At 36.2% G+C, this 72,089-nt stretch overlaps 2 protein-coding genes and 1 non-coding gene across 16 annotated transcripts; 1 reads left to right on the top strand and 2 right to left on the bottom strand.

Annotated features, from left to right (window-relative positions):
• Positions 1 to 28,490: 28,490 nt before the first annotated feature.
• On the bottom strand, positions 28,491 to 57,448 carry PLSCR1 (phospholipid scramblase 1). Of its 14 annotated transcripts, XM_025880960.2 has the most exons (10): positions 56,392 to 56,628; positions 55,446 to 55,758; positions 53,265 to 53,290; positions 50,309 to 50,389; positions 45,364 to 45,650; positions 43,900 to 43,942; positions 40,613 to 40,833; positions 39,011 to 39,172; positions 31,080 to 31,241; positions 28,491 to 28,759 (listed from the first exon to the last, which is right to left on the bottom strand). In XM_025880960.2, exons 3-10 carry the CDS (start codon positions 53,275 to 53,277, stop codon positions 28,727 to 28,729), a joined length of 1,002 nt encoding a protein of 333 aa, XP_025736745.1. In that variant the 5' UTR covers positions 53,278 to 53,290; positions 55,446 to 55,758; positions 56,392 to 56,628; the 3' UTR covers positions 28,491 to 28,726. The 14 variants fall into 14 exon arrangements, with proteins under 14 accessions (XP_025736745.1, XP_025736720.1, XP_025736729.1 ...); XM_025880935.2 differs by lacking the exons at positions 55,446 to 55,758; positions 56,392 to 56,628 and adding an exon at positions 57,328 to 57,448; XM_025880944.2 differs by lacking the exons at positions 55,446 to 55,758; positions 56,392 to 56,628 and adding an exon at positions 56,654 to 56,894.
• Positions 57,449 to 58,259: 811 nt separating this feature from the next.
• LOC112834338 (U6 spliceosomal RNA) lies at positions 58,260 to 58,367 on the bottom strand. The gene has a single exon (XR_003210859.1). It is a non-coding gene; the product is annotated as a U6 spliceosomal RNA (small nuclear RNA).
• Positions 58,368 to 60,560: 2,193 nt separating this feature from the next.
• On the top strand, positions 60,561 to 68,600 carry LOC112822523 (dimethyladenosine transferase-like). Its single transcript, XM_025870241.2, has 3 exons — positions 60,561 to 60,812; positions 61,562 to 61,673; positions 68,071 to 68,600. Exons 1-3 carry the CDS (start codon positions 60,740 to 60,742, stop codon positions 68,564 to 68,566), a joined length of 681 nt encoding a protein of 226 aa, XP_025726026.1. The 5' UTR covers positions 60,561 to 60,739; the 3' UTR covers positions 68,567 to 68,600.
• The last annotated feature ends 3,489 nt before the right edge of the window (positions 68,601 to 72,089 follow it).

The following is a 72,089-nucleotide window of genomic DNA, read 5'->3' as shown; positions in this document are numbered from 1 at the left end:
ACATCCAGACTGAAAGTGAAGGGATGGAAATCCATCTTCCATGCTAGCGGACCTCAAAAGAAAGCTGGGGTAGCAATTCTTATATCAGACAAACTAGATTTTTAAACTAAAGACTGTAGTTAGCAACACAGAAGGACACCATATCATTCTTAAAGGGTCTGTCCAACAGGAAGATCTAACAATTGTAAATATCCACACCCCCAACATGGGAGCAGCCATCTACATAAGCCAGCTGTTAACCAAAATAGTCATATTGATAACAATACGTTAATTGTAGGAGACCTCAATACTCCACTCTCAGCAACAGACAGATCATCTAAGCAGAAAATCAACAAGGAAACAAGAGCTTTGAATGATACACTGGACCAGATGGACCTCATAGATATATACAGAACATTCCACCATAAAAAAACAGAATACTCATTCTTCTTGAGCGCACATGGAACTTTCTCCAGAATAGACCACATACTGAGTCACAGATCAGTTCTCAACTGATACCAAAAGACTGGGATTATTCCCTGCATCTTCTCAGACCATAATGCTTTAAAACTGGAACTCAATCACAAGAAAAATTTGGCAGAAATTCAAACATTTGGAAGCTAAAGACCACTCTGCTCAAGATTGTTTGGGTCAACCAGGAAATCAAAGAAGAACGTAAACAATTCATGGAAACCAATGAAAACGAAAACACATTGGTCCAAAACCTATGGGATACTGCAAAGGCGGTCCTAAGGGGGAAATACATAGCCATCCAAGCCTCACTCAAAAAAATAGAAAAGTCCTGAATTCACCAACTAACTTTACACCTTAAAGAACTGGAGAAAAGGCAACAAACGATGCCTAAGCCACCCATTAGAAGAGAAATAATTAAGATTAGAGCAGACATCAATGAATTAGAAACCAGAAACTCAGTAGATCATATCAATGAAACTAGAAGCTTCTTCTTTAAAAGAATTAATAAGATCGGGGCGCCTGGGTGGCTCAGTCGTTAAGCGTCTGCCTTCGGCTCAGGTCATGATCTCAGGATCCTGGGATCGAGCCCTACATCGGGCTCCCTGCTCAGCGGGGAGCCCGCTTCTCCCTCTCCCACTCCCCCTGCTTGTGTTCCCTCTCTCGCTGTGTCTCTCTCTGTCAAATAAATAAATAAAATCTTTAAAAAAAATAAATAAAAGAATTAATAAGATCGATAAACTACTGGCCAGAGTTATCCAAAAGATAAGAGAAAGGACCCAAATTAATAAAATTATGAATGAAGGGGGAGAGATCAAAACACCAAAGAAATAGAAACAATTATTGGAAATTATTATCAACAACTATATGCCAAGAATTGAGCAAACTGGATGAAATGGATGCCTTCCTGGAAACCTACAAACTCCCAAGACTGAAACAGGAAGAAATTGACAACCTGAATAGGCCAATAAGCAGTAACAAGATTGAAGCAATGATCAAAAACCTCCCAAAAAACAAGAGTCCAGGGCCTGATGGATTCCCTGGGGAATTCTACCAAACATTCAAAGAAGAAATAGTACCTATTCTCCTGAAGCTGTTTCAAAAAACAGAAACAGAAGGAAAACTTCCAGACTCATTCTGTGAGGCCAGCATTACCTTAATCCCCAAACCAGGCAAAGACCCCATCAAAAAGAATTTCATACCAATATCCCTGATGAATATGGATTCCAAAATCCTCAACAAAATCCTATCTAATAGGATCCAACAATACATTAAAAGGATCATTCCACAACCAAATGGGATTTATCCCCGGGATAAAAGGGTGGTTCAATATTTGCATATCAATGTGATAGAACACAATAAGAAGAGAGAGAAGAACCATATGGTCCTCTCAATTGATGCAGAAAAAGCATTTGACAAAATACAGCATCCTTTCCTGATTAAAACTCTTCAGAGTATAGGGATAGAGGGCACATTCCTCAAGTTCATAAAATCCATCTATGAAAAACCCACAGCAAATATCATCCTCAATGGGGAAAAGCTGAGAGCCTTTCCTTTAAGATCAGGAACACGACAAGGATGCCCACTCTCGCCACTATGTTCAACATAGTACTAGAAGTCCTAGCAACAGCAATCAGACAACAAAAAGAAATAAAATGTATTCAAATTGGTGACAATGCAAGTGTAGAAAGAGAAATTAGAGAAATTCCATTTACAATAGCACCAAAAACCATAAGATATCTTGGAATAAACCTAACCAAAGAGGTAAAGGATCTATACTCTAGGAACTATAGAACAGTCATGAAAGAAACTGAAGAACACACGAAAAGTTGGAAACACATTCCATGGTCATGGATCAGAAGAATAAACATTGTTAAAATGTCTATGCTACCCAGAGCAATCTATACCTTCAATGCCATCCTGATCAAAATTCCAATGACATTTTTAAAGTGCTGGAACAAACAATCCTAAAATTTGTATGTAATCCAAAAAGACCCTGAATTGCCAAGGAAATGTTGAAAAAGAAAAACAAAACTGGGGGCATCACATTGCCTGATTTCAAGCTATATTACAAAGCAATGATCACCAAGACAGCATGGTACTGCCACAAAAATAGACATATAGACCAATGGAATGGAATAGAGAACCTAGATATGGACCCTCAGCTCTATGGTCAAATAATCTTTGACACAGCAGGAAAAAATATGCAACGGAAGACAGTCTCTTCAATAAATGTTGCTGGGAAAATAGGACAGCTATATACAGAAGAATGAAACTGGATCATTCTCTAACACCATACACAAAGATAAACTCAAAATGGATGAAAGACCTCAATGTAAGACAGGAATCCATCAACATCCTAGAGGAGAACATAGACAGTAATGTGTTTAACATCGGCCACAGCAACTTCTTTCAAGATACATCTCCAAAGGCTAGTGAAACAGAAGCAAAAAATGAACTTTTGGGACTTCATCAAGATAAAAAGCTTCTGCACAGCAAAGGAAACAGTCAACAAAACAAAGTGGCAACCCACAGAATGGGAGAAGATATTTGCAAATGACACTACAGATAAAGGGCTGGCAGCCAAGATCTATAAAGAACTTCTCAAACTCAACAGCCAAAAAACAAATAATCAAGTCAAAAAATGAGCAGAAGACATGAACAGACACTTCTAAAGAAGACATACAAATGGCTAACAGACACATGAAAAAATGTTCATCATCATTAGCCATCAGGGAAATCCAAATCAAAACCACACTGAGATACGACCTTACACCAGTTAGAATGGCAAAAATTGACAAGGTAAGAAACAACAAATTTTGGAGAGGTTGTGGAGAAAGGGGAACCCTCTCACACTGCTTGTGGGAATGCAAGTTGGTATAGCCACTTTGGAAAACAGTGTGGATCCAGGTGCCTCAAAAAGTTAAAAATAGAGCTACCCTATGACCCAGCAATTTCACTCCTGGGTATTTACCCCAAAGACACAGATGTAGTGAAAAGAAGGGCCATATGCACCCCAGTGTTCATAGCAGCAATGTCCGCAATAGCCAAACTGTGGGAAGAGCTGAGATGCCCTTCAACAGATGAATGGATAAAGAAGATGTGGTCCGTATATACAATGGAATATTACTCAGCCATCAGAAAGGATGACTACCCAACTTTTACATCAACATGGATGGGACTGGAGGAGATTATGTTAAGTGAAATAAATGAAGCAGAGAAAGTCAATTATCATATGGTTTCACTTATTTGTGGAACATAAGGAATAGCATGGAGGACATTAGGAGAAGGAAAGGAAAAATGAGGCGGGGGAAATCAGAGTGAGGAGACGAACCATGAGAAACTATGGACTCCAAGAAACAAACTGAGGGTTCTAGAGGGGAGGGGGTGAGGGGCATGGGTTAGCCCGGTGATGGGTATTAAGGAGGGCATGTACTGCATGGAGCACTGGGTGTTATACAAAAACAATGAATTTTGGAACACTACATCAAAAACTAATGATGTACTATATGGGGACTAACATAACATAATAAAATTAAATTAAATTTTAAGAAATCTAACAAAATGATATCATAACAGCTTCAGAATTTTAAAAAAATTAATATTAACATATTATTTATAATTAATGCCCAGTTATGTCATTGTTCATTATAATAAAGTTTAATTTTCTCTTCTAACATTCCTTGAAATATGAAATAACAAACTTGTTATTTGATAGCTACATACTTAAAATATAGCTTAAGAAATGCCTTATATGCAGCATAAACATGTAAGGCTTAATGATGCAAGGAAACTATGTATTAGAAATTCAATTTAAAGAATACTCAAATGGTTATAACACCATGATAATGTGTTTTTATTTTATCTTAATCAAATTTAATAATGTATTACAAAATAAATAACTAATTTGAACGTGATTATCTTAAAATATAACTACTCACAGTAAAATTTAGATCCTTGAGACAACTGGAAACCACACATGGTCCTCCAATTTTCATTATATCCTCCTTATTCTCATTTTTTATTTTAAACATTGACAAAAATGGGTGAAAGTATTGGTACACATATCGAATTTTTTCACCAGGAGGAGCCTCAAGTTTTAGCTACAAAGGATTGAGAATTGTAGTATTGATCAAATGAGATTTGTTTGATTTGTAAACAACAAATTAGTTATGTGCTACCTATTAGCATTTTGTACATATATGAACAGAATTTTCTGTGTTTAAGGCATGCCCTATATTTGGGAATGGACATGGAAGTGAAAAAACCCAGGGTTTAGATATTGAAACCCTTCAGGTAAGACCTGATGCTGCTAGTCAATAACTACCTGAAATGTGGACATATCACTAAACTCTCTGAAATTCATTGTCTATTTGCAAATGGATAATAATTTTTAAGTGCTTATGAAGATCACTTTTTAAATCACCATGTCCATAAGACATGCCTTAAAATACAGTCACACCAACAACTGTTTTTATTACCAATATGCCAAGAACTTTTGTCCCTGTATGCAAATGTAAGTATGATTTCACTGAAATACTTTATGTTTATTGTGATTTAAAACCCAATTCAGAGATTGATTGTTTAAATTATGGTATGCCATACACATGATGGGTTATTATCCAGCCATTTGTAAGAATTGAAGAAGCCCTATACATACTGATGTAATCTTCAAGTTATATTGTATGTGTTAAAAAATTGTAGAAGTGGGGCACCTGGGTTAGTTGTGTCTGCCTTTGGCTCAGGTCATAATCCCGGGGTCCTGGGATCAAGCCCCGCATTGGACTCCCTGCTCAGTGGGGAGTTTGCTTCTCCCTCCCCTCTCCCCCTTCCCCTGCTCATGCTCTCCCTCTCTCAAATAAATAAATAAAATCTTAAAAAAAAAAAAAAGTGGGGCTAAGTGTCTGACTCCTGGTTTCAGCTCAGGTCATGATCTCAGAATTGTGAGATCAAGCCTAGAGTCAGGCTCCATGCCCAGCTTAAGAGTCTCCCTCTCCCTCTGCCCCTCCCCTCTCTCTAAAAAAACTTGAAGAAAAATATCTGCCAATTATGTTAAAAAGACACATGTATGCCATGCATATGTATGCATTACACAAATACTCATAGAATAATTCTGGAAGAATATTTAAACTCATAAAAGCAGTTCCCTCTGAGGAATATAGGATGCCTAAGAAACAAGAGTTTGAGAGGCCTTGTTTCTCTAGAATATATTTTTCTTTCTTTCTCGCTCTCTTTTTTCTTTCTTTCTCCCTCCCTCCCTTCCTTCCTTCCATAATATATAAGTATTACTCATTTAAATTATAAATGAAGATGCTAAGTCAAGAAGGTGGCAATGGTGATGTAGCTTAAAAAAAAAAGTAGATGGAAAAATTATAGCTCCACATCTCAAAAAAGAAGTAGATGTAGTGAAACAAATGACAACAGCAAGATATTCCTGAGATCCAAGGAATCTAGATATCACTAACAAGAAAGAAAGGGATCCCACTCGGTGAAAGCTCAAAGGACCAGTCTGAAAAACACAGCTGAAAATGGGCTGGGACTTCACAACCCCTAATTTTCTGGCAAACCATTCAATAGCTAAGAAGCGCATGCAGAAAAATGCAAATAAAAAACAATATTCTGGAACAGAAAACTTCTAAAAATCTAAAGATCTTGTGATCTTCATTGCCTGAAAAATATTTACAGTGTTGTATATTTTTCTTACTCTGCAGATACATATAGTACAAATATATAATTTTCTAACATATTTCATTCCAGAAAATTCTTTATAGCCAAAGTATTTTAACATACTGCTCAGTTTTGAGGATTTTTGAAGGAACTCAAATACATTCTAAATCATATAGAAATAATATTTACCGACCTTTTTTAGGTAGCGGTTTCTTAAAGCTTTATGCATAGTAATGACATCACAGCCTTACATTATCCTAAATTTTCATGGTAAAAGATCTTGAAGGTCCACAGAGGTATTGGAGGAAACAATTACTTCTCTCTTCTGCAAAATAAATTCTCTGTCCTTGATTGTTCATGACTTCATAATTGGTACTAGTTTCAAAACAACTGAGAACTAAAGAATGAAACAAAGTGGTGATTTATTAGTGGTGTGAAGCTTATATAAATTGCCTATCAAATTACCTTCAAATATTGAATGTACATTTGATAATAAACTGCTTGGCTTTAAGTCATTTTTCTTCACTGGTATCTTAGTTTCTCCTTACAGAAAAATAAAATAGATGTATTGACTACTCTCTGGTTCCTTTTACTGCTAAAATTCTATGCATAACTTTTTTGGTATCATTTTTGAATTTCTGAGAAATTAACCCAATTTACTGAGTTATGTTAATTTTACTCCTCTTCATCTTTTTCTTCTAGGATGAAAAAGACATTAAGTGTTTAATCTGGTAGAAATGAAGAAAAAGTATTTTACTGATGCTAAATTGAGAGAGACAATAAGCACTCTTATGTATCATCCACATAAGATAATAATCAAATTCATCACTTTTACAAGCAAATGGAAATATTATATTTTATCCTAATAATTTTACTTCTGTGATCATACAAACAAAACAATCTTAAATTTTTTTTAAAAAAATGCTTTTCTCCCATTGTGTGGGTTGTCTTTTCACTTTCTTGATGATGTCCATTAAAGCACAAAAGTTTAAAATTTTTTATGTAGTCCACTTTATCTACTTTTGTTATTTTTGTTTGTGCTGTGTCATATATAAGAAACCATTCCTTAGTCCAAGGTCACAATGATTTTATTCCTCTGATTTTCCTAATAGTGTTAGTGTTTTAGGTCTTACATTTGCACCTTTGATTCTTTTTGAGTTAATTTTTGAGGTAGGGTCCAACTTTACTCTTGTGCATGTGGATATACAGTTGTTTCAGCACCATTTGTTGAAGAGATTGTGTTTTTTTCATTGAATTATTTTGGTACCCTTGTTGAAAATCAATTGGGCTTAAATATAAGGGTGTATTTCTGGACTCTCATCTTATTCCATTGATGTATATGTTTTTCTTTCCTAAGTACCACAGTGTCTTTAGTTCGTAGAAGTTTAGAAAGGGAGAAGAGTGAGTCCTTCAACTTTATTTTTTTTCAAGATTGTTTTGATATTTTGGTCCCTTCAGTTTCCACAGAAATTTTAGGGTCACTTCATCAGTTTCTACAAAAAAGCTACCTGTGACTCTGATAGAGATTAATTGAATCTGTAGTTCACATTTGGGAGTATTGCCATCTTAACAGTATCAAGACTTCTAATTCACAAGGATCTACAAAATTTCATTTATTTAGATTTTCTTTAATTTCTTTCAACAATATTTTCTGATTTTCAGAATTTTATGCATCTTATAAAATTTATTCCTATTTTATTCTTTTTGATGCTATTATAAAAATATTTTCCTTATTTTAGAAAATAAAAAAATAATATTTTATTTTAGTTCATTGCAAGTTCATAGAAATATAAATACTTCATTTCATTTATTGTAAATATTGCAATTTTACTGAACTCATTTTTTTAATTCTAATAATGTTTTAGAGGAGCCCTTAAAGGATTTTCTATATAAGACTATGCCATCTCCAAATAGAAAAAAAAATTATTTTTCTTTTCCAATTTTGATGAGTCTATCTAATTTTCTTGCTTAACTGATCTGGCAAGAGCTTTTACTACACTGTTGAATACATTTCACTTTATTGTGCTTTGCAGATATCATATTTTTTACAAATTGAATGTTTGTGGCAACCCTGCATCCAGCATGTCTAGCAATACCATTTTTCCAAGAGCATTTACTCACTTCATGTCTCTGTCACATTTTGGTAATTCTCACAATATTTCAAACTTTTAAAAATTATTATTACATTTATTATGGTGAAATGTGATTGGTGCTCTTTGATGTGACTATTGTAATTGTTTTCGGGTGCTACAAACATTCATTGAGTAATGCTTTTTTGTGTTCTGATTGCTCCACCAACAGGCCATTCCCCCTTTTCTCTCCCTCTCTGTTGGTCTCCCTATTCTAAGACATAACAATATTGAAATTAGGACAATTAATAACCCTACACTGACCTCTAAGTGATCAAGTGAAAGGAAATGTTGCACGTCTCTCACTTCAAATCAAAAGCCAGAAATGATTAAGTTTTAGTGAAGAAGGCATGTTGAAAACTAAGATAAGCCAGAAGGTAGGCCTCTTGCACCAAATAGCCAAGTTGTGAATGCAAAAGGAAAATTCTTGAAGGAAATTAAAAGTGCTACTCCAGTGAACACATGAATAAAAAAGCAAAACTGCCTTATTGCTGAAATGGAAAAAGTTTTAGTGGTCTGGATTGAAGATCAAACCAGCCACAAACATTCCTGTAAGCCAGAGCCTAATCCAGAGCAAGGTTCTAACTCTTCATTCTAGGAAGGCAGAGAGAGATGAGGAAGCTGCAGAAGAAAAGTTTGAAGCTACAGGTATTGGTTTATGAGGTTTAAGGGAAGAAGCTGTCTCCATAATTTAAGGTGAAATATGTGCTGATGTAGAAGCTGCAGCAAGTTATCCTGAAGATCTCGCCAAGATAATTAATGAAGGTGACTACACCAAACAACAGATTTTCAATGTAGATGAAACAGGCTTCTATTGGAGGAGATGCCATCTAAAACTGATAGCTAGAGAAGAGAAGCCAATGCCTGGCTTCAAAGCTTCGAAAGACAGGATGATTCTCTTGTTAGGGGCTAATGCAGCTGGTGACTTTAAGTTGAAGCCAGTGCTCGTAGACCATTTTGAAAATCCTAGGGCCCTTAAGAATTATGTTAAATCTACTCTGCCTGTGCTCTATAAATAGGAGAATCAAGCCTGGATGACAGCACATCTGTTTATAACATAGTTTATTGAATATTTTAAGCCCACTGTTGAGATCTACAGCTCAGAAATATACATTCCTTTCAAAATATTACTGCTTATTGACAATGCACCTGGTCACCCAAGGGTTCTGATGAAGGTGTACAATAAGATTAATGTCATTTTCATGCTTGCTAACACAACATTCATTCTGCAGCCCATGGATCAAGAGGTAATTTTGACTTTCAAGTCTTATTATTTAAGAATTACATTTTGTAAAGCCATAGCTGTTATAGATACTGATGCCTCTGATGGGTCTGGGAAAAGTAAACTGAAGACCTTCTGGGAAGGATTCACCATTCTAGATGCCATTAAGAACATCTGGGATTCATGGGAAGAAGTCAAAATATCAGCATAAACAAGAGTTTGGGAGAAGTTGATTCCAACCCTGTTGGATGACTTTGAGGGGTTCATGACTTCAGTGGAGGAAGTAACTGCAATGTGAAAATAACAAGAGAACTAGAATTAGAAGTGGACCTTGAAAATGGGACTGAGTTGCTGCAATCTCATGATAAAATTAACGGATTAGGAGGTGCCTCATATGGATGAACAAAGAAAGTGGTTTCTTGAAATAGGATCTACACCTAGTGGAGATGCAAGGATTTAGAATATTACATAAACTTAGTTGATACAGCAGCAATTGGGTTTGAATAGATTGACTCTAATTTTGAAAAAAGTTCTGCTATGGGTAAAAAGCTGTTCAATAGCATCACATACAACAGAGAATTTCTGCTTTTATGAAAGGAGGAGTTGGTTGATGCAGCAAATTATTGTCTTATTTTAAGAAATTACCACATCCAGCCATCCCAACCTTCAGCAAGTACCACCCTGATTAGTCAGCAGTTGTCAACATTGAGGCAAGACCATCCACCAGCAAAAAGATCAGGACTCACCAGAAAGCTCAGAAAATTAGCATTTTTTTAACAATAAAGTATTTTTAAATTAAGATATGTACATTGTATTTTAGACATAATGCTATTGCACACTTAATAGACTATAATATAGTGTAAAGAGAACTTTTATATGCACTGGGAGACCAAAAAACTTATTTGCCTTAATTTACTGTGACATTAGCTTTATTGTGTTCTGGAACTGAACCTGCAATATTTCCAAGGTATGTCTGTACAGGCTACCCTTTCATCATTGAGTATTCTTGGCTCCCTGATAAAAAAAAGTAGTTGATCTTATCTGGATTTATTTCTGGACTCACAATTATGCTCCATTTGTGTGTGTGTCTGTTTTTATGCCAGTACCATACTGTTTTTTTGAGGTATAATTGGCAAATAAAAATGTAAGATATTAAAAGGGTACAATGTGATGGATTTGGTATATGTATACATTATGAAAGGATTTCCTCCCTTTGAGTTAGTTAACACATTCATCACCATATATTTACTTGCTTTTTTAATGAGAATGTTTAAGTTCTATTCTCTTATCAAATTTAAATTATATAATGTTATCAACTATAGTCACATATTGTACATTAGATTCTTGGAAATTATTCATCTTATAACAGAAAGTTGATACCCTTTTACCAAACTCTTTCTTTTCCCTACTCCTCAGGCCCTGCCAACCACCGTTTTGCTACCCTCTGTCTTATTTGAGTTCAACTTTTTTTTTTTTTTTTTTTTTTAAGATTCCATACACAAGTATACCATGCAATATTTGTATTTCTTTGTCTGGCTTATTTCACTTAGCATAACACCCTCTATGTTTATGCATGTTATCACAAATGGCAGGATTTTCTTCATTTTTAAGACTGAAAAAAAAAAAAAAAGGACACCTGGGTGGCTCAGTTGGTTAAGCAACTGTCTTCGGCTCAGGTCATGATCCTGGAGTCCCGGGATCAAGTCCCGCATCGGGCTCCCTGCTCAGCAGGGAGTCTGCTTCTCCCTCTGACCCTCCCCTCTCTCGTGTGCACTCTCTCTCACTCATTCTCTCTCTCTCAAATAAGTAAATAAAATCTAAAAAAAAAAAAAGACTGAATAGTATTCTTTTGTGTTATTTATACCATATTTTCTTGACCCGTTCATTCACTGACAGATACTTAGATTGCTTCTATACCTTGGCTGTTGTGAATAATGCCAGAATTAATGTGGGAGTCTTCAAGATCACAGTTTCATTTCCTTTGGATATATACCCAAAAGGAAGATTGCTGGATCATATGGTAGTCCTATTTTTTAATTTCTTGAGGAACTTCCAAAATGTTTTTCATACTTTTTGCACAAATTTACCTTCCCATCAAGAGTACACAAATGTTCTTTTCTCCGCATCCTCTCCAGCACTTGTTATCTTTTGTTTATTTCATAATAGCTATTCCAACAGGTGTGAGGTGGTATCTCATTTTGGTTTTGATTTGAATTCCCCTGATTAATAATGTTGAGCACCTTTTCATGTACCTGTTGGCCATTTGTATTTCTTCTTTGGAAAAAAAAATCTATTCAATTTTTCTGCCCTTTTTAAAATGGGATTTTTTTTCCTGATAAAGAGTTGTATGAGTTTGTTATATATTTTTGTTATTAAACTTTATCAGATGTGTGATTTTCTCTATTTCTATCATTCAGTAGGTTGCCTTTTAATTTTGTTGATGATTTCCTGTGCTGAGCAGAAGCTTTTTAGTTTCACGTAGTCCCACTTGTTGATTTTTTCTTTTATTGCCTTTGCTTTTGTTGTCAAATCCAAAAAATCATTTCCACGACCAATGTCAAGAAGCTTAACCCTTTGTTTTCTTTTAGGATTTTATGGTTTCTGGTTTTACATTCAAGTCTTTCATCCATTTTGAGTTGATTTTGTCTATGGTGTAAGATAATGGTCCAGTTTCATTCCTTTGCAGGTGGATACCAGTTTTTTCTGGCACCATTTATTGAAAAGACTGTCATTTCCCATTATACATTCTTGACTTCTTCCTTGAAAATTAATTGACCAAATATGCATATGTGGGTTTATTTCTGGGCTCTCTATTGTGTTCCATCTATGTGTCTGTTTTTATTCAATATCATACTGTTTTGGTTATGTAGCTTTGTATATAGATTGAAATCAGGATGCCTCCATTTTTTGTTTTTCTCTCTTAGGATTGCTTTGACTATTGGGAGTCTTTGGTGGTTCACTTTGAATTTTAGGATTTTGAAAAATTTGGGAAAAGTTGTTTTTGAAGTTTGATAGGTGTTGCATTGAATCTATAGATGGCTTTTGGTATTATGGACATTCAACAATGTTAATTCGTCTGACCCAAGAACGTGGGATATATTTCCATTTATTTTGTCTTCAATCTCTTTCATCAATGTCTTACAGTGTTCAGTGTAAAGGTTTTCACCTCCTCAGCTAAATTTATTCCTAAGTATTTTGTTGTTCTTGATGCCATTATAAGTGAGATTGCCCTCTTAATTTCTCTTTCAAATAGTTCCTTATTAGTGTATAGAAACCACTGATTTCTGTATGTTGATTTTATATTCTGCAACTTTACTGAATTTGTCAATTAGTTCTAACAGTTTTTTATAGGAGTCTGTAGAATCTTCTATATATAGGATTATGTTATCTACAAACAGAGACAGTTTTACTTGTTTTTTTTCCCCCAGTATGAATGCCTTTTATATCTTTTTCTTGCCTAACTACTGTAGTTATTAGTTCAAATATTATGTTGAATAGGACTGGTGAAACTGGACTCTCCTGTCTTATTCCTGATCTTAGAGGAAAAGCTTTCAACTGTTCTGTTGAGTGTGATGTTAGCTATGGGCTTGTCATATATGGTTTTTAAAATGTTGAGCTACATTCCTTCTATACCTAATTAGTTGAGAGTTTTTATCATGAAAGTATGTCAAATTTTGTCAAATGCTTTTTCTGCATCTTTTGAATGATCATATGATTTTTTATTTTTATTTTACTAATGTGGTATATCACATATATTGATTTGCACATGTTGAAGCACCCTTCCATCTCTGAGATGAATTCTATTTGATTATTTTAATATATGTTTCATTTGGTTTGTTAATATCTTGTTGAAGATTTTTGCATCTATATTCATCAGAGATGTTGACCCATAATTTTCTTTGTTTGTAGTGTCCTTAGCCTGGTTTTGGTATCAGGATAATGCTGGCCTTATGAAATGAGTTTGGGAGTGTTCCCTGCTCTTCAAATTTTTGGAAGTTTGAGGAGGATTGTCATTAAGTTTTTTAAATGTTTGGCAGAATTTACCAGTGAAACCATCTGATTCTGAGCTTTTCTTTGTTGGAATTTGTTTGATTACTGATTCAATCTCCTTACTAGAAATTGTTTAATTCAAATTTTCTATTTCATCATTATTCAGTCTTGGTAGGGGTTGCACGTTTCTAGGAATTTATCCATTTTAGGTTATCTAACTGATAGCATATCATCATTCCTGGTAGTCTCTTATGATTCTCTGAATTTCTGTGGTATCAATTATAATGTTTCCTTCATTTCTGATTTGATGTATTTGTCTTCACTCTTTTTCCCTTAGTCTAGCTAAAGGTTTGTTGATTTTGTTTATCTATTGAAAAAGCCAGCCCAGTTTTATTGATATTTTCTATTGTTTCTCTGGTTTTATTTCACTTATTTCTTTCTGATCTTTGTTATTTCTTTCCTTCTTCTAATTTGGACTTTGCTTTTTTCTTAATTTCTTTATGTGTATAGTGAGGATGTTTATTTGAGAGTTTTCTTTTTTTCTAATGTAGCTGTTTATTGCTATAAACTAGAACTGCTTTTGCTGCATCTCATAAGTTTTCCTATGCTGTATTTACAATTTCATTTATTTTAAGATATTTTTTGAACTCTTATTTTTTGGCCCTTTGGTTATATAAAGTGTTTTGCTTAATTTTCATATATTTGTAAAATTTCCAGTTTTCCTTCTGTATTGATTTCTATTTTCATACTTTTGTCATCAGAAAAGATATTTGGTATAGTTTCAATCTTCCTAAATTTGCTAAGAATTGTTTGTGACCTGACATATAATCCATTTGGACAATGTTCCATGTGTACTTGCAAAGAATATGTATTCAGCTGCTGTTGGATGGAATGCTCTGTATATGCTTGTTAGATCCATTTGATTATAATTTAAATTCAGTGTTTCTTTTTTGATTTTATATGTGGATGACCTATTCAATGGTGAAAGTGGAGTATTGAAGTCTATTATTATTGTATTCGTCCCTTCAGATTTGTTTGTATTTGTTTGATATATTTAGCTGCTCTGATGTTGGGTTAATATATATTTATAATTATTTTATCTTCTTCATTAACTGAACCCTTTATCACTATATAATTACCATCTGTCTCTTTTTTATGATCTTTGACTTAAAGTTTATTTTGTTAATATAAGTATTGCTATCTCTGCTCTCTTTTGATTTTCATGGAATATCTTTTTCTATCCCTTCACTTTGAGTCTAGGTGTGTCCTTAAACTTGAAGTGAGTTATTTATAGGCAGCATATAGTTGAGTTTTGTTTTGGTTCTCTCAGCCACTTGATGCCTTTTTCTTGGACACTTTAATCATTTACATTTATATTAATTATTGATAGATAAGGAATTTCTAATGCCATCTTATTGTTTTCTGGCTATTTTATACTTCTCTTGCTGTCTTCCTTTGTGAATTGATGTTTCATAGTGCTCTGCTTTGATTTTCTTTTCTTTATCTTTTGTGTATCTACTGTAGGTTTTTGTTTTGTTGTTACTAGGAAGCTTACATAAAATAGCTTATGGCTATACCAGTCCCTTTAGAACTGATAACAACTTAACTTCAATTGCATATAAAAACTCCATACTTTTATTTCCCTCCCTCAAGTTTTATGTTTATGAAGTCACAATTTACCTCTTTTCATATAGTCTAGCAAATTATAGTTATTTTTAATCCTTTTGTCTTAACTTTTATACTAGAGTTAAGTGATTAATACACTATCATATTACAGTATGAGAATATTGTGAATTTGATTACATACTTACCTTTACCAGTGTGTTTTATATTTTCATAAGTTTTCCTGTTACTAATTAGTGTTCTTTCATTTCTTTCATTGAAGAACTCCTTTTAGCATTTCTTGTAAGGCAGGCCTACTGGTGATGAACTCCCTTAGCTTTTATTTTTTTGGGAAAGTCTTTATTTCTCCTTCATTTTTGAAGGACAACTTTTCCAGGTGAGGTATTCTAGGTTGGCAGTTTTTTCTTTCTGCATTTTGAATATATCATCCCACTCTCTCCTGGCTTGCAAAGTTTCTGCTGAAAAAGTTGCTGGTAACTTTATAGGGGGGGTTCCCTTGTATGTGAGTTTTTTCCTCCTGTTATTTTTATAATTATCTTAAAAAATTAGACAGTTTTATTGTAGTGTGTCTAGGAGAAAATATTCAGAATTGAAATTTTGGGGGAATCTATGAGCTTTATGAACCTGAAGTCCAAATCTATCCTCGGATTTGGGAAGTTCTTGGCCATTCTTTAAATAAGCACTATGCCCTCTGCTTCCTTTCTTATAGTTCTGTCAACCCAATTAGGGATTCTTAGGCTTTCTCAGACCTTTTCTATGGATGTGCCTGCTTCACATTTCTTGTTTCTTCTTGGTGGTAATCTTTAAGGTTGTATGCTTTCTCTTGATGCTACAAAGCCAGGCCATGTGCTGATAGCTTCCTGTTTGCTTTCCTTAGGTCAGAGCTGAATGCTCAAGTTTGTGTGATTCTTTTTCCAATTCCACATAGTTGTGCCTGTTTTCTTTGTGCTCACTAGCTATCTGGAAAAGTTCGCTTTTGCCAGTCTTGGGAGTATGCACAGGGAGATGGTCGTGAGGAGGGGATGTGTGTGTGAGACACATGAAGCGTTGGGGGTACCTGTGGGCCAATTGGGAGGATCTGTAGGGGAGCCATCCCTAGTGACTTGTGAATGGGCTATAGATGGAGTTTGTGACAGAGTTGGTGGGATTCATGTCCTTTGATACCCTCCTATAGCCCTAGATGCAGTTCTCCAAGTTGCCTCTTCATTGTTCTACTCAGTATTCAGGATAAGTGAGAAAGAAGTGGGTCTCTTTGGCACATCTGGGGAAGCTGGAAACTCACCTGTTCAACTTTCCCCTGTGCAGAAATCATAAGCCAAAAAGTTCTCTCTTGGCAGTGAGCTCTGCTGCCTTGGGGGAAGGGTGATATGGGTAAAGTGAAGCTCTTTCTCTTACCCTCTTCAGTGTGTCTAATCTCTGATATGTTTTTGCTCCAGAGGTGTGCCAGAGTATCTCTGCTGGACTCCAGGACTGAAAGCTCAGTGGGATCTCAAAGATTTGTCCTAAACCCAGGAAAACCCAGGCATCCTCTCCAAAAAGGCAGCCAGCTTTTCACTTATATCAGAATAGCAGTAATAATGCCTCTGCAAATTTTTAGATCATTTTGCCTAAAGATTATGGTTTTCTAACATAAGGTACAAAATCTCCATTAGATAGGCCACAAAGAGGACCATAGGTATTAAAAAGGGCAAAGCTATTTAAGGTGACTGAAAGTTGGAACACTTCAGTCTCTGGAAGCTCCATGTGAAATGGCTACCTGGGAGATGAATTAGACGAGGCTTGATCCTCTATCTGGCTCACATCCACAGCCTCTCAAAGTTGTTGTGAGGAAGGGATAAGATACCCAAGCAGCCATGGCAAAGAAACGTTCCATCCAGAACTTTGATGTTAGTTAGTTCTATGAATACTTCCATGTGTATTAGGATATAAAGCTAGTGATTCTCTGCCAGTCCTGGTCCCTCCACTCCCAATATTGGTTTACTTTTTTGCAGCTTGTGCAAGGGAATATTCTTGAGAAGCCCCCCTTCATAAGCCTTCAACCAAATTAGCACATTGAAAACCTCCCCATTTTCTGGACCAGGAAGGTGCAAATGAGCAATCCCAGAACTGTACCCTGTTGGCCCTAGCAACCTTGCATCATGGGTTGCAGAAAACAGAAATAAATGATTAAAAGGAATATAGAGACATTATGTTTTACTTAAATTCTAGTAGTTCCAGAATTTTGAAAGAGATGTTACCTCTTCACAAACCTCTTTATCCAAAGTTGCCCTCTTAATTTCCTTTTTTTCAGTCATTGAAAACAATAAGCTATGTTTCCTACTTATCCAAAATTATAAGGTATATAGAAACCTCAAAAACCAGAATTGTTAAAGGGTTATATTCATACCATGAGCTATATCTTAACCATCTTAAAAACATTATAGAGTCTCAATTTTCTTACCTATAAAATATACTTTCATGTTTCATCTAGTTATACAATTTTCTAGTTGTGCATATACTCTCAAATACTCCTTTTTGAACACTAAAGGAAATTCAAGTATTCCTGTTTTGGTATGTAGAAATCAGGCTGAATTAAAATTATGAGTTCACAATTTAAAACTTTAAGAAAACTAAAATTTGGAAAACAAAACTATTGAGTGTGTAAGTTGGTTAGTAAATAAATATACACACATATATAATTATTATTACCTGAATCATATATCAAAACCTAAACTTATGTCACAAATATACATTGTAGTCTAAGAGAGGACTTCTTTCTTCAGTGTGGAAAACACCAGCTATATCCAATGCTAGGAACAGATAAAATTATTCTTAAAAAAAAAATAGTCTCTCAGAGCATTTTCAGCAACATCTGAAAGTCATTAAAAAATGCTTAGAGTGTAACATCATCTGAGTTGAGAATTGGTGCATTAACAATAAACATTATAGTAATGATAGAAAACAATGTTTATTTAATCCTAACAAAAACCTTAAAAAAGGAATTATTGACTTAGAGAAATAAATCAAAGCTTAGAGAGGTTTCATTAAGATTTTTATCCAAAAATCACACAGCTAGAAAATTCAGGAGCTGAAATCAAATCCTGATCATATTTTGATTTGATAAGCAAAATGCTATAGTTTTACCTATTTCTTACCTGCTCATTTGATTGAATTTAATTATCTACCAGTTACTCTTAATTCCTTAAGGCCACATGAAGTCAATTATTTTAAAGACTTCTATCGATAGAGTGGTTCAACTAATTCGCTAAATATCAATTCCATAAAACTGAAGAGGCATGGAGGTGAATCTGGCATGATTTCTTCAATTGAAAATTAGATCACACCCTTCACAGATGGAGATTTGTGACAATCCAATAACACAGAAGAGTACAGAAAACCAAGCATTAAAAAAAAGAGAGAGAAATAGACTCCTTATTAAATTGGGTTTTACAGATCTTTGTTACTTTAAGACTGAGACTTGAGTCTTAAGTGGTATCACCTGAGCTGGGAGATTGTCCGATCTTTTGGCAGAATTCCAGAAGACTTTGTTCCATAATTTGACCCCAAGGGAAGACTTACATCATTTTTTTGGTCTTTAGACCCTATATACATTAACAAAGAGTGATAAGAATCAACTCTTATAAGTATGTGGTTTCTGTCTTTTCAGCAAGAAAAGGTAATAATATCAGTTATCAGTTTAGATCTGTTTCTATTGCTGGAAACATCCAGTTCTTCTTACTTCAAATCCTATTTCCCTCCTACATTCATAGAAAACATTATAAATACTGGCCACAAATATGCCAGTTTTGGTGAAACTAGAGTCAATACCCTGCATATAAGTACCAACTGCCACTTTTACAGCAGCGAGCAGAACAATGTTTTTCAGTTTTATCCTGTGAATACAGGCACAGATTTAAATAAGCAAAACTCATTTACAAAATACAAGCTGACTATTGTTTCGATTGGCCTTCTTCTTCCTTAAATTATTTATCACTATGATGCAACTAATACTTATTAAAAATTCAACATTGCATATCTTAAAACACTTCATAATTTTTTTTTCAAAAAGAATACCACTTTTCGAAAGACAATCCCAGAAAGTCTCATACGTACAAACACAAATCACATTTGGAAGCAAAAAAAAGTGTTTTTTATTTGTTGATTTTTTTTTTTTAATTGGAGATGTACCAAGGAAGGGGAAAATGGGCATAAAGGAGGATATTCAGTGTACTTTCTTGCCCTGAATGAACAGTGAAGACCTATCAGATAAGGACAAGTTGATTGGCTAGTCATTTTGAGAAAATAAAAGTCCCACGTTTATGAAATAATATACTTAAACCATTTTTTAAAGATTTTAATTTATTTATTTGACACAGAGAGAGAGACAGCACAAGCAGGGGACCGGCAGGCAGAGGGAGAGGGAGAAGCAGGCTCCCCGCTGAGCAGGGAGTCCGATGCGGGACTCGAACCCAGGATCCTGAGATCATGACCTGAGCTGAAGGCAGACACTTAACTGACAGAGTTACCCATGCGCCCCGATTTTGATTCATTGTAAATGTTAAGTATGTGTTGTAAAATGGAGGATAACCAATGAAAGAACACCTTTGCTTCAGGTGCCCTGAAATAATATATTTAAAACACATTCTAACAATGGAATTTAACAATGGTAGAAATGTTAAATAAATGTTGAACATCCTAAATATGTGTACTTACATGATTCCCTTAAGTCTTACCTTTGGGGCGCCTGGGTGGCTCAGTTAAGCTGTCTGCCTTTGGCTCAGGTCATGACACCAGGGTCCCGGGATCTAGCCCCGCATCAGGCTCTCTGCTCAGCAGGGAGCCTGCTTCTCTTTCTCCCTCTGCCCCTCCCCCCATTCATTCTCTCTCTCTCAAATAAATAAAATCTTTAAAAAAATAAGTCTTACCTTTTAACAGCATAGTAAATGATGTTAAATTTATATGCCTATTAATTATATGTGTGTGTGTGTGTGTAGTTATGTGTGTTCACAGAGAGAAATATATTTGCTGTTTACGTTTTCAAATTTCTTTCCCCAAGAAATATTACATTTCATTTGCTAAGGCAATGGTTCTCAAGTCTGGTGCACAGATGAGGAGCATCAGTATCACCTTAGAAAGTGTTAGAATGCAAATTCTCAGGCAGTACCTGAGATCCACTAGTCAGAAATTCTGAGAATGGGCCCAGCAATTTGTATTTCATCAAACCTTCTCAGTAATTTTTATGCATGCTAATGTTTGACAATCACTGTGCCATAAGATCCTTAGCTGATGGGTTAGGTAGAATGGGTATGCTTGTTGCAAAGTGAAGTAGAAATTTTATTTTTAAGCACTTTTTTAAAAAGCAAAGCAATTGAATAATTTCAGGGGAAAATTGAACAATGTAAGTATGATAAATAATCTCAGATATCAAGCTAAAAATAGTATCTCACTTTAAAAGATAAATAATAATAGGTAACACCATTGTAGTGCTTACTATCAATGTGCCAGGCATGGTTCTAGGAACTTTTCATATAATAGCTCATTGAATCGTCACAACAACCCATTGGTGTGTATTGAGAGTATTTCAAGGTGTAGCCACAAGTGAATGAACTGGTCCCCCTATTACTATGCCCACTGAAACATGTGAGACACTGAGACATAGAAACGTTGTATGATTTGTCCAAAATACAGAACTGATAGAAGGAAACAAGTCACAGAGCAAACAAGTAGCAGACATGGGGTACTAATCTAACTGGAAATTGCCATATTCTCACTTTTTTTTTAAGTAGGCCCCATGCCCAGCAGGGAGCCCAATGTGGGGCTTGAACTCACGACCCTGAGATCAAGACCTGAGGTTTTGGTGATGCATATTTATTAATTCATATTTGTTTTCTTCTTTAGTTTTCTTTTTTCTGCTTTACTGAGATATAATTGACAACATTGTGAAGTTAAAGTTATGCAATGTGATCACTATATATATATAAATGATTACAACAATATGGTTAGTTAACATATCCATCACCTCACAGTTACCATTTTGTGTGTGTGTGCGTGTGTGTGTGTGTGTGTGTGAGTGAGTGATAACATTTAAGTTCTACTCTCAGCAAATTTCAGTTAACTAGAGTCACCGTGATGTACATTGGATCTTCCCCCCATTCTTTTTTTAAGTATTTATACTAACTGAGACTCCCTGTTCTCCATCCACCAAACCCACAGGTGGCTGAAACTTCTGGTAATTACAGAAGGACAAGGGCAGCAATCTAATTAAAGCCTGCTGTGTCTGCTCTTATCACAGTCATCAGGAAATATACACCTATTTCTCCCAGGCCTGGGTTTCCCCCTTTGGTAGAACAGACTAGACAACATGTCCCCATTTATTGCAACAGGCCCAAACAGTCATGCCCTACATGATTTGTTAACTACACTGATTCTGATCTGAGTCAGCAGGGGAAACAAGAGGCTTGAGATGCTTAGAAACCTGTGAGCCTGCAAGTCAGGGCACTTTGCATACTTCAAATACTTTCTCTGTCTCTCCCTTAATTTCTGAAACAATTTTCTCCTAAGACTTTCCCTTAGGAGGATACCAGTAAGTCCACATGTGACTACACCTCTAAATACTTGTGAACTTAGTGCACGTAGATTTCCCCTATTATAATGCCACCGTTACATGATGTGGTGGGTGCCCCATTGCCAGGGTCAGGGGAGTGAAGCTTATGTAGATCCAGCATGACTGAGACCTTACCCCAGCATGGCCAGATTCCCACTACATTCTAACACTCCTGCAAGCATTCTTGGTACTGCCTCCTTTCTCTCCTTGTTCTGCCTCACTCTCTGGCTAATGATTATCCATTCTCATGCATAATGAACTTAATATTAACTTAGTTTAATTAATTTAATCTAACAGTAAGTAAAATAGATAGCTGTCCCTATTTTTATACAATAGCAGATTGTATAATCCATATAGTACCATTTGCAATAGTATCTCTAAAACATTACTTATTTAAAAAAAATAAAACATTACTTACTTATTTAGGTTCCACTTATATAATGTGTGAATATAAAATAAAAACTATTCTACAAGTCATAAAAAGCCATCATACATTAGGTCCACACAACATATACTTCAGCCTCAAAACTTCTACTTTCCATCATTTTTTTCTAATAAAAACCCTCAATATCCAATGATTTAAAAATATGCACTGTGTATCCTAAAATATTTTACATAAAATTGATAATGTTGGAGTAGGTAACCTACTTAAATGACAAAATTTGACAAACTTCTAAAATTTATTTTGACTACCATATTTCTTTCTTACCATGATTTAACTTGCTTACTTCCAAAGTAAAACCAAGAAAAAACGAACATAACTAATAGATACCGGGTAAACTACTAAAGACTAATTCATTTTAACAAGACATTAAATATCCTGCTGTGGCATGCTCTTCCCCATTGTCTGCTCTATGGTCCATGGTTAAAAAGCAGATATTTAAAGGGACCAAATCAAAATAATCTTCAAGAGAAAATACACTGTCAAGGAAATTTGAAGGGAATTACTGATATAAAAATATTGAGCATTTTTTCACACATATATGAATCAGGAGAGGAGGACAGGAAACAGAAAAACATCTGTGAAAGTTGATTCTGGTAAAGGTAAGTATCAGAAACCAGGGAAAAGATAACAATTTATTGATATTGGAGTGCTTATTTATGTAAAATAAAATTAGGTATCTCTCACACTATACCAAAAAAAAAAAAAATCAGTTCCAAGTGGATTAATGCCCTATGAAATGCAAACCTGCAAAATAAAAACAAACACCTCAAAAATGCAAACCATGAAAACAGTAGATAAATATGGCTATTTAAATTTCTGCACAGGGGTGCCTGGGTGCCCTCAGTTGGTTAAGTGTCTGCCTTTAGCTCAAGTCATGTTCTCAGGGTCCTGGGATCAAGCCCTGCTCCAGGTTCTATGCTCAGCAGGGAGTCTGTTTCTCCCTCTCCCATGCCCCTCCTCCCCTGCTCTCTCTCTTTCTCTCAAACAAATAAATTAAATCCTTAAAAAAATAAATTTCTGCACAAAAAAGACATCACAAATAATGTGAAAGAAAAGCCACAATCTGGGAGAAAATATTTGCAAGGCATATAACTTATATATTTTTTTTAAAGATTTTATTTATTTATTTATTTGAGAGAGAGAGAATGAGAGATAGAGAGCACGAGAGGGAAGAGGGTCACAGGGGGAAGCAGACTCCCTGCTGAGCAGGGAGCCCGATGTGGGACTCGATCCCGGGACTCCAGGATCATGACCTGAGCCGAAGGCAGTCGCTTAACCAACTGAGCCACCCAGGCGCCCAAGGCATATAACTTATAAAAGATTGGTAATCTGAAAAAGAACTGCAAATCAATAGGAAAAAAATTAGCAAACCAACAGAAAAAAAAAGATCCAAGTATGTAAAAAGGTAATTCGTATTAGAGGAAATATGAACATCCAACAAACAAATGAAAATATGTTCAAACTCACTAGAAATCTCAGAAATGCAAATTAAAACAATGAAATTTCTTTTAAAAATATCAGTTGACAAAAACTGAAAATATCAAGATGTGGGGGGTATGTAAAGCAATAGCAATGCTCATATGCTACTGTTGAAACAATAAATCAGCATAACTGATTTGGAGAGCAATGTTAACAATATCTCATGATAATGAAGATGCTCATACTTTTAGAACTACCAATTCCAATAATAGGAATAGCTCTAGAGAACCTCTTCCATATGCATATAAGGAAACATGTATAGAAATATTCTGTAAGATTGATAATAGAGAAAAGTTAGTGTATTAGGATTCTCTAGAAAAATAGAATAAGGAAGAGGGATGGCAGAAGGGGAAGGTGAGAGGAGGGGAAGAGAAATTTTAAGGAAATTGGCTCACATGATTGTAGAGGCTGGCAAGTCCAAAATCTGTAGCGTAGGTCAACAAATTGGAGACCCAGGGAAGAGATGATGCTGCAGTCTGAGTCCAAAAGGAGTATTCGGCAGAATTCCCTTTTCTTTGAGGGAGGTCAATCATTTTTAGTTAAGGTCTTCAACTGATAAGATGTGGCCCACCAATGTTATGGAGGGTAACTGGCTTTAATCAAAGTCTACTTTAAATAGTAATCTCATCTTAAAAATACTTTCACAGAATCATGTAGAATGTTTGACCAAATATCTGGGTACCGAGGCCTACCCAAATTAACATAATATTAACTATCATAGTTAGCAACAACCAAAATGCCCATCCAGAACAGAACGGGTAAATACATGGTATTATAGTCATAAAACAGAATACTATATATGACCATAAAAATGTACAAACCAGAGATACAAATATCAACATGGGCAAGGTACAAAAGAAAAAACAGTGAATGAAAAATTTCAATTGCAGAAGGTACATATAGGACGATGCCATTTATATCTTTTTAAAGCCCATGAAAAGTAATACTATATGTTATTTATGGATATTTATATGGAAATATGTATACATAAATATATACATATATTCACATGTATAATAAATATCCATACACACAATGGGAAGAATAATGGCCCCACAAAAATATCCATATTCTAAACCCTGTGTTATGTTACATAGCAAGGGTGAATTAAGTTGCATATAGAATTAAAGTTGCTAATCAAGTAACCTTAAAATAGGGACATTATTCCTGATTATCCATCGTGGCCCAATGTTATCCCCAGGGTCCTTTAAATGTGGGAGAGAATGCAGAATTGGAGTCAGAGATAGAAATGCTACAATGGAAGCATTTGCTAGTTTTAGAGATGGAAAGAAGCTATAAGTCAAGGAATATAGGTGGCCTATGAAGATGGAAAAGGCAAGGGAAAGGATTGTACCCTAGTGCCTCCAGGCAGAATGAAACTCTTTCAATGTCTTGATTTTAATTTGGTATATTAGTCTGCTTAGGGTACCATAAGAAGATATCACAGACTAGAAGGCTTAAACACAGAAATTTGTTTTCTCACAGTCCTCAAGGTTGGAAGTTCAAGATCCAGTCGCCAGCATGATTGGTTTCAGATGAGAGCTCCCTTCCGATGACATGATTAAAGAGATAAACTGGCCAAGTCCCCACAGTCTCGGACTTCAGACAACATTGAATTGGGGTATGGCCTCACAAGATTTACAGTGTTTGCTTAAGACTGACACTTAAACAGAACATCCCTACTCCCAGGCTAACAAGCACTGTTACAGCTGGTAATGCTCAAGTGACAGATTCTGAGGAGCAGACATTTAGTAAAACCCTCTGGCAAACTAATTCACATCTTGAATACTAGAAGAATTTGAAGCTTGAGGTGCACTGAGAATAAGCGTAACAACAAACTACAAACTAAGCCCATTTCATAACCAGATAAACACAAGTACTGGACAACAGGCATACCACAATGAAAGGTGAGCTCACTGAGCATTAAAAAAATTCCGTGAGCTCTCCCATATGACATAGATCCTGTGATGCTGCCTCTTACTGCTTCTGATCAGTTGTTACTCAGTTGCACTTTGTCCCATTACTGATGATCACTTCAATCACTTGATTATGGTGGGAGCTGCTAGGTTTTGCTGTAAAATTACTCTTCCCCCCTTCAAATTAAAAGGACTTTGTGGGGGTAGTGATTTGATACTATAGGCCTCTTACTTCTCATCAAACTTTTAATTTGCACATTTATTTCTAAGTGTATCTGTAGGGGTGTGTGGTATCCTATTTGATTCAATAGGTAATAATGCCTCGCTATTAATATTTTGATGCTCAAATTGTCTTTAATTTTGCTGGTGAGAGCCCTTTCATGATCGTTCTTTCATCCTTTAGACATGGTCCATCAAGTACCTCCTTGCTTTTCCGTAAGTTGTTTGAGGTTTGTCTTGTTCTTTTCCCTGACACAACTCTGGGATCAACCATTTCTTCAAGGGCCCAGTTCAACTGCAGAGTGTATTTGGAAGCCAAAATTCAGAACTTGATGGACAGAATGACAGCCTGAGATGTGATGTTTTCCTTTGCTCTCTTCGGGGTAGAAGACAGGCAAAAAGGACCCCTGTTCTGAATGAGTCCATGACACTACATTTCTACAGGTCACATCATTCTGAGGGAAAGAATCTCTGAAATGGTATGGTCTCCACTTTAAAGCAGGCAAAGGAAAATGGGGGGACAAGGCCCCAAGTACCTTTATAGAATTTACTTTTTAGTCCCACATTCTTCTTCCTTTAAAAATTGCTTGTGATTAAAGAATACTGAATTGATTGAACCCTATTGGTGAAGTAAGGAAAAATGAACCAGACTGGCAACATCATAGAAGCTAGGCCACAGAAACCCTTCTACTACAGCTTAAGAATGTTTGCCATAGGACAGGCATGTGATAATTGTTTTATGAATAATCATAAATAGGTTATTTTGATTAATTTTGTCTGCTATGTAGTAAATCCATTCACCCAGAGACTACAGTCCATTTTGGTTGCAAATATATTTTCTTATATTTTTAAAGTATTCTCTTGGCCCCATCTGATTTCTGCTTTTGAAATTCCTGTTGTATATCAATTAAAATTGATCTATCTGTTCCTCAGGAATCACCTTTTCCCTCTACCCTTTGAGTTTGTCTGACTTCCTGGAGAATTTCTAAAATCCCTTTTACTTTATGTGTTATCCTTCTACTTTATGCCATCTATTGTTCCAGTGTCTCCATCAAATTTTTCAACATTAAAATTTTGTCTCACCAGAATGTTCCTTTTTCTCTACTGCCTTTTCCAGAAATAAATATGCAGCATTCCTTCAAATCTCATTGAAATTATAAACTTGTGTACAAATGTCAGGACATTTGTTGCAATTCCTGGTAATTTTCTCATTTAAATTTCTAACTTTTCATGTGTGATGATTTTTCTCTTTATTAATGTTTCATGATAATATATTTTTCTAGTATTTGAACTTAAATGAGTTCTGCAGAGTGTGTGGGTTTCTGCTCAACACTTCCTTGCACATCCTTGAAGAAGGAAAGAACTGTTTAGATCAGTTGTAGTTTTACTTTGCTTAACTAGAGTTCCTGAATCTTATGCAAAGAACGGGGAGGAGGAGTAGGAGAGCAGAGGGATAATGAAAGTAAGATGTAGCCTCTAAGAAACAGCAATGAAAGTACCTTCACTTTATCTGGCATGCTGTCTGTACCAACTGTAAACTCAACACGAGTGTTTCAGTTACACCTCATTATTGGAATCTGGCATGGCGGGGGCGGCTGTCTGGGCTAATGAAAGTTTGTCGCTTTCCCTGTAGCTCCCCTGCCATCCCAATGTTCTCAACACTAGGGGCTAGTGGTGTTGCTGGAGTTCTGCTAAAGATGAACCGGAGTTTCTCCCCAAAGTCCTTATTTCCTAAACACACTTTTTTTTTGCATTAGTTAAATTGTGAGTTAGACATATCCTCTTTCCTACAAAATACAGTATAAAAATTCCTTTAAATTTCTGACAGGTAGAAATATTACTTTACAGCACTGGTATGGATTTTAATAAAGATCATCATATGCTTTTGCTCCTTTTAAAGGAGATCTGAAAGGGAACAGGTGGTAAATGTGTAATGTTTAGAATACCATCGAAATTGACTAATCACAGTTTATTTAAATATCAAATATGCAACGAAATGTATCAATAATTTTTAAATCAGTTATTTGATTGTTGGTGTAAATAATCGAACAGACCATTACTGAAGTTTCTACTCAGAGGAATATATATGTTCTATTTAATACCTGAGTGACCTCATAACTATTATGCTCTATGAATGATAAAATGAATACAGGAGCTAACCATTCATTCCATGTGTAAATAATTACTTCAAAAATTACAACAATGTTCTAGTTTTATAGTGAGTCTTTAAATGTGTTCTTCTTTAGGACATATCTTTTTCATTGGAAATCATTAAAACATCAGTAATTTACTGTCTTGTCAATATGAAAATCTTTTTATAGTAGCAGATTAGCTTATAAAAGAAATTAAATATACTGTAATTTGCTGAACAAAAAAATACACATTTTATGTTCCTTGGTAATATGAATATTAAGTATTATTTTGACATAATTGTAAAAGAAACTGAAATTATATTGATTTTTAACATGTGAATATATGGCATTTGCAAAGTAACATTAGTAGTTACTAATTTTAGTAACTTTAGTAGTTACTACTAATTAGTAGTAACTAACACATTAGTTACACATGTGAAGTAAATTGGAACTATATTTAATAAAATGTAACTTTTTATATTAAAATTACTTCAATAAGGCTTTAAATAATTTTCTCTAAAAATTGAAAATAAAAGAGATTACAGTTCAAAACAATTTACCATGGGAAGTTTCATGATTAAATGTAAAAATTCCCATGTCCTTTCTCCAAAATACATAAAGAAAAAGAAAATGTATGAAATAAAAAATGCATAAAAACATTTATAAGTGATATAGAAAATAAACTCATAATTTGAAAAGTCATATATGACAGGAGCTTCAGGCATCACAGTATAATTCACATATGCTATAAGTCATTTCAGTAAAGAAAAAAAAAACAGTGAGCTTTTCTTTTACATAGTCCCAATCAATACACAGACTTCAAACTTTCTGAGGAGACTTTCATTAATCCACCATCACGCTCCTTTTATTCTCAGTTTCCACTGCTTTCAAAAAACATGAAGTCCTAGATAAAAACAAAAATACAGAAATGAGTTTTCAGCAACAAAGCAGGGAACATCTGGGAAAAGTTGATAGCTTTCTAATATAATAACACATAAATCCTGTAATTCTATTCACTTACTGATTACCTGCATGAATTTAATTTATTCTCTGGTAATTCTTCTAAATTTCACTTTTTCTCATGCCACTCAGAATATTCCTATTTTTGATCTTTCTTCCTTAACTTTTTGTACTTCTTCTCTAGTAATACAACTTTTCTTAAGACTGGAATTCAATGTACAACTTTCAGATTTTCTCAGGAGAATAACAGCCATCTTAGGGGTAGCATGCATCTTAGATTTTTTTGTCCCAGTTTTATGATTTCTCTCGCAAACTTGTCCACTGTGTTCCCCAACTTGTCTCACTACATCAGTGTCTAACCAGACCCCCCTTCCCTATGACTTTCATCAAATCCTATGGATATTCTCTCACATCTATCATTTTCCTTTATCTGTTCACACAGAAATAATTTAATCCTTATCATCATTTACTTGAAATTGCACTATTGTTAATTTTACCTCTCATCAATCCATTTCTTACATAGTCACCAGGATTTATCTTTCTGAGATTTGGATTTATAGCTTTTTATTTATACCTAGTTTAAAACCAACCAATTAACTAAATAATTTTCAGTGTCTTCCCCACATCTACAAGAAGTTGTCCAATCTTTAAAAGTCCTTTAGAAGAGGCCCAATGTGCACCATAGTCATTTCCTAATAACCCCACCACAACTCCCAACCCCATTTCTCATCTATCCAAACACCCCAGACTGTCCTCTCTTCCCTTTATACACCATATCTTTGGTTATTGTGTGTGTACCTCTGGTCAAACCATTTCCTAAGGTTAAGTCTAATTTTACTTTTCACGTGAAATAAACAGTGAAAGCACAGTTTTTAAACCTAACTGTGGTTATATTTAGAACTTTATACAGAAAACATCGAGCCTATCCCAAATTAGATAGAATAGCAAAATAAAATCCTAATGGCCACTCACCAAGTTTTAATAATTATTAACATGACCAATCTTGGTTCATTAATTACTCTATCTCCTAAATCCCCCTTGCCCTCACCCTCATTATTTAAAAGCAAATCTGTGATATCCTACCATTTTATGCTGAAACACTTCAGTGTGTGCCCCTAAAAATGTGGACTCTCTTGTTTTTATATAAGCCCAATGTCATTAGCAAATTTTTAAAAATAATATATTAATATCATCAAATAGCCAGTCAATGTTCAAATTTCTCTGAATTCCTTCTAAATGTCTTTTTATATTCATTTGTTCAAATCAGTATCTAAATACGGTCTACAAATAGCATTAAGTTGAGGTCTCTTAAGTTTCTCTCTCTTTTTATATTATTTTTATCGTTTCATTTTACTGACACTTATTTGTTGAAGTAACTGGATCCTTTTTCTGTATATTTTCTCACTTTTTAGTGTTTTTGGCATTGCATCCTCACGTCAGTGTTTAAGATGTTCATCTAGTGGCTCCAAACCTTCCTTGCATACTGGAATCACCTGATGCTCTAAACAGCTTGCAGGCTTGGTCCCACTTCAGATATTTTGATTTACTATCTGGCTGCAGTCTTGACAAAGGGAGTTTGATAGCTATCCAGGTATTTCTACTGAGCAGCTAGGGTTGGAAACTCTTGCTCTGTCCCAAGAGTCCTTGATTTTGGCTGCATATGGAGTCACCTGGGGAGCTATACAAACTTCTAATTCTGAGCCTCTAATTTAGTTAAATTGGCATACAGCCTGATACTTGGGTTTTTTTTTTAAAGTTCCCTGGCTGATTAAATGTGAAGATAAGTTCAGAATCACAGCTCTATCCCACGTAATTCCTTTCAAATGGCAGTTCTACTTAATGGCTTGATTGGATGTTTACTCTTATTACAGTTTGCACTCCTGTATTAGATGATTTAATTTAATAATGAATCAGGACAAAATCTTGTTTTACTGAGCCTACTCCATGTAAGCCCAAATTCAAACTCTTTTTCACAGTACTGACTTCAATTTTTAAATAAAAACCCCAAAGACCAGGGCCCCTCCTTAACACATGAGGTCTTTCTGTTACCAAATGAAACTGCATAGACTCTCCAGAGAAACTAGTCACCTGCAAACCCAGAATACCAGGAGATAATGAAATTTCAGAGCTAGAATTAAATGGGCCCCCTTGGAATAAAACCTATAAATTTAACAAGGTCATTTAAAAATGTACAACTTACTAAATCATTTCAGAATGATACTAGAAAAACCATCTAAACCCAAGATTAGCAAGAATAGACTCACAACGAGAAAACATGCACCGAGCATCACAGCTTTCATTTTCACATCAAGGTCTAAAGGGAACTGGATGCCAAAGTTATCAGCATCTGTAAATGCTTCTCTCATGAAACCAGTCCACTGCTTGGAAATCTTTCCAACCACATTTTCTTCATCAAGAGATCTAATCTAAAATGAAAAAAAAAAAACCATTCTTAATGAATTCTAGAAAACTAGTAACAAACTAAAAGTTGAAATAAAGTGAAATACTCTATCAAAATTATGTGCAATACTTAACTATGAACATTATATCACTCATTAAATGTATATAGATTCTTGTATCTACTTTTAGATGCATGAAAAAAGAAACCTGTTTCTTTGCTGCAGAGAACTGAACATGAAAGTAGTTTTGCTTAAATATTTAACATTTTCTATTCTACATTAAGATAGTAATAGATGAGTTGATCTAAAACAAAATTTAAGCAGAAAAAAATACAAATATAAAATGTTTCTTTGGTGAAATTTCCAGAAGCCATCAGGAAGGTATTAAATTAATCCCCCATGCTGTAAGAGAAGCACAGAGAGTTTACATAAGCTGTGTTTAAATGTGATGGGAGGGTTCATTACCACCATCAGTAGGAAAATATGAAATGCAAAGAGCCTGGAAAAGAAGACTGGCAGTTTTGAGTAAAGGAAAATAACCAATAAGTAACTTGATGGGATGTCACAGGTCAAGAGTTGGGGTAAGACTGAACAGTGAGGTGGATGGACAGTGAACAACAAAAAGAAGGGCAGATGATAAAAAGAGCTCCAAAGTAAAATTTTCTAATTTTACAATTCTGCCTGAGGAAAGCCCAGGGCCATCTTAAAGAGTTGAACATTTTGTGGCTGGACAAATGCACCTCACCAAGTAGGTATGTGGGGGGATGAACGTAGCCCACACTTACCATGGCATGTGCATGCAGAGTTATGTCAAACCAGGAAGAGAAGTGTCCTTTTCAAATGGGCACAAGGTACCACAAGTGCCAGCAACACCCACAGAAGCCCTAGCTCAGGCTGAGAACAGCAAAATAAATGTGGGGAAACCAGGGGTACCTAGGTGGCTCGGTCGGTTAAGTGTCTGCCTTTGGCTCAGGTCATGATCCCAGGGCCCTGGGATCAAGTCCCACATTGGGCTCCATTCTCAGCGGGAGCCTACTTCTCCCTCTCCCTCTGTTGCTCCCCCTGCTTGTGCTCTCTCTCTCTGACAAATAAATAAAATCTTTAAAAAAATGCGGGGAAACTAAAAACAGCTGACTCATTTTATTTTGGCATGGGTGGATGGGTTCTTTACAAATTTGAAATAAACTGCTAACTTGACTGTGATAGCATAGATTACTGTTCAGCAAATATTCATGCACTACCCTCCCCCGCCATTTGAAGGCCCAGTATATGTCCCTGTACACTGATATTTAGGGTTGGCCATATGACTTAATGACTAATGGAATGTTAGTAGATGTGACATGAACAGAGGCCTTAAACATTGTTAAGTAGTTTGGCCTGGCTCTTGCTCTCCAGTGATCAGCCACTAGAAATACATAATCCAGGTAGCTGCATTTGCTACAGTTCCAGATTGAATATACCTGGAGTAGACTTGAGGCCAACTTACAGCCCAAATCAGAGCCATCTAGCTTCAGCCTGGGTATATTCCCTGAGACACAATTGACCTGCATAGCCATTAGCATGAGAATAAATACCTGTAGTTTTAAGCCACTGAGCTTTAGGGGTTATTTGTTATGCAACATTATTGTGGCTAAACAAACTAATACAAATTCCTCTTGCATACCTGTGTTTTTTGTTTGCTTTTAAAGATTTATTGATTTATTTGAAAGAGAGAGAGCATAAGTGGGAGGGACAGAAGGAGAGGGAGAGAGAATCTTAAGTAGACTCCACACTGAGCATGGAGCCTGAAACAGGGCTGGATCCCAGGACCCTGAGATCATGACCTGAGCTGAAACCAAGAGTCTGATACTTAACTGACTGCACCACCCAGGCACCCCTGTGTTTTATACATTAATAGCTGTCATCAGCATTTGAAGCTAGTAATAAAACATTATATTTATTTTTAAATTTAGTCATTTTTAATTTCTGAATTGTTTTTTAAATGAAATATACAAAAGATAATTTATAAGCCACCATAATCCTACCATTAGATTTAACCAATATTGACTTTTCTCCTTTTTATTCCTACAGTAAGAAATTTAAAAATTTACCAAAATTTATGTAAGAAGTAGAACATGTAATTTTTTATGAAAAGGCTCAGATGTGAATAATGATTTATAACTGAAAAGTAAATAGGATTAGATAATTTTTAGCTAAATTCTAGGTATTTAAAAATGGAAAATTTATACAATAAAATGATTGCAACTTCTAGAAATATTAAACTAATATTATATACCTATACATTTATACTGATGATAGTGGTATTCTAAAAATAAATCTATAGGCTCATTTATAATATAAATATAAATGCAAAAAATTCAAATAGAACATTAGTACCTAGAACCTAGGTAAGTAGCAAAAGAATATAGTGTAATAAATTGTATAATGCTAGGACATCATATAATTCAAAACATATTGGTATATCAGATGCTGAAAAAGTATTTTATTTATTAGCTAATTAAGCATTTATGTAACATTTAGCATATGCATAACATATAAATGCTTTATAAGTATCAGGTGATTTTTCCCCCCTCACAGTATCTTTACAAAATATGTACTATTATTAAACACAGTTTTCATATGGAAAAACTGAGGCAAGTAGAGGTTAAATAATTTGTCTAAGTTCACATATAAGGAGTCATGGGGAGGACTTCAAACCCAGGCACTCTGTTCCAGAATCTATAAACATGACCACTATGATACCCTGCTTTTAGATACTTCGGTATCAATTCTTAATAAAAATCTAGGTAAGGGGTCAGCAAACAATGATCAGTGGGCCAAATCTAGCCTACCCACCTTTTTTGTAAAAAAGTCATACTAGGACACAGTTATATGCAGTATTTATATATTGTCTGTAAATATTTTCATGCAACAATGACAGACTTGAATAGTTGCACACAATGACCATATGACCCATAAAGTCTAAAATGTTTTCTATCTCATCTTTAAAATTTCTTTTTGCTAATTCTTACTCTAGGTAAAATAGGACTAGAAAAACAATATGAAAAATAATAGCCAATGTCTTTTTAAATTGTGAAACATTTCAACTGAAGTCATCAACTTGGCAGGTATTCTCACAATTGGCATTACTGTTCAGTTTTGCCACTCAAGTAGACTAGAAAAGAAAATGAGCTAATTGGTAAATAGACATGAGAAGTTAAAATGATTTCACTTTGCTCTGTAATTTTTAACTAGAAAAAACAAGTATAAAGAAGCAAAAATGTTTCTTAAGTTAAATACCAGAATCCAGTCAGAAGAATGGATAAAAGGTAAAAAAATAAATAGCCTTTTTCAATATTAAGAATAAGTATCTAATACATCTATATTCCTTCTTAACAGTGATAATGCCTATAAATTACTTAGGAAAATTTTAACAAAAAAAAGATAGAGGTTCTATATAAAGAAAACCATTTGATCTTATGAAGAATATAAAATTAGATATGAATGAATAAAAAGACATAACACTTCTGGGATGAGACAGGTTTACCATCATAAAAATGCTACTTTTTGAAAAATAGTATACAGATTTAATACAACACCAATAGGATTCTAACTTTTGAAAAATTGCCTTAATATTCACAGGAAGGGAAAAATCTGATAGTAGCAAAAAATATGATAAAGAAGAATATAAGTGGCTGTTTGGCTATGACTAGATATAGAATACATCATTAAATTGCCATAATTGAATCATAAGGCACTGTTGTAAGAACAGATAATTAGATCAATGAAACAGAGGGGAATCTAGAAATAGATTCCATTATTTATGGGAATTTAATGTACAGTATTTCAATTCAGCAAGGAATGGCTACTTAATAAATTGTCATGACATAGCTGTCTGGCCATCTGAAGGAAAAAAATGTTTGATTCTGTCTTCTACAAATAAAATTCCTGGTAAGTTAAAGATTTAAATATAAAAAGATTAAAGAAATAAATAAAATATAAAGTTGGGGATAACTTCATAATCAAGACAGGAGAATGAGAAGATATTAAAATAGACATATGTGACTATATATGACACATATTTGTATATAAATATAAAAATATAAATACATATATATATATAAATTCCACAAAGAAAGGGTAGATTTGTGGAAACTATTTGCAGGTCAGAGGACAGATGCAGGGTCAATGTCTTCAACATACAAATTACATTTATAAATTGACAAGAAAAAAGTAAACAACCCAATAAAAATATAGGCAACAGATATGAATAGACAATTCAAAGAGAGAAAACACAACTAGCCAGTAAACTTAGAGTAAAATGTTCATAATCCCTAACGTTCAAGGAATTACATATTAGAGATAACCTTCCCGCCCTCCCACTTCCTGATTTTAGGTTTCCCTTTTTAGTTTGAAGTTTGCAGTTCAAGTTGTATCTGAGTGTCATTTCTTCTAACTCAAAACTCCTTGTACTTTTTGAATCTGAGAAACCAGGGCATTAAGTCTGCATGATTTTATCCATTTATCTCTTTGAATATTATCTCGGTACATTCTCTGTATTCTCTTTTTCTGTGACTTCTTTTTGGCACATGCAAGAGTAGTTTATTCTAGCTTTCACAATTCTTTAAATTTTTTTGGTCCCTTCAAATTTATCTTTTCCCACCCTCCTATTTATTTTCCTCATATAGATCATCCAGTTCATTAATTCCCTCTTCACCTGTATCTAATTTTCAGCTCAACCCAAAGAGAGGTTTCAGCTCAACCCTTCCAATGAGGTTTCATCAATGAGTGTTCCTTATTTCTGGAATTTCTATTTGGTTTGTTTTCAGATCCTCGTGTCCTTTTTCAAATAGTCTCATTTTCCCCTTATGACCTTTTTCTGTTTCTTCTTTAGCCTCTTTAATGTTTATTTAGATATTTCTTATATGATTGATTGCAGACTTTTGTATTATATGCAGTTTGTTGGTGGTGAATTAATTCTTAGAACATTATGTAATTTTTGATCTGTTCTTGTGAATATCAGCTTTTTCTATAGGAACAGAGTGTTTTGGTAATCAGTCTTTGGTGATCTCCTTCTAGTGTGCTTTTGCATTTAATTCCATCATCTGTCATCACCAGTCAGGATCAGTTTCTATGTTACGACGTTCCTCATCCATAACAGTGGTATGAATTCAGACTTCAGACTCATAGAGGGGACTATAATGTATTAGCAGTTTCATGGTTTTTTTTTTTCCCCCTACTAAAAGTCCTGGAAGTAGACAGATTCCCTTATTGCCTCCATGGGATAAAAAGTCTACTTGTCTTTCTTCTACTCACCCTTGGGACAATCTCATGGCTTCAACTACCATCTATATGCTGAACACATCCCAAACTTTTTCTCTACATACCAAAAATCCAACATAACTCAAATACAAATTATGAGGTTCTCACAAATCAACTGTTTCTTCTCCAAGTTTGTTAACCTGGCTAATGGCATCATTATCCATTCAGCTTCTTCTTCTTCTTCTTTTTTTTTTTTTAAGATTTTATTTATTTATTTGACAGAGAGAGACAGCGAGAGCAGGAACACAAGCAGGGGGAGTGGGAGAGGGAGAAGCAGGCTTCTCGCTGAGCAGGGAGCCCGATGTGGGACTCGATCCCAGGACCCTGGGATCATGATCTGAGCTGAAGGCAGACGCTTAATGACTGAGCCACCCAGGCGCCCTTTCTTTTTTTTTTTTTTTTGAGAGAGAGAAAGAAAGGGATTGAGAGAGCAGGGCTGGGGGTGGGGACAGGGAGAGGGAGAGGGGGAGAGAGAATCTCAAGCAGGCTCCATGCCCAGTGTGGAGCCCATTGCAGGGCTCAGTCTCATGACCCTGAGATCATGACCTGAGCCGAAATCAAGAGTTGGATGCTTAACTGACAGCGCCATCCAGGTGCCCCTCATTGAGCTTCTTAAACATCAGATATTAGAACAATATGAATCAGAATCATCTCCAAATTTTCTTTCATGCTCAGCTGGCATCAAAGCCATGAATCAGTCCCACTTGGTATACTTATGAAATGTCTCCGAATTATTTCTCCCTTTAGGATGGTTCCTGCTCATTTTGTTCAGGCCATTGTCTCTTTTCTACTCTGTTTCCATACCATCAACACTATGACGGAATCCATGTTCCATAGTGGTTCCTCGTACTGATAATTCCTGCTTCCAAACTTTTCATTACCTAGCCTACAGAAAATGATTCAAGGGACTACTTTCTCAGCTCCCTCAAAGATGTTACCTAGTTAGCACCATTCTAGATGCACAGGAGAGTAGTTCATTCATTACATATAATGGATGCTTTAAGGCATCCACTGAGAAGGGTTGCTGGGAGATTTCTAAATTCCTTAGCATTAAATATTAAAGTTTCACAATCCAATTCCGCTTGTTCCACCAGTATTTTCACTTACTTTCTACAAATAAAGTATATGTCAGCAAAAATTCTATTAATATTCGCTGAAAGAACAATTACCTCTCAGTCCTCTGGCTCTTTCATAGGAATGGTAACTCCTACATAGAGAACTTTTATTATACAAAAACTATAAAGTCTTGGGGCGCCTGGGTGGCTCAGTCAGTTAAGCGGCTGCCTTCGGCTCAGGTCATGATCCCGGGGTCCTGGGATCGAGCCCCACATCGGGCTCCCTGCTCAGCAGAGAGCCTGCTTCTCCCTCTCCCTCTGCCTGCCACTCTGCCCACTTGTGCTCTCTGTCAAATAAAAAAAAAAAAAACAAAAACAAAACTATAAAGTTTTTACACATGCATAGTATACATCCCCTCAATTCCCCCCTTACACTATGTATATGACTTTGTAAGAGTCTTCATAAAGTCTCTATCACGTGTTTTCTTAGAATTGCCTCTCTCATTCAACTCTGAAGTCACTGAGGGGAAGGATTAATTTTTATATAATCAGGGTCTAACAGAGGAATTGGAAATCATATGATTAAGAGAAGCCAGGCAGATAATACCAAGAATGGAGCTGGACAGTGGAAAACTGTAGGAAGTCAGGGGACAGTGTCAGATTTCATACATCTTATCATAAGGGGGCAGTCCTGCTCAGTTTTAGATTTTTGTTCCTTTTTGTGGAAATGTTGGTCCAGCTTAATATATTTTATGATTTTCCAAGAGAATCATGAAATCAAGATTAAGTTAAAAAACCTCCCTATTTTTATACATTTGCAACTAAATAATTTGGGCTACAAGGCTAGGCCATCTATGGAAAAACTGCTGTAATGAAATTCCTCCATGTAGTAAATACACAGATAAATTGTGGTTTACAGTGACCAAATTTAACACAAGGATAAAAAGAGGCATAATTGGGAAGTATATCTTACACTCTCTTTCTTAAAACTCTCTTTGCATAAGTGAGCTTTTTGTAGGAACTGGAAGATGTCAGAACTTCTGAAGAGAATCCAGAGCACTGGCAGCCTGTATTTCAGACTAGGGAAGGATTCATATGCCTTGGCAATCAGACCTAGATGATGAGGTTCACATTTTATTTAAAATGGATAATATATGGAGCATCCATATAGACACCACCATGTTCAAATGTTGGATGTTTTGCTTCTATCTATTTATTTGACTACAAGTCTCTGCTTCTCTTTTTTTCCATTTAGTATAATCAACACTGATGCTTCATCAGAGCATTAATCACCTCTCTGACCAAAGTTAAATATATAAGCACACTGTCTTCCTCTTGAAATATCAGGACACACAAATTTATTTTATTTGTAACATCCTCCCAAATTACATTACCCCTTACAAGGAAAGTAAGACGTGTAAACATCATCACATCTCTTACCTCAAAATCAACATCTGCACAACAGCTGCATAGAAGACATGGAGCAATAATTTTTAGTACATCCTCTCTCCTCTCATTTTGAATTGTAAACCTTGGCAGGCACGGATGCCAGATCTGCGTAACATAACCTATAGGTACACCAGGAGGAGCATAGATTGCTATCTATAAAAGCGAGAGAATATATATAAGTCATAATAAGTATAATGTTTAGTAATAACTCGTTTATTGAATACTTTTGAAGTGTCAGACACTGTTTTAAGCACCACTTAATTCATAACACATCTCTAAAAGGCTGGTACTATTATCCCTATTTATAGAGAAAGTAACTGAGGAGCAGAGAAGTGAATTAACTTGTATCAGATTCCCAACTACAAAGAAGAAAAGATGAGGTACAAACCTGGGCAGGCTGCATGCATCGTCTCCACTAAGGCTTTGCTCCACTGGCCTTTGTACATTTTTTAATCTCCATATTTATGAAAAATGTCTAAATTGTTAATGAACTCTTTTCTTAAACTTTTTTTAAAAACCGTGGTTTAGATGTAGGAACACAGCTCTGGTCAGTGGTACAGTTACTAAATATGAGTAGCAATGGTGCCAAAATGGAAAGAAAATGAAGCCTGGAATCTTGGCTCTGCTACTTAGCTAGGTGACCTTGAAAGTGCCTCAGTGTGCTCATCAGTAAATGACTTCCTAGCTCTGTTTTTTACAATAGTGTAATATATGTTAATGTACACTTTATATTGTAGAGCATATTACATCAAACTCCCAGTTTTTCCTCAGATATTCCTGGATAAATATTACTATATCTAACCTAAATGATATGGAAAGTAAATAATTCAGCATGAATAACTTCAATTAACCTTTTAAAATATGTACAGTACTAGATTTCAAATATTCATGTGCTTGTAACTGTGTCTGTCAGGCTAGCACAACTCTCTCTGTGGAATGACTGAGTGGCTCTGGCAGGGCTGGTCTCAGGCCAATGGAGACACAGGCAAAAATCAACTTCCCTATAAACTCTCTGTGCCCCAGCATCTCCCCTGAGATCCACATTCTCTATTAGTGGGCTGCCAAGTAAATGAAATAGACACCTGGTCTTTATGGAGCTAAAGGTACTCACAACTAGTGTATACTCTTATAGGGGGCTCAAATTCATTCATAATTTCTATGGATATATAAAAAAACAGGCACTGAAATTTTTCAGAGAGGGCCTCTCTGCAAGGTTGGCCCAAACTGTGGGATGAACACATGTAGGATATTCTAGGATATTCTCTATGGTCTCACTGCTCTGGCTTTGGCCAGGCTTTTCATGTTCCTTGTAGGTCAGGAACTTGCGCTACCTTCTTAGCTCTCCATGAAGATCAAGAAGCCTCGTCTCTGAGATCGCTGATCTCAACCTCATGAGACACACTACTCATGGCCATGGGGCTAACTGTTCATTGTTTTCCACTGCATTTCTTCTTGGACAATTTACTCTCAAGTATAAACTAAGAGCTTATGGACCAATTTTCCTTTAAATCTCATTTGATTACATAATTCAATGAAAGGGTAAAAATCCTTGCTGACCTACTTTACAAATGACACTGGTAATTGCTCACTGACCTCCTGAAGGCAGCAGGGGCAACAACAGCTGCCACACCTTAGTGGTCTCTCCAGAGTTATAACTTCTCGGCCCATATTATCAAGAATCCTCATGGTAAAAGGCCTAGAAGCCCCACAGCAATTTCGGGTACAGAAATCCGTATCCTCTGCTGCAAAGTAAATCCTTTGTCCAAAGCTGTTTTTAATTTCATATCTGTTATTACTTTCAAAACCTGTTAAGACTACAAACATAAAAGAGGAAATCATTATGACCATTATGCTAAAAGAATAATGAATCTATCCTAAGATACTATAATATGTAGTTATGCCATTTTCAGATGATACTTCAAGTAACACAGGAAGAAAGAAAAGGAAAGGTGTTTAGAGATGATCTAGACAGAGGATAGAAGGGAAAGGAAAGAAGAAAGAGAGGGTGTTAAGGCATAGAGAAATGAAGAGTCCCTATGTGATACATGGAACAGAAAACAACTCATATCTGCCTAATTCCACAGAAATGTCAGAAAGTCAGACTGCTGCTGAGGGATGGTGCAATAGTCTTAGTTGTGCTAGGTGTATGCAGAAAATATCCACAGGTATAGTTTTCATATATTCAATTACGTAGGGGATGGTTGCTACGTTTACACTCTTATGAAATATTCTATCAAATAAATTTTTTTATATACCATATTCATGGCTTATGTTTTTGCACTGTGTGAGGGAAGGTAATGAGAGGGCTTACTCTTAATGCACACATGTAGAAAGGGAGAGGGTGAAAATGGAAGGTGAATTAGAACATCACATTAGACCCAGAACACCCTTGTTTAGCTCAGCAGTAGTTACTCAGAAGTGGGAGATCGGTACTAGACAACGGGAAGAGGAGCTTGGCAACCAAGGCTCCAACTCATAGGCTATGTGGACCACTGGCATCCTAAGTAAGCTCTCTACTCTAGAGGGGGCTAATCTCTTCACAGGGAGACAGAGGTATGCTAAATGCTGATGCCCATGTGATATCTTATCAATGGGCTTCCCATACTGAATCACACATTGCAAACCTCTCCGTGCTTAGAGCCAGAAAGGAACAACTAATGGTCCCACTAGTCTATAGTCCTCATTAACGTGGGTCATGGGATGTCAGGCTACCAAAATAATGATTAAAAGATATATATGGGACAAAAAACACTCTCTAATGTCTGTGTGGATACTTTTAGTCAGATAGAGATGTACTTCATAAATTCTATCATCATGACCTCCCTTAAGTGCCTTTGCTCTGGCTCAGACAGGCTTTGGACTTTTTCTTTAAAAGAACCACCCTTGACCTCAACATCTGACAGTCACATTTTTTATGAGAAAAAAAATTAAACTGATTCATAACATGAAATCTATTATCTGAGTGTTTCCTTAAGTAGTTTAATCTCAAACTTCTTCAGCTAGTTTATCTGTAAAATGAGATCAATGTGTTTACACAATCTCCAAGTTACCTTCTAGTTACTCAAAAAATGAGAAGAAAACAAAAGATCTCTATGGTCATCATTATTGTCTATGAAGTTTTGACTTGGTAAGTGTGTAAGTGCCTGTCGTACACTCAGATGCTAAAAATAAATGGAGTAATCTTCATCTCTTTAGGCTACCATAATCTTACAATATACACTTTCTTTTTTTAATTTTTTAATTATTTTTTTAAGATTTTATTTATTTATTTGACAGAGAGAGACAAGGCGAGAGAGGGAACACAAGCAGAGGGAGTGAGAGAGGGAGAAGCAGGCCTCCCGCTGAGCAAGAGAGCCCGATGCGGGGCTCGATCCCAGGACCCCGGGATCATGACCTGAGCTGAAGGCAGAAGCTTAACGACTGAGCCACCCAGGCGCCCACAATATGCACTTTCATTGAGATGAAAAGAAAACAAGAAAATTAAAGACATCACTTTTAGAAAACTAAAGAATTAAGAACTACTAAATTTGGAATTTACCTTTCATGATCAATACATACATATTTCACCAATATATATATAAAAGTTGTACATTTAAAAACTATAAATGGAATGCTGTTTAATGTACAGTGTCTGTTTTGGTTTGGTTTGATTTTATAATGTCAAAAATAAATTTCTTAAAACATTAAAAAATTCAAAGTACAAATTATCAAAGAACAACTTCACAGAGAAAAGTTAGTATAAACAAACTAACAAAAACGAGAACACTATAAATATCTAACAGTGTACAGGATAAGCAATTTAAATAAAATAGGCAGCAACTATACATTCTAACCACATCTATTGCTCTACTCTTAAAATTGATGTTACAATTTCTACCAGTGGAAAGGGACTTTGCAGAGAGGTGAAGAAGGACTTAACAGATATATTCTAAAAACTAGATGAATGTTCATTAAACTCTTTATATCTAGAAGAAAGACACCACAGTTCATGAATCCATCCAGGTTCTCTTTTCCCTGGCAAGAATCCTGAAATATCTAGTGGCTTCCTAAGTTTACCTTGCATCTCAGGAGTGATGTACCCAAGGAAATATTTATTGGCCATTCACATGAGCAGGAGTGCTGTTCTAAGAAGCCAGGCCTCCAGGTCTGCTGGTCAGCATCCTCCAACACTGCATTAGCTCTGTACCCAAGGTGATAATCCACAGCCCACAGAACAGGGGTCTTACAGGGTTCATATGAACTCCTAATAAAAATTGTGGGCAAGAGGAGCACCTGGGTGGCTCACTCGGTTGGGTGTCTGCCTTCGGCTCAGGTCATGATCCCAGCGTCCTGGGATCCAGCCCCGCATCGGGCTCCCCACTCGGCAGGGAGCCTGCTTCTCCCTCTCCTCCCAGCTTGTACTCTCTCACTGCCTCTCCTCCTCTCTCAAATAAATAAAATCTTAAAAAAAAATTGTGGGCAAGAATACAATTTTCCAAAACATACCCATCCAAACTGAAGAAGTTTACTTGCTTTAGAAATGTACTAAGGTAACTGAACTAGTGCATTTGGTTCTGTGTCAATATCAAGATCATCATAGGCTGGGGAGAAAACAGCTGAAATGGTTTCTAGAGAGAAGTGGGAGAAAAAGTAAGTTTTGATTGGTTTCCTTGTAAGTTAGGGTCTGTAGCATGAGAACAGATGCTCAGAATAATAGTATTTTACCGGTTGACTCCTAATTTGCAGAAATGAGCTACTGATAATTACCACCATTTCATTATCATGAAGAGAGACATTTATAAATAATCAGTAAAAGAGTTACATTTGTGGTTGCTGATACGCCTTTATCTGTATAAACATCTTCTCTTTCTAGAAATATGATCAATACAATGAATACATACCTTCCAGAAGCTCAATTTGCTGATGAATCAGTATCTGATCTATCTATTACAGTAAAAAAAAAAAAAAAAAAAAAAAAATTAAGCTATATTTCCATGCTTTCTACACCAACCAAATTAATATTAGTGCTTTTATATTTTAAGGAATGCATATAATCAATTATCAATATTTATCAATATTTAATAATAGCATACTTACTTCTAAACTTTTATACCTAAAAAGGTATAGAATTAAAATTAATATATCTTTAATTGAAAAACAATCATCGAATGTGTTCACTATTAATGTGGGCAAATTCAGGTCAAATAAAATTGACTTACACTGGAATCCCTCTAAATTTTTTTTTTTAAAGTTCCTTCTTGAAAAGACTTAAGAAATATTAAGACTCTTTATCCATTTGAAGAGATTCTTTCCAAATCTAAAAAAAAAATTTGAAGTGTGCTTGATATCATCTTTTGGAGCAGGTAATAACTTCCCCTATACATTCTGTAAGGCCTTGATTTTAAAAAGAATCTGTTTAAGGTATTTGTCAGAGAATATATGAACTACAAAAAGTTCTTACAATACATGCTGCCCAAGTGCATTGTGGGAAATTAAATTAGTACAGAGAGTACAAGAGAGCCAATTCATTTACTGAAAACTGGTTGGTTACCACAGGAATATATTTATTTGTTTATTGATCAGACACATAGGATTTCATATTCCTACTCTACCTACCAGATTTCCAACACTGGGCAAATACTAACGCTCACATTGCTAGGATATGGTATCATGCAGTACACCAAAATCCAGGATTTTTTTTTTCTTACTTGTGGCGTTAATAAAATTGGTTCTTCCAAAGAGCAAAGCATCATAAAATACAGTTTTATTAATGATAATAAAAAGTGTATCATGTTATACACAAAATATTAACTCTTTGTTTTTGGTACCACTTATTGACACTCAACACCAAATTTAGTTTAATGTTTCTTTTCACCTTCCAGGAAGTTATTTGGTGTTGGGATTAAAGACAGTGAGATCCAGAACCAAGGCTCTAGAAGTAAAAGCCATTCCCACTTTCTTAGTGTTTTGGCTCTGAGTCAATTATATAACTTCTCTGGACCTCAGTTTCCTCTTGTGTAAAATGATGATAATATTAGCACCTATATATCATAGAGCTTCTAAAAGGATTAAATAAGTTAATACATGTGTTATACTTAGGAACAAAGTCTGGAAAATAGTGCTTAATAAAGGTTTGTTATTGGCCATTACCACAGATTATATTCAAAAATCATAGAAAACACAATTTCCTAAGATATTTGTATTTCACTTTAAAAGTAAACTTCACCTAGAAGTATAGTAATTTGTCAGCATTAAATGTTGTTTTATCATTTCAGACTTTTGTGAATTAATCATTTGTTAATTTTATTAAGCGAACTATAAGGATAGTTTTATTTTTTATGAGTGTTTCATTTATTTGAAATTACCTGACTTAAATATTCCAATCCAGGTGGACAGTCTAATGGAGGTGGTGGTTCTGGCATGCATGGTACCCCTGCAGGTCCACCTGGCTGATTATACACTGGCTGGTGTTGGACAGGAAAGCCTACTGGGCCAGCACCTGAATAACCAGCTGGTGGAATTGAGTAGCCAGCCTGAGGGCCAGGATAGCCAGCCTGAGGGCCAGGGTAGCCAGCCTGAGGGCCAGGGTAGCCAACCTGGGGGCCAGGGTAGCCAACCTGGGGGCCAGGGTAGCCAGTATGTTCTGGAGGTCCTGAAATAGAAACAGGTGAAGTAATTTGTAACTGCACAGAAAATGAAACATGAATTCTTTTGGGATTACTCCTAAAACTCTGCAAACTGAAATTTTAGCTCAGAAATCCTGTTTCTATGAAGCTTAAATGTTGTGTTTTTATCTTTCGGCAAATTTTCAATGAAATATCTGTGGTTTCATATCCACTCCTACAGGGCTTGGGACTGTGAATAGAGTTGGCCCAAGCTTTATCCACTGTTCAAACTCAGTTGAAAATACTCTTGAAACCTAAGAAAGTGACAGGAAATTAACAATGATCTAGAGTCACCTACATAAAGAGTCTGGAATACTTCAATAGAAAAGAGAGATGTCATTGTGTCAAAGGCCCAAAATAAAGGCTTTGAGTCAGCATTTCTAAAACCAAAGCACTCTATAAAAATATGATAATTCTGGAATTGTAGGAAACAGTACCTCCCTTATGTAAAGAACTACAGGGGGTTTTATCCCCTCAAGAAATATTTGGCAAGGTCTGGAGCATTTTTGGTTGTTTCAGCTGGAACAGAGGGTGATACTGGCATCTGGTAGTTGGAGGGCCAGTAATGCTGCTAAATGTTTCCTGAAATGCCAGAAAGTGCCCTGAAAAAAAAAGAATTATACATCCCAAAATATTATAGTGCTGCTGTTGAGAAACTCTGGTATAGAGGTAAAAGCATGTTGTTACTTCCACTATTGTCCAGGTGCTTATCTGGGTTAACAGTTGGCCTGAACTTTTAACCCATGGCACATTCCTGTCCTAAGACCTCCTACAAGAAAAAAAAAAAAATCCATTATGATAGTAGGTTACAAATTTAAATTTCATAATTTACTGCTCTCAGCACTCTGAAAAATACAATTTGAGAACCAAGGAAGGGAAAAAGTTACAATAGGCAAACTTGTCCTAGGTATTTAATAAGCACAGGAGAGGAAGAAATTTAATAGGTATATATTCTGTATTCCACGTAAATCTGTGATTACAATGAAGCTTCATAAGCTTACATGAATAGTGCACAGAGTAGCAATCCCACAGCAATGGAATATAATTTCAAAGGAATGTGTTCCATAATATTTTAACAGGAAAGGCTATGTAAAATTTATTCTTAGATTATATAATTTATAAATACTTTAAAAAAAACACTGATGGCAAAATACATATACCATTATAAAAAGATTTAGAAGACAGACTAAATCTCATACTAATACCTTTTAAATATAGTTTTTATCATTCATTCCTTCTTAGAATAAATAAATATCGGGGCGCCTGGGTGGCTCAGTCGGTTAAGCGTCTGCCTTCGGCTCAGGTCATGATCTCAGGGTCCTGGGATCGAGCCCCGCATCGGGCTCCCCGCTCAGTGGGGAGTCTGCTTCCCCCTCTCCCACTCCCTCTGTTCTCTCTCTCTCTCAAATAAATAAATAAAATCTTAAAAAAAAAAGCATCAGCTATTTAAAAAAAAAAAGAATAAATAAATATTTACCAATGTTCTACAATGTGACTGGCTCTGGTCTAGAATCAGAGGACACAGCTATCAACAAGGCAACCTGTCCTCAGGATGCTTATAGGGCAACTTTTGGGAAAAAGTAAATAAATTCTTTTTAAAAGATTTCAGATTGAACTCATAGAGAAAATGCATGGTAGAGAGGGAAAGGTATCAACTAGTTACTTTAGATAGAAAAAAAAAAAACTCTGTTGAGATCTAAAATATGAGAAAGGAAAAGCTTTATGTAAAGATCTGGTGAGAAACGTTCAAGAGGAAGGAAAACCAAATGCAAAAATCTTCAACTTTAGGAATAAATTTGGCATGTTTGAGAAAGAGAGAAACATCATAAAGGAGAGGAAGAGTAGAAACTGCTATCAGTGAAGAAATAGGAGCAGTTCATCTAGGGAGCCCATTCATAAGGAGTTTAGATTTTATTCCAAGTGTGATTGACAGGCCTTTGAGGGTTTTAAGCACACAAATGAGTTCCATAATCCGATTTATATCTTACAAAGTTTTTAGGAGTGCTGAGCACTGGGATTTAAAATGAGAAATGCAGATGCAATCCCTTCCCTCACTGCCTAATGGGGAAGATAACTTTATATTTATCCTTTACTCTAGGGATCCACAACACCAGTATGATCAGCTGATTAACAAGAGTCGAAGACAAGCTCTTTGAAAGAAGGGACCAGATTTTTATGACTATATATGCCAAAAGAAAGTGTTGGGATGGGGAGAGAGAAAAGGAGGGAGTTGGGACAGCTTCCCTGAGGACCACCTTTCAGCTGAGATCTAAAGGATACAAAGGAGTTGAGTAAACCAGGGGCATAGGGAAAAAGGTTTCAGGGAGAAGCCCTGGGACAGCAACACAAACAGGGTTTCTACTCATCTGTGAAAAGGCACATCGACTTGAATAGCAGAGAGTCAGGCTTAACAGACAGTTAAAGAGAATGCAGGGGAGCCCCTCAGGTCTAGTGAACCAAATCAAGCATTCTGGCCTTTATCATGAAAGCAACAAAAAGCCAATGATGTACACACATTGAATACTGTAACATGAACAGATATGCATTTTTAAAGATCACTGGCTACAGTGCAAAGATCAGATCACAGGCAAACCAAATGGGGATATATGAGTTAATAGGTTACATTATTAGCGTATTTCAATCTTCTCAAGACTCTTGGAGAGGATAGTTGATTATTCACAAATCAATGAATTAAGCATACAGAATTACCTGAAATTTGGATAATATTTTCATTTGTATAAAGTCCAATTGATTTAATACATTATTAGTATAATAGTCAACAAATATTTGTCACTTATTATTTGTAAATCATTGTACTAGGTGTTTTACATATACTCTCATTCAATCTCCAAACAAAACTGAATTGGAAAATATTAGCCCCATTTTATAGATAAGAACTGAGGCTTTAGGGTGCCTGGATGGCTCAGTCTGTTGGGCATCTGCCTTTGGCTCGGGTAGTGATCCCAGGGTCGGGGGGATAGAGCCCCACACTGGGCTCCCTGCTCAGCGGGGAGTCTGCTTCTCCCTCCCCCTCTCCTTCTGCCGCTGGCTCATGCTTTCTCTCTCTCACTCTCTCAAATAAATAAATAAAATCTTAAAAAAAAAAAAAAGAACTGAGGCTTAGAGGTATAGAGCAACTTGTTTGAACCATCATACAACTATTAAGTATAGAGGCCAGAACTTGAAGCCTGATACATCCTCTCTATGCCTTTTTCCCACCTGCATAGTGGGGACAATAGTACTGACCTCATAAGATTGAAAATTAAATGAGTTAATCCACATTATGCACAGTGAGCTCTCAATTTTAAACTATCCCTACTGTTAGCATCATTGTCATATTAAGACCTGAACTATATGTGGCCTTGGACTTGAGAAATAAAATTAAGCTATTTTTCTCACGAACTCTCAAGTCTGATTATAACTGAATTTAATTATGTATCACCCACTTTTAATTATCTGTGGGGTGGATTAAATCATTCTCCAAGTGCCTTGGATGAATATTACAGCTTGCTAATAATTCTTCAGTCATCATATAAAAATTTAGAGCAGCAATCCTCAGCCCTGGCTGCACATTAGAATTACCTGGGAAATTAAAAAAATTACTAATCCTTGGGTCCCACTACCTGAGCTGCTTTAATTTTCCTGGGATAGTGCCCTGGTATAGTGTTTTTAAGAGCTTCCAAGTACTACTTAAGTGCAGGCACTCTTGAGAACTATAACCTTAGAGATTTTCTAGCTCACATTCTTATAACTGCAAACATCTGGATGAGATCCAGGCCCTACTGCAAAATTTTTGGCTAGACAATTAAAGAGGCCATTTAGTTCCAAAGCAGATTTATTTGCTCAGAGGAGAAAACAAACTAGATACACCTTTCTGTCCAAACCTGATTCCTTTTGATCCTAAATCCCTAGGATGGTCTCAAGATGGTAGTAGCCAGACTAATTGTAAATCTGGGTACACCATGAACTTTGCCATTTAGTAAAGTTCTAGTAATTTTGATAACTGCATTTGTCTAAATGAAAATCTCTTAAGTCTTCTATTCATTGGTTCAAAGGGAAAAATGTATTCCCTAGTATGGAGTGATATGATTCAACTGCTTTTCTTAGATGTAAGGCATGATTCAGGATGTATACAAAAGCAAATACAAAATGAAAATGAGAATTATCCCCAGGTAGCTGCATTTTTATTACTTACAGCTTCCAGTTTTAAGCAGTCACCTCTTTTCTGTGACCCTCACTGTACACAATTACCCTCAGCTAATATCTGACTCAAAAATACTCAGGGATAAATCTCCTATGTGCATGATGACAATTTTCAGAGATAAAGAATCAATGAAATCTTTTACTTAAAATGTATATTTTGCGGTTTAATTTATGTCAAACTTTATTTGCTAAATGTAAACTCACTACTGTTTTTATTGACTCTACATCTTTATTATCCTGTATAAGTAAAAATTATATTCGTGTTGTTTATGATAATACATAGTCAAGCAAAAAAACTAAGAACTAGGCTGCCAATTTCATTATTGCACTTTTAGTCAAAGACACTACTAAAATATACACACACGGGCAGACACATATATCCTTTGGGGAATATCAATAATTGAAAAATTGGGAGTTTTTGTTCTTTAAACAAATGTTTTACCTTGGAATGCTGCTGAAGGATATTCAGGGAGATGTCCAGGCGGTAAATTTGTTCCTGGATGAGGAGCATTCATTTGCCCACCTGCAATTCAGGGAGAGGTAAACATATATCTACTTTAATAAAATATATGTCAGAAAGAAAAATACATTGTCCTTAAAAAGAAAAATACATTGTCCTTAAATAATTTTCATTTATATGATCTTGTGCTGTACTAAAATTGGTAAAGTGAACTCTTCACTCAACAAAAGCAATGCTTGCCATCAGACTTAATTTGCAGTAGAATCCTGTTTCAAACAAATTCCTTTTTGGATAAAATGAGACAGCTGAGTGGCTGGGGCTGAATTTCTAGTTTTCAAATACGCCTGATCAATGTTTGCTTCCATATTTTGATTCTGTTGGTATTAGGAAAACAGTGTTTTAAAACCACATACAGTGAAGAAAGATGTAGGGATCGTAATGGAAAGATTATGGATGATTTCAAAGATATCTATAATTACTCCTGTAAGAATTATTTTAAAAATATGTAAAATAATGCATACATTTCAGTATTTCAATATCCTTTTTATGCTTACTCTGCAACTACCCCAATAAGGTTGAACCATAGGAAATTCCTAATATTTGACTGATTTTGACCTACAAAAATCATAACTGACTGAATTACAAAAATCTAACATATTAAACTTCGTTGAACCTCCTAGTTCTTCATATTTATGTTTTCTAGTCACTTATTTAGTAGCCATCCCAGTCAGACAATAAATATTTGTTGAACACCTCCTATCTTGCCTCTGAGTTGAGCTCTGAGGCTATACTGCCTCTGTCTTCAGGCAACTTATGGTCTAGTGGACACTACACTTAAACCATGTTTCATTATGGCTTGCTAACTATAAATTCAAAATAGTTTCTTACTGAATGATGAGGGCACGGCATTAATACAGAAGAAAAAGTAAGTCAAACTTTCAATCTGATATATTTTCTATGTACTTCTTTACCACAGGCCTTCAAAGACCACTCAACTCATGTGGTTTCAGCAGGAAAGCTGGATTGTGAGCCACCGTCCTCCTCCATTCAATTGGTTTCATAATACCTTCAGCAGAATGGAGTCCATGGAGACTGTGCAAATTCAGGTAACAAAGAATCCTCTACTTCCATCTGGGCTTTTCTCTGAACAGATAGTGCAACATACCCTGATTTATTACAGATCTCTGAATTACCACAGGTCATTCCATCCCAACCATTCCCTTGTTTGTTGGCTTCAAGTGGGTGGCCTACCTCTTAGTTCTCTAGCTCTCAAGGCCCTGCCCACAGCTCCCACTCCCAACCTGAGTGGGGTCACACTTACCAGATCTCAAGAAAACACACTGCAAGTCTGACTAACAGATCTCCTCTTGAAGGATATGTCACATTTGGCACCTCTTAATAGGTACCATTATTTGAACAATAGTAAATACACATACATATCTGGGAGCTGATAGATTCAAGAAATTAGAAGCTCATAATCTCTGAGGTTTTGGCTCCAGAGTGTTGATCCTAGTTTTCGGAATTTCAGCAGAAATTCATATAAAGGGAAAACAAGCAAATGGGGAAGTGATTAAATAGACCAAAGAGCATATGAATGATGAATGGATTTCTGCATTTGTGAAATGGAACTTAAAATAATTTACAGATATCATAGGAATGTCATGTTATAAAGAAAATTAATTTTTACTTCTATATATATTTACATACTTACATACATTTTATTTCTATTTATGCACATTTACACACACACACAATTATATATATGAAGATGAAGAGTTAAAAGGTGACTATGACCTTGGCCAAAAGAATGTTTCTAAGGTGATCTGAAGCATCCTAATGCTGCAGCAGATATAGCAGTGTAATACTGTATCAATGTACATCTAAAAAGTTTTGTAAGTAAAATTAAATTAATATAGCAAACATTAAGAGAAGATCATGAAACTTCATGAAGGAAAGCTGAGGTTTCTAGTCCTACAGAGTATCTAATGTATCTAGCAAGGCTGACACTGTGGTGAGAGATAAATGTCTCTTTGGTATCTAAACAAAAATAAACAGAATATAAATCTTCTCACAAAACAGGATTTTGTTTTTCACACTTTCCCCCATATGTACTGTTTTTCTCTTCAGAACTTTAGATTTTAAAAAAAGACAAAGTCTTTTATTATATGTTTGGTCAATACCCATCTTATTTAGAATTTTCCTTTTTTTTTAGAGATTTATTTATTTATTTGTTTGTTTGTTTGTTTATTTATTTATTTATTTTAGAGATAGAACAAGAGAGATAGAAAGAGAGAGACAGAGAGAGAAAGGGGAAGAGCAGAGGGAGAGGGAAAGCAGACTCCATGCTAAGCATGGAGCCCAATGAGGGGCCTGATCCCATGATTCTGAGATCATGACCTGAGCTGAAATCCAGAGTTGGCCGCTTAACCGACTGAGCCACCCAGGCACCCCTAGAATTTTCTTGATAGTAAAAAGCCATAACATACGATTGGTATTCATTTAAACCTGTTCACATCTGAATGTTATGAAATATATAGCAAGGATATATCTGAAGATTTTACTACAATGGACTGACATATTAAATTTATTGTCTGTTAATCTGAGTTAAATGTTTATGTATATAAAATGCATATTAAAAGGGAAAAACTGATCTAGATGGAATATAGTATAAATTATATAACATATTTCCCAGTAAGACTAAAATTCCTTAGGCTTATCTAAGTTTTTTTTTTTATTTTTAGAGGAAAACTTAGTGATAGTGGATATATGTGTAGATTGTCTCTACAGTCAAAACAATGAACTAGACTCTGGGTTCTGAAGCATAAACAAAACAAAGGAAATTACATCTTTTCAGAAACTGAATAAAACACTATGACAAAGAACGTATTAACAACAGATTTAACATTATAAAACGAAAGTAAACACTTAAATTACTTACTTTGTTTTTCCATGATTTAAAGAGCTCTGAAAAAGAAGACCTGATATTACTACATTGTCTACAAATTTATAGGCCAAATATGACTATTGAAACAAGATATTCTGAAACTATACATACACATAGGATATTCTTCTATTCATCTCATCTACCAGAATGGTCATTTAAACCCTTTGGTCTTGATCCCATTCCCCCTTGATGTGGTTCTGAGTACAACTTAAGAAGTTGTGGGTCACCCAAGGATGGTAGACATTTTCTACAAACCTTTGTGGAGAGAGGGTCCTATGAGGCAGAAAGCCAAAAAGAAAACACTGTGATCTTAAGACTCCACATTGCAACCAAATTAAACTCCAAAACTGGAACCTTACAATCTATACAAAAGGAGTGTGTGATCCAGCATCCAGCCTTAGGTCTGGGCTCTAGACATGGTTCACCAGGACAGACGGGTTAGCTATCGGATCACACTACTGCAAATACCAGGGGATTCCAAGTTCTGTGGATATGTTCTGCCCAACTTGAACAGTAAATCTGAAAAGGCCTGAGCCTTTGTTCTATGTTTCAAAATACACTTTTAGCCAGAGAACCCACTCTCAGGGGTTGTCATAGCTGCAGCATCATGACAATTGGACCAAAACTTTGTGTTTGGCTATTTCTACAAAAAATAATAATAACAACAACAACAATAATAAAAACATTGCATTCAGTGCTTCTACCTTCCAGCTCCTTGAACCCTTTTCCCCTGATTTCTCCACTTAAAATCCCAACCCCCTTTCTGCCTGCTACTTACAATTAACACATAAGGCAAAACCTCTTGTACAGAGATCCAAGGAAAGGAAACTAAAGAGACTCTAAAGCAGAGCTTATTTGTCCATATTTGTTCTTTTCTTTCCTATTTGGTTACATATTTTGAGTCTTAAACTACAGATTTGTGAGAATAAATCCCTCATGGCAAAACTACTACAAAACAAAATCTGGGTCCTCATTGTGCTGTAGGTTTTAGAATCTTTGCAATTACACAGTATCCCAAGCATGAAAAATGGTGTAAGTTCAGGTATAAAATGTTAAGTGACAGTTGTACCTGTATGTGGGCCAGGTAAAATAAAGCACTTGTGGAATAAGGATGATACTCACCATGTTACCCTGTCCACTCTTGTTTGCTGTTTTAAAGATCTTTTGATTTTTCTCAAACTTAAGGGTCTATTAACAAGAGGTAATGCCTCTCAGTTTTGGAAATGACTAGGCTGAGTCCTGGGTGAATTAATTAATTAAATAATGCCCCCACTACTCTTCCTAAGAAACAAATCCTAGAAAAACTTCCAAGAAAGAGAACACCATATTTATCCTGTACTAAAAGAAAAAAAGTCTCTAAGGAAGTCAAATATATTGTACCACTGGAATCTTAATTACTTCAGGACAAATATATAACTTCAAATTATAACATGATTACCACACACTTCTTCCTAATTCTGCTAAATGAGAGCTTCTGAGGAGATTAGTGCATCATATTCTCTATTCATTTATGTGTATCTCTGGTAAAATTATTCTGTCAGACACCATAAGGCCCATTGCTGCTCTGGGCTATTTGAAAATTATAAACCTCTTCCATCAGGGAAGAGAAATATTGCAAGTGACATCAGTCATGGCTCCACAACTCATATTACAGTGAAATCCTAGACCCATCTCTTGGGGTCCTGAAATTTCTATCTTATTGCTTAAAAAATATTAATGTACAATCGGGAACCCAAGGGAAGCATCCCTAATTTTGGAAGATCCTAAGACTACTATGCCTATAAACTAGGCACAAACTAGATTTGAATTATTTATCCACATTTACTTCTTAATTGTTTAAGAACAAACCAGTTAACATTTTTCTGAGTCCCAAGATGTGGATATATGTTCTGAATTATTTTAGCAAAATGTTACTGCTCTAGAGACAATGACAGAATTCTATGTCCCTAACTTCCATTGAATCTGAGAGCCAAAAGAAGTCTAAAATCAGCCAGGCCATGGGTGGGGGTTGGGGAAGTGAGGAGGGAACAGGTAGAAGGCCTGTGGCTAGAGGGAGCTTGACTCACTTAAGGAAATGAGAGGTTTGTGGATTACAGAAAAAAGAGGGAGAGATCATCAGACGTGAGGATAGAGAAGTGTACAGGGTCAGTTCTTACTCATTTAATGTCTCTCTACCTGCATTCTATGATCTTAAGGGCCAGAATATGGCCTGTCTTGTCCAGGACAAGGCACTTAATGGGTGTTTGTTGACTGAACAAGATGTGTACAGTATTATTTCACTCCTTTCGGTCACAAGGAACAGCTCCCTTACAAATGTGAAGGTTGCTTAGTCTCTGATCCAGCCACTTATTTTACATGTCACTTTTCTATCCAACAGCAGACACCCACTCATTTCCCTTTTCATGTATTCTTCATTCCTTGCATCTATTCAGTGTTCAAAGCCTTGCAGTTGTCGTACTTGCAGGCATGGTATTAAGAGAAACTTCCGCTGTTAAGAAAGTTAAATGATGAAATAGGAAATCATGAATTGATTAACAATCCCCACTAAGTGACACTCGTACTAATGTTTCTCAAACTGCTAAATTAGGAGAAACAATGCCTGCCTGTTTTTGGAACTGGGAAATAGACATTCTAGGACTTCCAGGAATAGCTGTATAAATAAAACCACATGGGAAGCAGATAATAATCTTGGAGAAGCAGGGATTTTACTATTAAAAATATTAAAAGCTAACCTTACGGAGTACTTGGAGCAGTGCTAGACACAGCTCCATTAGCTTTACACTAATATATACCATATTCTAACTCTAACTGTAACTCCTTTTTGATCTTTACACACAAAGATGAGGCAAGGAGGACAGATGAAGAAACTGGTTCTGAGTCCACAGAAATTAAGTAGTAGAGGCAGGATTCAAATCAGGCAGGTGGACTCCTGAACTAATGGACTTAGCCTCTAAGCTATAAACCACCTCTATCTTTCCAATTCATCTGGTGCTCCAGAGTGGCTAGCACAGTTTTGGGGTCCATCCATACACCTAATTAATACTTACTGTTAAATGACAGCTAAGAGGGTCTATTAATACCCTTCTAATACCCCCTTCCCAGTAAACTGGCGGATACCCACGGATCAGGTTCTTGCCGGGTTCTTCAGCGCGGCCGGAGAGGTGTACTGTACTAACAGGGGCACTGAGCCTGCAAGGAGGTTTCGGGCAGGAGACACCTGCCGGGCCAAAGAGGGCCCCACGCGAGTCGCCGCTCTGCTTCCGGGGTCGCTCCCTGGGGCCGCCGGGACGCCGACCGTCACCGTCTACTCACGCACCCAGCGCAAGCACAGCCCGCCAGCCCTCGCGCCCCGCCCCCCGCTAGTCGCCCCCAGCGCCGCGCACCCTGCCTGGGAACCCACGCGGCTCCCGCGCCACGTGCGCACCCACCTGTGGCTGCCGCTGTGCGGATGCTGCCTCGAGGCGAGGTACGGAAACCTCCCAACGACCTCGGCGCCGCGAAACTCTCTCGGTTTCGTTTCCCGGTTCCTACCTGTGGTCGCCAAGCGCCGGAGTGGCCGCCGTTGGGGTGGGGTTGTGGGCACTAAATTCTCGGGAACTTCCGTCTTTCTGTCCTTAACTACATCCCTTAGATTTCTGTTGCTTTCAAAGCTTGAGAGCAGTGGCGGTTCAGAGTACAAATGAGGAGGAGTCAAGCTTGTTTTTCTTCCTGGTGCTTTTTCTCTTTAGCTCTCTTAGTCTTTGCCGCCCTGTTTCTGTCTCTGTCATTCTCTCTCACTCTCTCATTCTGTCTGTCTTTCCTTCTGTCTCTTCCTCTCCCAATCCCTCATTCTCCCCCAAACGCTGTTAACAACTTTTAAGAGTCAAACTGACTAGATGTGTTTAGAATGTTTAATTTTTCTCACCCTCCCCCGACTGGCAAACAGGCTCAATAAACAAATATTTGTTAAACTGAACTGAAGGATTCATTGATTTTTTTCTTTAAAATATCTTATTTACGAAAGTAACACAGGATCTTCCAAACAATAAAGCTGAATATGGAGAAAAGCAAAACGTACCTTCTGCACCTTCTCTCCCCTTTTCTTCCCATGACTCAGGCAACAGACACTTGAAGATTTAGTAAGAGAAGAGATACGTGGGAGGAAGGAAGAGGCGATGGGAAGGGAGGAGAATAGAAAATGAAATTGAGAAAAGAAGTAAAAAGGAAGGAGGAAACCAGCCACTTAGTTTGAATCCCTTCTCATCTCTGTGACTTTGTGCACATCACAATCTCTGTGCCTCTTTTTCAATCTGTCAAATGAGGGTATATTAGTATCTATCTCAAAATTTTTCTGAGGATTAAAGAAGTTAAAATATGCAAAAAGTTTAGAGTGATATACACTGTACATAGGGTTTCTTTCCATAAAGAGGATTGTTTCATGCAGACTGTTCTCTGGTGCATTTTTTTTTCCCTCCAGAATGGTCTCATTGATCTAATCATCTGCGTGTAGTGTATTTCCTTCTTTATAATTAGAAATTATGCTGTAGTCATCATCCTTGCACATATCCTTGTGTATACACTATAGAAAACCCATCGTTCTGTTCTTCTACCAATAAAGTATGAAAACGCTTGTTTTAACACATTTCTCCACTTCTTGACTATCAATTCTAAATGTTTGCTATTCTGATTCGTAAGTATGACCTTATTATTGTTTTTGTTAATTCTAATTGTTAGTGACATTGAGTAATCTTTCATAGGATTTCTGAACATTTTACCATTTTGTTCTATGATATGGCTGATATTTAATACAGACTTTTCTGTTGGATTGGGATATTTTTCCACTTTCTGATTTGTTGTGCTCTTTACATTTCGGGGATTAAATCCCTCATTTGTTAAACAAGGGATTTTTTTTTTTTTTTTGCCTATTGAGTCTCTGGATTATATCTTATTTACAGTTGCTTTCACAACTCTTTCATTTTAATCATCTTTTACTGTATTTTTCACTTTTTAAAAAATATGGAATGCTTCACGAATTTGTTTGTCATCCTTGTGCAGCAGCCATGCTAATCTTCTCTGTATCGTTCCAATTTTAGTTTAATATGTCACCAAAGCGAGCACCTGTGTTTTTCACTTTTGACCTCTGCATTTTGCATCTTATTTTAGAAAGCCTACTGTATATCAGGACATCCAATATGATTCCATCTTAATATCTGCTTATTCCTAATTGTGAAGAAGTTAGAATTTTCTAGTTATCTTCTTGTTATTTATAGTGTATTGTGGTCCAAGAACATGCTCTGAATGGTTTCAACCATTTGAAATTTTTTGAGACTTGCATTATGGCCCTTTTGTACACAGCCATTTTTTGTACATATTTTATATATACTTGAAAAATAAGTGTACTCTTCAATTGTTGAATATGGTATTGTGTTTTTTTGTATTAGGTCAATTTCTTAATTACGCTGTTACTTTAGCTGGTACTTTGCTTATTCTACTGATGAGAGGAATATCGATATCTCTCAGTATAATGATAGATTTGTCTATTTCTTCTTTTTTTTAATGATTTTATTTATTGATTTCAGACAGAGAAAGAGAGAGAGAGAGCACAAATGATGGGGAGGGGCAGAGGGAGAGGGAGAAGCAGGCTCCCCACTGAGCAGGGAGCCTGATGTGCGGGGCTTGATCCCAGGACCCTGGAATTATGACCTGAGCTGAAGGCAGAGGCTTAACCAACTGAGCCACCAACTTAACCAACAGGTACCCCTGTCTATTTCTTCTTGTTTTGACTTTTTTCCTTACATTTTGTGGTTGCATGATTAGGCAAAAACTAAAAGTAGTTATATTATCCTGGTGAAATGAACCTCTATAAATAATGAAGTGTTTCTCTTTATTTCTAGTAATGCTTTTCCTTCAAAGTCCATATTGTCTGAAATCACGCTGTTATTGATAGCTTAAAGATTTTACATTGACAGATAGATAGATTCATCTTTCTAATATTGGGCACCAAGGTCAAGATGGTAAGTTTTCTCTGTGCTCTTCTCTCCTACATGGTGGGTTTTACTTCTCTTTCATGTTATAAGGTAGTAATTCAATGAACCCAGCTTTTAGTTGGGGGGGGGTCTTCTCTTAGTTTTTCCTTCTTGGTGGGCCTGAAACTTATCTTTGGTTTTAACACTTTTATGGTTTTAACACTTTTATCAGAGTTGATGCCCAGAGTTTTCAGTGCTTGCAGAAGCTTCTGTTTATGGTTTAGCTTCCTGACTGCTGAACTTCTGCTGTAGGTGGGGCAGTAAAACTGTAGAGATCCAATAGATTCCATTTCCAATGTTATTTTTCAACCTTTCTGCCTTGATGAATATTGTTCTTGAGTCCCTAGATATTTCCATTCTGTTTTAAACAGAAGTCTTCTACACCTTGCTTAGGGTGGTACATACCATTTCCATATTCTCTCAATGGAGTAGTGAATGAGGAGGGGTGAATAGGCTTCTGAATATAGGCTTTCAAGCATTCCTCACTTTATAATTTTCAATTTTATCCTCCCCTTTATTTGGCATCACTAAGTGCTCAGTCTCTCTGGGATTCTGTGGAGGTAAATTGAATCTCCTTATTCTTACATCCTTCTTGACACATTTTATAACTTCCTGTGTCTTACAAGATAGTTATTACATCTGACTCTTATTTCCATTTTCTCAAATTTGTTGAAATCTTACTCCGTCTGTGGAAAGAGCTCAAGAACTTGATGACACTGATGACCTGCAGCACTGATCCTGGACTTACATAGTTCCAGATGACTTATTCTGTGAAGGTTGGCTTATGGTTATGGACACACCAAGGATATTTATTTTTGTTTTCTACCAGTTTTGTACTCAAAATAAGCAAGCTTCTTTATTGCTGTCCTCTTCTGCACAGTGGTGTGTAGGATTTTTAAATTTTACACCTCGGTTGTAGCTCTTTGTGATTCAGGCTTTTTACTTAAGCTATTTAAGGATATTTTTAGTCAAAAGCGTTGTACCACTGAGGATCTTAAATGTATTCTTTCTAAAATTCTCCACCTTGCTCTTAGCTCTGTTTTCTTGTCTAGGCTAAGTGCCATAGACATTAGCTCCATGAGTCCCACAGCCCCAAGGACAATTGATACAGTGGAAGAAGCAAGAGAAGTTTCTGACATCTGGGTGCTTCAAGTTTATTTGTATTAGGACAAAACTTTATGTGTTGAAATATTAACCTTAGCAAAGATTTTTAATTTTCCAATTAGATTACCAAACACAAATTCTTTAGTTGTCAACATTGGGCCATATTATTTGGGATAATGCTGGTGGCATTATCAACCTCCACCTCCAAACTTCAATGACACAACAAAAAGCCTTTTTTTTTTTTTCTTTTTACATAATGGACCAACCGAATGGAAGTGTTCCCCTTTGGTGGGGTGGGGGCTGTGCTTTACAGCATGACTGAAGGACCCAGGCTAATGGCAGCACTGGCATCTTTAAGATATGGCTTCCAAGATTTTTCTGGGCTTTGACATTGAGTTTGCGGAGAGAAGAAAAGAGAAGTTGGTTGTACATGGTAAGTTTTTATGGGCCAGGCCTGGAATTGACACACATCATTTCTGGTAACATTTCCTTGGTTAGAACTTAGTTGAATGGCCACATGGAAATGCAAAGCAAGCTGGGAGATGCTATCTGGTGTCTTCCCAGAAAGATAAGGAAATGAATTCCTTATTAAGCAAAAGATTTTTATATCATCTTCTACAGGTTTTTACTAAAGATAAAAACAAACCAAAAGTTCCTCTGTAACAAACTATACATTGCCAGATGTATGGTCACAACTGTTTATAAGATCTTAAATTTGGTTACCTTACTAACAATATTTTCAGAAATTTGTATTAAGAATCACTCCAAATGAGCCAGGTTTCATTTTAAATACTCATATTTTTCCAGTCCCACTGAGAAGAGAAATGGGCATTTTAAAAGTAAAAATGTATATAACTGAGTCTATCACGATTTTCCAAGCACGTCTTATAACAGGAAAATATAGAACATACAGAGAGGATATTTATCCAGAAATAAGAGTTCTGTAATGGCTTTCTGTAAAAAAAGGTTTTTCATTTAAATTTTGAAAGAAGAGTAGGAGATAGCCATGAGCATAATAAGGCTGAGACATATGCAAAGTTAGGCCTTGGTGTCTTTCAGGAATACAAGTGGTTAAGTATGCTGCAGTGTAAGAGGGGGCAGGACAGGGAGTTGAACTCTTGATGTTGATGCAAAGACAATGACCTGTTAGCCAAAATTTGTGTTTTCTTTTTCTTGGGATAGAATTGTTGCTGCTAAGTGTTCAGCTGACATGTGGCCATGTGGCAGAATGGCAGCCAGTAGCTGTGAGAAGAAACAAATGTGTTACTTCTAAGCCAAGTTTCTTAGGAAGTAGGTGAGTCTTCACCATGCTTTTTCCCTCCCATTGGCTTGATGCTGAAGATGATGAGACCCTATGAGATGGTGGAGCTACAAAACAGAAGGATCTTGTGGCCCTGAAACACCGCATGAATAAGAGCTGCCTGCAGACTAGAAACTCCCACCTTGATCAGTAAGCCAGAAATAGGCTTGTATTGAGAAAAGCCATTGAAATTGGTTATAGTAGTTATGATTATCTAAACTAATCAATCTTGGGCAAGGTAGGCAGGGACCGCAGGTAAAGGCTCATACACTATGCTAAAGAGATTGAGCCTGATATTGGAGAATGGGTTGATAACATAATTTTAATTATGAAAAGGACACTATTAGGTTCTTGCTTTAGAAAAACAAAATTAGTGTGGGTTTGTAGGATAGGAGAAACAAGGATAGCATTTTAGTGACAATTCCAGACATAAAATAATACAATACTGAAAAATATAGTGAGGTAGTGTTTAGTGAAATTAGAAAAGAGGGAATGTATTCCAGGGATAGAAAGAAGGGGGGAAAAAGGAAGAATAGGTTGTGCTTGGTAAGATTTTGGGTAGGGAAAGAGAAGAGAAGTATTTTAAGAATGTTTCTGTAGCGCCTCGGTGGCGCAGTCGGTTGTGTCTGATTCTTGGTTTTGGCTCAGGTCGTGATCTCAGGGTCGTGAGATTGAGCCTCATGTCCTACTCTGTGCTCAGCATGGAGTCTGCTTAAGGCTCTCTCACCCTCTCCTCCTGCCCTTCCGCCCAGCACCCCCCTCTCTCTTTCTCAAATAACTAAATAAATCTTAAAAGAAAAGAAAAGAAAAGAAAAAAGCAAGAATGTTTTCATCTTGAACAATTGAATGGATGGTAGTGCACACATATAGTAAGGATCACAGAATGAGATTAGGATAGAGACCGGTTAAATTAGTTGAGTTTGAGATGCCTATGGGACAAAGTGGAGGCAACTGATTAAGATATCCCTGTTGAGAGAAACAGAAATGTGCACAGTAATCAAATTATCAAAACAGGTAGACTCACACCACTGAAACTGCAGTATGAGGAATGGGTCAGGCACGGAGATAAAGCAATGTTTAAAGAGCATGGACTTTTTATCCTTTGCCTGACAAAAGAAAAAAATTGAAAGGGAAGACAGGGATATTTCTAAAACTGAAGTGGAAGACTTTTAATGAGGACGTAATCAAAGGTGTTGCAAGCTGTAGGCTGGAAAGGAAGTTGCAGTTGTGGTGGCCAAGTGCTATGTGTAAGTCACAAGATCATGTTCTCTAGGGAGTTGAACTCTTGTTCAGCTGTTCTCTGGTTTGCACCCAATGATGAGAAAGAGTGCTTATACATACCTTGTGGTTAAACACAATGCCTAATTTATTGTGCCTTCCACCTCCCCAGTTCTTGATGGAAAGGGAGGTCACTAAACAGAAACATATTCCGTCATCTTATGCCACAATTTGAAGCCTAGTCAGTGGATATAACCAGAGCCGAAAGAAAGTAGGATCTCACCCTGTGGTTCCAGGTCCCTCTAAAGTGGTAGTTCTCCTTTTTCAGACAAAATACAGAGAGAGACAGAGACTGGAGTGGGAGTGCGGATCCTGTGTTTCATTCGGGCAGAGTGAGAATGACCACTCTGCAGTATCAGGTTGCCCTGGGAGCGGCACAGAGCTGAATCTTTTCACAAGTTTTACCTCTTGTAGCTATGGTTTATCCGTCACCATCTGATAAGCTTATCTGTTTTCGTTCTTCACTTTGCACACATCAAACAATTTTCACTTACTCAAAATCCAAACCAACAAAACAAAATGAAATGATTGAATTGAGGGCCTAAAATTTCTACTTACTTAGCCAATATCAAATGGCTGTCTAAGGAGAGAATTATTTTTTTTTAATTTTTATTTTGAAAGATTTTATTTATTTGACAGAGAGAGATACAGCAAGAGGGAACACAAGCAGGGGGAGTGGGAGAGGGAGAAGCAGGCTTCCCACGGAGCAGGGAGCCCGATGCGGGGCTCCATCCCAGGACCCTGGGATCATGACCTGAGCCAAAGGCAGATGCCCAAAGACTGAGAAACCCAGGCACCCCTAAAGAGAGAATTATTATTAGGTTTAGAAGGAAAAGCCAGAAAATCTAACCACAAAAGAGGTTTTTTAAATTTACATTTCTTTTGATTTTCAGTTAAAGATTTAATAGTTTTCATAGAGTCTAACATTTAAAAGGCCATTACCATTCTTAGCAAGGGCAACTTCATTGGAATGGTAGAGTGGAAACCGTATTTCGGTGGTCTGCAGAATAAAAGGCAAGGCAACAAAATATAAACAATAAGTTTAGGATTTTAAAAAAACAAAAACTACAACTACTGCTAACCATGCTTAAAAGTAATTATGAGCAAATTAAAAGAAATTATGAGCAAATATCAAGATTATTAACCATGAGGATGTAATGAGAGACCTGAAGGAGAATCGAATTCATTGGACTAAACCTTTGTTAGTTGAAAGCATAAACTTCTCTGGATGTACCAGGAGCAAAAACAAGAGAGGAGACACTTTTATGAATCTCTAGGAACAATTTGAAACCCTGTTAACTAAAGAACTAAATATTCAGATTATAAGGGTTCATGCTTATGAAGTACAAATATTTGGTTACTGGGTCAAAAGCTGAGCTTCCATGTCATACTTTTTTATGAGTATCAAAGGTAAACAAAACAAAGTAAAAAATTACAAACAGAAACCCAGAGAAGGTCAACAATGCCTTCAGCTCCTCAATAAGGCATTATAATAAATATGTCCTATGTCAACCTGAGTTCAGCATATAGATTTTATATTTAAAAAGATCAATGGATAAAACCTCAATTACTTAATTACACTGCATCATGTTTGTCTTCTGCTTGCTCTCTCTTCTGTCATTTTACTACTTATTTGTACCACCCACAATCAAGTTGTCAGTGGAATCAACATTGACAACAAATAGTAACATGGCAACCATGTATCATGGTTGTGTTAGAAATTAGTTCTACTTTAGCCAGCTCAGTACTGGTGGTAATTCAACATTTTAACTACATTCTAAGAAGAAGAACACATAAAACTAGATCTTTCCAATAATAATATGATGTTATGTCTTTTTCAGAAAAAAGAAGAAATTTCTTGTTATTTGATGTTCAGTGTAGGTTTGTAAATTCAGATGGTGAACTAAATTCATTTGCAGGGTAATCTTTTAAATTCATACCAGAGCAGGAATTGCATTTATTTATTTAGTCATATATTCATCTGTAAGAGATAATAGTGAAGAAAAATTTTCATAGCCATGTGTGATAACTTAAATATAGTGATGTTTTGAGGAAAGTAATTTGTGCTTATTAGCCTGGTAAAGAGATTCCAAACTGTTCCTTCATTGAGTATTGAATTTCTAATTTGTTCTTTAGACTTACAGGGTTAATGCACATTGAAACATTAAGTAGTTAGGTTTAATCTGGGGTGTGTAGGTGAAGAATTCAAACCATCTAGGATAGATGCTATATTTTTTAAAGCTAATATTGGCAGAAAATCTTTTAAATGGAGTTAAATATTCATTTATCCCTTTTTTCTTTTGAATCATTTTATGAGGCTAAATTACCAGGTAAATTTCAGGGTCAACATGCTTGATCATTTTAATTCTTTTTACATATCTTGCCAAAAAGCTTTCCAAAAGGATTGTACCAAATTTGCTTCCACCTAAATATTTATTTATATTTCTACTTATAGAATTTCTAATTTCTAATTTCTATTTTTTAAAAAAGAATAGATTTTCTAGGTTAAAACTGCTATGCATAGAGTTTATTAAGCTTTAAGTTAGATGCTAAAATATAATTTTAATGATATAAAATAGTTTTGATAGGGGACCCTGGGTAGCTCAGTTGGTTAAGCATCTGACCCTTGATTTCTGCTCAGGTCATGATCTCGGCTCAGATCATAATCTCAGGGTCCTGGGATCCAGCCCCACATTGGGCTTTCTACTCAGCAGTCTGCTTATCCCTCTGCCCCTCCCTCAGTTCATGCTCTCTCTCTCAAATAAATAAAATCTTTAAAAAAATAAAGAAAAAAATAGTTTTGATAAAAGTAGCCTCTCTATATAATCACTAAAATAATGATTTCCATTTATTTTGGAAAATGAGGAAAGCAAAGTGCTAAAAGTTTAATTTGGCAAGTAATATATAGAATTAGTGGCATAGGTATACATAGCAAACCAATTCTACAGATTGTTTGCTTTAAAAAAATCAAATTGTAAATAATATAGACATTTTATTTATTTTATTTATTTTTTAAAGATTTTATTTATTTATTTGACAGAGAGAGAGAGAGATCACTAGTAGGCAGAGAGGCAGGCAGGCAGGCAGGCAGAGGGAGAGGAAGAAGCAGGCTCCCTGCTGAGCACAGAGCCCGATGTGGGACTCAATCCCAGGACGCTGAGATCATGACCTGAGCCGAAGGCAGACGCTTACCAGACTGAGCCACCCAGGTGCCCCAATATAGACATTTTATAAAATATATAAAAACATGTAAAAATTACTAATAACAACCATCTATTAATGATCACTATCACACAATGTATTTGTTCCAGTCTTCTTTGTATGTGCAAGTATTTTGTATTTATAATAAATTTAGACTCAGTTGATACAATTTAGTATCCTCCTTTCATTTAATATATAGTAATCCTTTCCTTCAAAAATTTATGGAAGGTTTGCATAATATTTCATGTAATAATTGTGCCATAATTTATTATTTATATACATAATGCTGTGAACAATCTCCTACATCAAACATATGAGCCTCTAGAATGCTTTGAGTGGGTTACAATCCTAAATATGAAATTAGGTATCAATGCTGTTTGTCCTTGGTAATAAATATGTGTACAGAATGGGACTGGTCTGCATAGAGAAAAAATATTCAGGCATTAAGTTTTACATTATTTAACTGTAGGTACAGTGTAGGAGGAAATATGCACCACACAACTTTCTGTATTTCAGCAGTTAGATGGGCAGTAACACTAGTTTCAGGTAAAACACTACATGGCATAGCCAGGGCTGATAGTTTGCAGTTGATTGACTGCATGCAAGTTGTACTGATAGGTTGGGCATTTGTATTAGATTTTTACTGCTGCTGTAACAAATAGCCACAAATTTATCAGCTTAAAATAACATAACTTTGTCATCTCAGGGTTCTGCAGGTCAGCAGTCTGGGTTGGCTTGTCTGAGTTCTCTGATCTGGGTCTCACAAGGTTGAATCAAAGTCTTTGCCAACTGGGTTCATAACTGGAAGCTCTGGAAATAATCCACTTTCAAATCCATTCAAATTGTTGGAAGAATCCTTTGTGGTTGTAGACAGATTTTAGTTTCCTTGTTGGCTGTCAGCTGGGCGCCTGGCCACAAGGATCCCATACCTCAGAGCTAGTGACTGCCAGTTGAATTCTCCTTATGCTTGGAGTCTGTCTGACCTCCATCTCTGCTGCACCTTCTTACTGCCTCTTCTGTCTTCCTCTTGTGCTTTTTAGGCCTCATGTGATTACGTTGAACCCACCCAGATAATCCAGGAGACTATCCCCATTTTAAGGTCAGCTGATCAGTAACCTTAATAAATTTCACAGCAATACCTAGACTACTGTTTGATCAAATAACCGGAGGATTGAAAACTGGGGGAAAAGTCTTTATAATTCTATCCACCCCAGGACCTATTCTGATTGCCTGGGTCCCATGCCATTCCAGTTATACCTTTGATTTTAATTCCTGAATATAATGCTGATAGCAGTGAGCTATGTCAGAACCTTGGCTGTCAGCCTTATTCCTCTACTCACTATTACTGGTTGAGGGAGCACCAGTTATTCCCCTGCATGACTGTGTATTGGGGTCCAAGCCCTGCAGTTACAGCTGTTTTATCATGTGGACCAGTCCTGATTTCCCCTCGGCACTCTACTAGGGGTTCTGCAAGGCGGACTCCCTCTCCGAGGGGACAGCCTCTCAGGGATAAATCAAGTTAAACTTTACCATCTGTTGTGCCTATAAAAATAGTTTAAGCTTTGAGGTTTGGGGAAAAGCTGCTTGTTTATTTGGTACTTATCCTTGGGCTCATAGATAATAAAAAACATAGGTCTCTTTAGCTCCAAATGAGACAGCAATAGCTCTTAGTATGATGTACTAGAAGAAGAAGAAGAAGGAGAATCCTCTTATTTTCAGAGAGCTCTCTGTATCCCAGATCCACTGAGCCAATTCTACAGTTACTGAAGCCTCAAACTTCTCTGAAGAATGGATTCTGAATTTTCACTCTAATCAAAAATAGGTCTCCCACCCAAGAAAATTAATTGAAGTTGAAATACATTTATAGTTAAAAGTAACCATTTTCCTTATTCCTTTTCTACTGTCTCTTCAGATGTGCTGTACTTATGTTTCAAAGAGAATTTGCTCTCCGACTAGTTGCAAAGCCTGGAGATAAATTATACTGCAGACTCTCAATCAATACACAGCTCTTAGCACGTGTGGACCATCTGATGAAAGTTGGAAAGAATAACTTCGGGCCACCACCCGAGGTAGAATCCAGTGTCGTAAGAATAGAACCTAAGAATCCACCACCACCTATCAATTTTCAGGAATGGGATGGCCTAGTAAGGATTACCTTTGTTAGGAAAAACAAGACACTCTCTGCTGCATTTAAGTCAAGTGCAGTACAACAGCTGTTGGAAAAAAACTACGGAATTCACTGTTTGATCCATAATATTATAATACCAGAAGATTTCAGCATAGCAGATAAAATACAGCAAATCCTAACCAGCACAGGTTTTAGTGACAAGCGGGCCCATTCCATGGACATAGATGACTTCATCAGATTGCTACATGGATTCAATGCAGAAGGTATACATTTTTCTTAGGTATCTGGAAAACAGAATTTTCCAAACTCAAGAAGAAGAATATATATATTTTTAATATTTTATATATATATTTTTAATAATTTGATAATAAATAAATAATAAATTGAGAAGATGAACTATGCCTTTGCTTCACTGGAACACTATGTGCTTGACTATTTTTGACTTAATACTACTACTGTCACCATTTATTACTCTGAATTTTTATGGTAGTAAGTCAGTCAATTCTAAGTACCCAAATGTTTTTTGGTTGTGGTGTGTTTTTAATATCTAACATAGGGCAGGGTCCAATCTATGCATGATAATCTTGAAGAGCTGCAGGCACGCACAACTTTACACTTAAACTTATCATTTCTAACAGGTTATTGTATAAAGATGTTACTGTTCTATTTTCTGTTATATATTATATGAGGACTTCTGTAGGCCTTTGTCCCTCCAATAGTTAAAAAGTTAAAATATGCTTAACTCAGTCACATATTTCCCATACAGTTTCTTTTCATTCAGGTGCACAATAAAACAACTGCTTATTTTTCTAAAAAAAAAAAAATCATACAGAGAGTTCTCTGAAAATAAGAGGATTCTCCTTCTTCTTCTTCTCTTTCTTCTAATTCTAATTCTAATTGGGTTTTTTTTTGTTTGTTTGTTTTGGTTTGGTTTGGTTTGGTTTTTTTAGAGAGGGAGAGAAAGAGAGAGAAGGGCAGGAAGAAGGCACAGAGAGAATCTCAAGCAGACTCCTGGCTGAGCGCAGAGCCCAACTCTGGCTCCATCTCACAACCCTGAGATCATGACCTGAGCTGAAATCAAGAGTTGGATGCTTAACCCACTTAGACCCCCAGGCACTCCTCTCCATTTATAATTAGAGCTGAACCATTCTTTACAAGTAATACTTCAAGGACTCTCTCACAAATTGTCTGGAATTACCCTTCGCAGAAGAGACAGATCATCTTATTCAAAAAAGAGTACTCATGAGATGTGAAACGGAACACATAGGTTCAGGAAACAGGCTTCAGTTATTTCTGCCCTCTACCCTTCCATTCTTGCAAAAAACAACCACCCAGATTAGTTTCCTCTGGACAAGAGTAGCCTGGTTTTTTCCGTGAGTCCAAAACCAGTTACAAATGTTACTTCTCTTTTTAATGGCCACGGTACACCCATGTTCCTTTCCTAATAGGATATTCAAATTCACCTTTTTCTCATTTGCATTCTCTCTTTCTTTCTCTCCATCTTCTCTGCCTCTTCTTCCCTGTTTTCTTTCTTATTTTTTGTTTGTTAAAATTTCTGAGATTTTTCTCAATTGATCTTTTATACCCTAAGTTAAAATTTTGTTATTGTGTTTTCAGCTGCTAACATTCCCCACCCCCCCAAATGTCCTTCCTTATAGTTTTCTATTCTTGTTTTGTAGATTGTTTTTTATGTCTGAGAGGATATTAATTATGGGGTTTGGAGTGAGAGTTTTTTTGGCTATTTTCTTCAGTAATGTATCTGTTTTTTCCAAGTTTTGCTTTTCCTTTTGTTTGTTTTTATCTCTCTTGTTGAGGCCTTCCTCAAGTATCTGGTGATATTTAGATAGCCCACTTATATAGATGCCAGAGGGAGTAAAATAATAAATTTCAGCAGCAGGCCTTGTTGACTGCTTTGCTTCACTGTATGGTAAATGAGTAGAAAGCTGCAATTTTTTTTTCTTTCAGGTGCCCCCCAAATCTAATTTCTTTTTCTTTGACCCTTCAATTACTTTGACCTTTTGACAGTTTTGTGACCATCTGCATATTGTGAAACTATTATAGCTTTCTTGCATCCTGGATGAGAAAGAGTAATTAGAAGTTTCAATTTATGTACCATACGAGGGAGAGAGAACCTGAGAGTGGAAGAAAGAAGGGAAATGAAAGAGAAAAGTGAATTTGGATATCACGTTAGGAGAGGAACACAGGTTTACCTTGTTCATTAAAAGAAGAAGTAACCATTGCAGCCAATGAGTTTGGACTCACCGACAGACTAGACTACCTAATTCGGAGGGTACTAACCTCTTTCTGTAGGCAACAGTTAAACGTGGCTAAAAAATAACTTCTCTGTAGGTTCTGATCATTGAAATCATGACCAAACAAAGCCACAAGGGAACACACCCTCATTCACACAGCGCTTCATCTTGAGCAGGCAGCCACCACTGAATGAAATTCTCCCGTTTTCTAGGACAGGTAAGTATCTCCAGGATGAGCCTTTATCAGCCATTTACCAGGTCAAATGTTAAGGAATCCAGAGGTTCTTTTTTTTCTTAAAGATTTTATTTATTTGACAGAGAGAGACACAGCGAGAGAGGGAACACAAGCAGGGGGAGTGGGAGAGGGAGAAGCAGGCTTCCTGCTGAGCAGGGAGCCCAATGTGGGGCTCGATCCCAGGACCCTGGGATCATGACCTGAGCCGAAGGCAGATGCTTAATGACTGAGCCACCCAGGCGCCCCCCCCTTTTTTAAGATTTTATTTATTTATTTATTTGACAGAGAGAGAGAGAGTATAGGCAGGGAGAGCAGCAGAGGGAGAGGGAGAAGCAGGCTCCCCTCTGAGCAGGGAGCCCAATGTGGGGCTGGAACAGGACCCTGGTATCATGACCTCAGCTGAAAACAGACACTTAACCAACTGAACCATCCAGGTGCCCAGGAGTCCAGAGGCTCTATCTTAATTACATACAATGAAATTAGAAATGTCATTTTATCATATTACTGAGAATAAAAAATTACGGACCAAAGAACTTCTCATGACAGTCTTGGCCCCTATTCAAATTAAAATCGTTTATCACAAAATAGATTATGTTGGGGTTATCTGCATTTGGCTTTATGGCAATTGTTAGTAGCAAATTGGAGAAAAGTTACCAAAAGCGATGTGACTCACTTTACTGAGGACAATGAAGATAACAAAGATAAGAAATGTAGGTGAGCTTCCGTTTTTTTCTTTCCTTCTATTATTTACTTGTCAGAATAGGACCCTAGTCATATTACCAGATTTTTTTGTTGTCATTTGGAAATATCATCAAATAAGTGAGTATATATTGATGTGGAAAGACTAATGGGTTCGAAGCCAATGGCCAAGAAAGAATTCTTGAGATTCTTTGGTGCAAAAAGGTGGCTTTATTAAAGCACGGGACAGGACCTATGGGCAGAAAGAGCGGCACTGGGGTCATGAGGAGTGGCCCATTATATACTTTCAAGCTGGGAGGGGGCTGGGGGATAGAGTAAGCCTCCCACGTATTTTGGAAACAAGGTTTCCAGGATCCTGAGGGGGCTAGCTCTTGTGAGGAAAACGTCATTTATTACTGTTTAGTAAAAACTTAGTCATGAAGCTCTTCAGATGTATATTGGTGGGTCATATGCTTGAATGATGATTGCCAACATGTATTTTGGGGGTAGAGTTAAAGAAAGTTTCCGAAGGAATTGTTCCATGTTAAAATAGACTTACAGGATCCTGGGGGTCAGGCTAAGATGGCCTTTTGCCCTCAGCAAAGTATTAACATCAAGGCAGCTAAGTTCCTGGAGGA

This window comes from Callorhinus ursinus, unplaced genomic scaffold (assembly GCF_003265705.2).
Source record: "Callorhinus ursinus isolate GAN/ISIS: 27379988/994484 unplaced genomic scaffold, GSC_fseal_2.0 scaffold1, whole genome shotgun sequence".
In the NCBI taxonomy this organism is placed as follows: domain Eukaryota; kingdom Metazoa; phylum Chordata; class Mammalia; order Carnivora; family Otariidae; genus Callorhinus; species Callorhinus ursinus.
This window is presented reverse-complemented; position numbering and strand designations above follow the sequence as displayed.

Coding starts and splice junctions, on each gene's coding strand:
- LOC112822523 (XM_025870241.2), top strand. CDS start 60,740: ATGGCTTCCAAGATTTTTCTGGGCTTTGACATTGAGTTTGCGGAGAGA. Junction 60,813..61,561: donor AGAGAAGTTGGTTGTACATG/GTAAGTTTTTAT, acceptor TTCTTGGGATAG/AATTGTTGCTGCTAAGTGTT. Junction 61,674..68,070: donor CCAAGTTTCTTAGGAAGTAG/GTGAGTCTTCAC, acceptor CTGTCTCTTCAG/ATGTGCTGTACTTATGTTTC.
- PLSCR1 (XM_025880935.2), bottom strand. Junction 40,834..43,899: donor GCAAATTGAGCTTCTGGAAG/GTATGTATTCAT, acceptor TTATGTTTGTAG/TCTTAACAGGTTTTGAAAGT. Junction 31,242..39,010: donor GTGCAGATGTTGATTTTGAG/GTAAGAGATGTG, acceptor TTTTCATTTTAG/ATTAGATCTCTTGATGAAGA.